Source organism: Cyprinus carpio, chromosome B3 (genome assembly GCF_018340385.1).
Source record: "Cyprinus carpio isolate SPL01 chromosome B3, ASM1834038v1, whole genome shotgun sequence".
Classification (NCBI taxonomy): Eukaryota; Metazoa; Chordata; class Actinopteri; order Cypriniformes; family Cyprinidae; genus Cyprinus; species Cyprinus carpio.
The window spans coordinates 38834037-38906125 of record NC_056599.1 but is presented as its reverse complement, the minus strand read 5'-3'; the positions used below and the strand labels follow the sequence as shown (position 1 = coordinate 38906125).

At 38.7% G+C, this 72089-nt stretch overlaps 1 protein-coding gene and 2 pseudogenes across 1 annotated transcript; all 3 read right to left on the bottom strand.

Annotated features, from left to right (window-relative positions):
- Nucleotides 1-5735: 5735 nt before the first annotated feature.
- Nucleotides 5736-13370, bottom strand: LOC109062399 (solute carrier family 35 member B1). The gene is given in 13 exon segments (XM_042720980.1): nt 5736-6535; nt 6581-6645; nt 7488-7641; nt 7732-7838; nt 9384-9510; nt 9598-9758; nt 10805-10835; nt 10915-10929; nt 10931-10954; nt 10956-11040; nt 11215-11322; nt 13247-13346; nt 13349-13370. Coding segments are annotated over 12 exon segments (987 nt in total). The 3' UTR covers nt 5736-6535; nt 6581-6592.
- Nucleotides 13371-46560: 33190 nt separating this feature from the next.
- Nucleotides 46561-54387, bottom strand: LOC122136613 (annotated as a pseudogene).
- Nucleotides 54388-62783: 8396 nt separating this feature from the next.
- Nucleotides 62784-71146, bottom strand: LOC122136838 (annotated as a pseudogene).
- Nucleotides 71147-72089: the final 943 nt, after the last annotated feature.

Sequence of the window (72089 nt, the reverse complement as noted above, 5' to 3'; positions counted from 1 at the left end):
CCGCTCCAGCACTGAGAGAAAAGGATTCAGTCCGCGGGGGGTTTATACAGTTTGCCTGTTTTCTTATTTTAATCTATTTGACATACTTGTCCTCTCATTTAAGTTAATAAATACTTATTACAATCCTAGTTCAAATGCTAATAAAATAACGACAATAAAAATGTATAATCAATAATGGCATAATTCTATACGGAGGGTATTTGTAAAGGCGGTGCTGTGGATACCCCTTGGAAAGCGCTGTGTTTGTTCTTATTGATCGCTGAGCTGATCTAGGGTCAGTTTTGCTGAGCGTTCGCACGGACCCCTCATGTTATATGGAGTGATTTCAGTAGTTTTAAGTAGTAAAAGTGAGAAACAAACAGAAAGGTCGTTCTAAGTCGAAATTGTGTTTTGCGTTGATAAGACATATGATTTAAATGTGCAGGACGTATATGGATACGTTTGACTCACGCACACATATTTCTATTTGCTGTATGATATTTCTGTTCCTTAAATGGTTTTAATTTGTTTGTCTGTGTAAAGGGTCTGTTTCACCTGAGCTGTTCATGGACGATAAACGAGTTGTGTTGTTGTAAATTCAGGCTAACAAAATCTGTCAAGAACGTGTCTGTTCTATTTTCCCCTCAAAAGCATTAAAGCTAATAATAATAAAAAAATAAGATACAATTGATAAAAAAGTCAGTTTAAGTCATTTCTCTTTGAAATTACAAGTTTCATTTAAATTCTACCTATTTTGCATTGGCCCATTATTTTCATACATTAAGGACAGTTGCACACGAATGTGACTAATATGCATCTCTAATGTATATTAGAGATATTTATATATAAATAATACACTTGACTAAACACAACAAATAAAACTGACTCATTTATACAAAATATTGATTTTTACAAAATTCTAAATTAATAAAGCTATATATTAATATATAAATGTATTCTAAAAACATATATTTTAAATAAATCCTTTCTATTAACAAATGGAACATAGACATGTAGTCATAAAAAAATGTTTTTTAAAACATGTCACCAAAAAAAGGTTTGTGTATTGTAATTTTGCACAATATAATAATCTTACAGTACTCTGAGTTATTTTAATTGTAATGCAATTAAACAGAACAATAGTTGTTTACCTCCGAAATGTTAGTTTACAAGGATATATGTTTATGAATTAATTTTAATAACTATCATCCTGCATTTGCTTCTTTATATTCATGGCATGTGTTAACAAAAGCACCTTAAAATTCAATTTACATAGCCTAAAAGTGCTAAGCTTTAAAATGAGCATGAGATTAAAATAACGGAGAGGCAGGGGGAAAAGGAGGAAAAGCTCTTCATCATCGTTTTAGCCAGGACAGCCTCAGGGCAGCTTGTTCAAACGGTGAGTGTTGGAAATGTAGTTTAGCTGCACTGCCAGTTCTCCTCTGCTGGCTCTTTTAATCAGATTGCCTTCCTGACATCCGGCCGTGTTTGTTTCCCTCCAATTTCATTTTCTGCTTTGAATTGCACATTAACCTTTCCTCAGAGTTCCTGTTAAGCAAACGACGACTGTTCTCTATTGCGATCACGATTATGAGAGGGTGGAGGGCTGACTCTCGTCAGGTAGCCCACGTTTCATCCAGTTTAACTGCGTTTTTGTGCGTCAGTCCATTCAAGTCAGTGCATGACAGGCCAATACTACTGGGCAGTTCCCTTCCTCGTTCCCTCGTTTAAGTAAAATCGTGCTGAATTCACGTATTAGTAGCCTTCAAATTTATTGAAATTTAGTGAACAAGTTGGTAAGTGTAAAGACGAATTCTTAATTTGTTGCCAAGATAACATTTTTGTCCGCATGGCTCCGCAGTTTTGCACCTATACTGCATCAAGTCTTTATAGGAATCATGGGAGAAACGCTTTTTGAAAAACTGATTCAACTGACCTATCGGTAAGCCCCGCACGAGTTGCTCATTGTCTTGTGAAAACCTTCCGAGGTGTTTCTGATAAATTTGGGACACAGATGGACCTTCAAGTGGGACTTAAATACAGGCACGTGCAGAGGGGGGTGCAGTGGGTGCTTGAGCGCCTGCCCCTTTTCCTCTTGATGCCCAAAGTGCCCTTTTGTCAAGGCAATTTATTATTATTGTCCTTTTTGTAATATTGGTCCTTTTACAACTTTCTTTCTGTTGTCATATTTCTTTTTGGTTTTACTCCGAACTAGATGTATTAGTAATATTTTTGTATTATTTTTTATTATTAATTTGATTTTTACATTTTATGTTGAGATCTCTGAATGAATAATAATTTAGTCATAATTAAAATTATCCACATGATGATGACCTTTTACCTGACGATCTCACTTAGAGGCTTTGCACCCCGTTCACTTCTGGGTGCTGATGGCAAATGTGTTTGTGATATATACTTTTGTGAGACCCGGGCCCATTCAATTAGCGCCCACACAACTTACCGCGGTTACAGCGAGAAAAATAAAAACACAAAACATTTTAAAAAAAGAGAGCAATCCCCGGGGTGTCAAGGTGGGTTCTGGGGATAATAGAATAAGGTTATTCACTGCAATTCGCTCGAAGACCCCCGCGATTCTGCGCCGTGGTCTCCACCTCAGTTCAGAGCGAGAATGCACACGTCCTACGTGCCAAGGTGATGAACTAGCCATAGAAATGGTTCCCCCAGCTCAGAGCAAGTGAGGCTTCTACAGCCGCTATTTCCTCCTCCCCAAAAAAGGATAGCAGCCCATCCTCGATCTCAGACACCTGAACTGCGCCCTCATGAGACAGCTATTCAGGATGATTAGCAGAGCCTCTCACAAATGTGCCCAGGGGACTGGTTCTTTTCGCTGGATCTGAAAGATGCCTACTTTCACATTCAGATAGCCCCCCACCACAGGCGATTCTTGAGATTCGCCATTGAGGAGGAAGTGACACGGTCCTTCCCTTTGGACTGTCCCTAGCTTCCCGCACTTTTACAAAGTTCGCGGCCTCATTCGAAATTGTAGCCCTTCGCCCCCTCAAGGCGTTTCAGAAGATGTTGGGCCTTATGGCTTCTGCGTCTCCAGTACTTCAGCTGGGCCTGCTTCGCATGCGACCCCTTCAGTGCTGGCTGAAACCATGAATTCCGTCCCACGCTTTTTCGCCATGGACACATGCGTATCAAGGTGAGTCGGGCCTGCGTGGCAGCCCTGGCCCCTTAGAGAGACTCTCTGTGGATGGATCGGGGCGTGCCCCTGGGTGTGGTCTACTGAAGGAAGGTAGTCTTGACAGACACCTCCAACACGGGCTGTACGATGGCAAACCAGCTTTCAGCCATTGGTCAATGGAGGAAAGTTGGCTTCACATCATCTGCCTGAAAATGTTGGCAGTATGTTTGGGCATTTGCTCCTTTCTGCCAGACCCGAGGGGACACTACATGCTAGTCCGCTCAGACAGCCATGACAATGGTGTCGTGTGTAAATCGCCAGGGCGGTCTCTCCTCGATGCGCCTCTTCTTTCTGGTAGGGCGCCTCTTGGAATGGGTTCATCTAAACTTGTGTTCGCTGAGACCAGCGCATGTACTGAGCAGGTTGAACCGGGGAGCGGACGTGCTATCAGGGAGCAAAGTCCCCTCAGAAGAGTGGATGCTCCACCCTCATATGGTTCAAAGAATCTGGGAACTCTTCGGCAAGGTAGAGGTCGACCTCTTCACCTCAGAAGGCAACTCTCACTGCCCAATTTACTTTTTGAAGGACAAGGATGTGTTGGCCCACGACTGCCCCAATCAAGGAGCGGAAACGCAAGGTTCTGGAGGACCCAGCACTGGGTCACAGAGCTGTCTCAGCTGCTTCTAGCAGCCCTGTAAAAGCCTTTAAACCTTATGATATGCTTATCATTGTTTTTCAGAATACCATAGAAACATGTAGAAAAATAATCTACAAATACTGAAGCAGCAAACTTTGTAAAACACAATTTATGTCACTGCCAAAACTTTTGGCCATGACTAGCGTGGTCTCACTAACTTTAATGCTAATGTTAGCTAGTTTTAGCCAGAGATATCTTGCTGAAGCACAAGATGACATTAACATTCTGCTTGAGCAGATGAAAAGTGTAACTTAATAAGAGTATGACAACCAGAAAATTAATGTTTTCATCTTCATTGTGATTGGGGTTGAATGCTTGGGGACATTTTGCTCTGTTTTGGTTGGATTTGGGAAATGGAATAAAATAAATTACATTGCCTATCCTCTCAGGAAAACTGGAATAGTGTTAGTACCCTAGGCACCATAGTTTTTCCATTTTTGTAGCATAAACACCATTAAACCGATGTGAGCTTCGAATCTTCCAATGTTTCGCTATGGTGCTGAAACCGAAACCTAAAGATGTCTTGAGTTCCGCTCCCTGTGCAACTGATACCAGGCTGCCATTGGCTCATCTGCGTTCAAGGGGAGGGGCTTACCAATAGGTCAGTTGCTTCGCAAAAATGATTACATTTTCTAAGCGTTCAAAACGCCACAGGTTGGTAACGCCTACTGGTCAGAAATGAAACAAAACTCAGCTCAAGCATGTATAAAAAACAATTGCGAATGTTTAATTGAAAGTTGAATTTATTAAAGGGTGAAAAATTTTGTCATTAATCACTTACCCCTATATAGTTCCAAACCCGTAAAAGCTTTGTTCGTCTTCGAAACACAATTTAAGATATTCTGGATGAAAACCCGGGAGGCTTGTGACTGTCCCATAGACTGCCAAGTAAATAACAGTGTCAAGGTCCAGGAAAGTATGAAAAGAATCGTCAGAATACTCCATCTGCCATCATTGATTCAACCGTAAAGTTATGAAGCGACGAGAATACTTTTTGTACACGAAGAAACCAAAAATAACAACTTTATTCAACAATTCCACTCCTCCGTGTCTCTCCAAATCAGTGTAGCGCCATTTTGCCAATTCTGAGCTGTACGCAGATGGCATACGCTCTTCTGTGTCAGCCGTGCTGCACTGATGTGCTGTTTGCTTTCGAACAAAATTTAAGATATTTTTGATGAACGTATGTTTGTTTGGGGTGCGTTTGGAATGTAAGAGCGTCATACACTTTCTTTTTTTTTTTAAAGAAATTGGTAATTTTATTTATTTGGCAGTCTATGCGACAGTCACAAGCTTCCCTGTTTTCATCCAAAATATCTTAAATTGTGTTCCAAAGACGAATGAAGCTTTTACGGATTTGGAACGACATGGGGGTAAGTGATTAATGACAAAATTTTCATTTTGGGATGGAGTATCCCTTTAAATTAAAGTTACCAAATCATATAATACTATTAAATATGAAGTGTCTGTATGTGTGTTGTTTAATTAATTTGTTGGACTTGTTTTGTTTGATGGAGAGCTTGTTAATTAGGCTAATAAGGCTGTGTTATTAAAACGAATTTATAAAACTAATCAGAAATCATTAAAACCACTGGTTCACGGGTTACGATGGCGCTGCTGAAATCACATGACTTTGATTAGCAAGGGTTTCGAAGCTTCACAAAGCAGTTTTTTGAAAGCGTCCACCACTTCTTTAAAAGGTGCTATTGCGAGCAGACAGACCACAAACCCATTCCTGTCTAGGGTCTGTGTTTAATGTCATTTTGGTTGTTTTTCTCTCCCTCCAAACAGAGAAACATGATGCTGGCAGACGTTCCCCGATGACAGCTGGTCAACGAAACATGATTGAGTATCCATTTTATTTAAACACCCATTAGGATTCTAAACAGATCGTTTCATAGAGATGCTGAGTAGAATTAATCTATAAAATTCCATTTTTATTCTGACATAAGGTTACAGTATAATGCAGAGGATATTTTTTGTAAAAAATAATGCCAACTTTCTTAATATTTGTTTTGCTGACTTCAAACTAGACACATGAATATAAATATGACATCTGGTATGAAAAAGCCATGTTTTGACAAATAATTAATCTATACATGTGTTTGTGCATTACATATGCAAAGTAAACACCACACACATACACTTATTGGGGAATGCAATGACAATCAGACGTTCAACAATTTACTTCCTAAATTATGACTACAATAAAGGCAGAACACACCTGTCTGACTTCTCAAATGTCTAGAAGGTGTATATATAGAAATGTGTAAAAAGTAGTTTAAAAATTCAATGGTTGGCTCGCTGGACGGAGTCTTCCAGGAAGTACAATCAGCTGTAGTGTGTCTACCTTTTATAGACTCCAATTTTAAATTGGATCTTTATCTTTATTCAAACTTTATCTTTTTGATTTCGCCTCATGAGCATGACAGATTATGATTAGGCACAGACACACATTTGCACTGTCCCTCTGTTACCATGGATACCATTTTGCAAGATGATGGTCAAATATATCCCATAATTAAATGTTCAGAACATCAGCATAATAACAATATTGTAAGTGCTAAAACATCATCTCTGAAGTACACCAATGATGGAGTTAGTGTGGTAGAGTTTAGAATAAATGTATATGTTTGTCTCGGGTTCAGACGCAGACATACATGTGCGCGCACACACAGACACACACACACACACACACACACACACACACACACACACACACACACACACACACACACACACACACACACACACACGGTTTCCAGTGTTCAGTGTGTCGTCTTCTTAGGAGACTTTCCAAATTTGGCATCCAGTCCAAGGCCTGAAAGACAGAGCACAGTCATGGTTGAGCTTATTATATATCTGTTCACTTTGGTCATACAGCTCTGGACTGATTATTAGTCATGCTCAATATAGAACTATTCAACTTTAACAAGCTCAGAAGTACACGACTAGTCAAAAATGTGGACATGCATGACTGAATGTGTATGTTTCTAATCAACATTTTTAATCCAAACCCTTATGCTCAAAAGCTGCAAATGAAGTTTGTAAACAAAAGTAAATTGTACCTATGTATAAATGTCTTTAACTGTATTTATTTAGTTAACTAAAACTATTTTATATTGTTAAATTATAATACCGTTCAAATGTTTGGTGTCACTAATATTTTTTTCCTTTTAGAAATTAATACTTTTATTTAGAATTTAAGATTTATAAAGTGATAGTAAAGACATTTGTAATCTTACAAAATGTACATTTTTGAAAACTTTTTTATTCATCAATGAATCCTGAAAAATGTATTACGTTTCCACAAAAATATTAAGCAGCACAGTTTTTTTCAACATTGATCAGAATAAGTGTTTCTTGAGCATCAAATCAGCATATTAGAATGATTTCTGAAGGATCATGTGACACTGAAGACTGGAGTAATGATGCTGAAAATTCAGCTTTGGCATCACAGGAATAAATTACATTTTAAAATATATTAAAATAGAAAGCAATATTTCTGAAACAGGCTTGTTGAGCATAAAAGACTTCATTTTGAATCATAGTGTTTGTGTGTGGGTGTGTATTACAATATATATATATATATATAATATATATATATATATATATATATATATATATATACACATAATATAGTTTTGACAAGGTATCACTCACCGAGAAAGACGAGGAAGGTACCAAACCACTGCATAGCACTGATGATGTTCCCAAACAGCAGCACAGACCCCAGGATGGTGAAGAACTTCCGTGTCGTTGTGATGATGGAACAGGTGAGCGGCCCAAAATACACCACAGTCATGAAGATGAAAGTCTAGGTGAATAAAACCCTGGATTATCACCTCGTTCTCACTGAGACGTTGGAGTCTACATGAAAGATATATTATACAAACAACAAACCCACCTGTCCAAGAGCACTGGTGATACCGAACAGGAGGATATTATAGATGATGCCGGGATAGCGGTCAGCAAATGACAAAAACCCCCACACCTCCCCTGACCAAAGCACAACTATGCAGAAAGAAAGAGCCAGAGATCATTTTCTTAGTAGACGGTTTGTATATTGTTAGATTTGAATTTCTCATGTTAGCTGCAGTGAGCACATTCTGCTTTTTTGAACCTCATTTAAAAGTGTTTATTATGCCATAACGAGGTTGGCAAGTAACTTTACTCACATTTGGGCTTGGCAAAGTGTTAATTCTGGACACTGTATTATTTTCGCATTTGCTGTAGTTGAAAGAGAAACTTTACAAAAACTATTCATTATTTCTGATGACTTCAGAGAGCACCACAGGACAGCTCTGGTTTCATAATGAGCGGTTTGGAAGGAAGGAAGTATGCTGCATGTGTGATGAGATTAAAGATTAAAAGTGAGGAACAGATGCCTTTCAGAGCTGAGGCAGACAGACTGAACAGCTGCTGGAGATCAGCAGGGTTGCTTCTGTCAGGCCTGAAATAATAACAACAGCAACACTAACCATAGAGCCAGAGCTCCCCCTGCTGGAGGAAAATACACTGATGGAAATACTATTTAAATTAATGCAGGGTATTCAAATGATATCTAAATAATGTATAGATTTACTCTGAAATGGCTTAAAATGATGAATAAGGCAACAGAATACACGACATGAGCACCAAAATGATATTTAAGCTTTCTCATTTTATGCACCAACATGATAAAATCGTAATAAACAGCGAAATACTTTTCAAACATCTGGTATTTAGTAAGATTTTTTTTTAAACAAGTCTTAGTCACCCCGGCTGATTTTTATATGATCATACAGTTAAATAAATCAGCAATATTGTGAAATATTATTACAATTTAAAATAACTTGTTTCTATTTTAATATGTAATGTATTCCTGTGATGCAAAGCTGAATTTTCAGCATCATTACTCCAGTCTTCAGCATCACACGATCCTCCATCCTAATATGCTAAATATTCTATGCTAATAATAAATCATCTAAATAATGCTTATTTGGTGCTACACAAAAATTTCTTCTTCTTATCATTATTAATGATAAGGAAATTCATGAAAACAGTTGTGCTGCTTAATATTTTTATGGAAACTATAATAAATGTTTTTATTTTTATTTTTTTTAGGATTAGTATTAATACAGAGTTCAAGAGAAAAGCATTTATTTGAAATATATCAACATTTTGTAACATCATAAATATATTTATTGTCAATTTTGATCAGTTTAATGTATTATTGCTAAATAAAACTATAAAAAAAAAAATTATCTTACTGCCCCAAAACTTTTAAACTGTAGTGTATTTATTATTATAACCGCCACGCAGGAAGTGATTCACAGAAATAAAATCAAGTTGTTTTTTAAATACTGAGTTTAAAATCAGACACACTGCAAAATATTTTAATCAAATATGCAGAAGTCATAAAAAAGCTTTGAATTTTCAAATATATCACCCAGATAGAAGAGTTAACAGATATTCAAGTGATAAACATTTATCCTTTTATCTTTAATAACCAGTACTTTCACAAAGAGAGTGCCAGTGTTGCTATAATTTAACAAGTCTTTCTTTTTAATAACTTACTTATTCCTAGGACCAGTGTGGACCACATGTTGATGTTCAGCATCATGTGATTGGCTCCCGTCTGGTACCGTGCCCTCATGTGGTCCTGAGCTACACCTGTCAGCCCATCCAGAGTCAGAGACAGCAGCTATCAAACACACATGCATCAGATCAGCTTTAACCAGAGAACAAGATATGGTATATAAGGGAAGGAATGGAATTAAGAGAGACCAACCAGTAGCATCTCTCCAATGCCAAATGTGTGTTCATCTGATGTGCTGGAGCCTTTGTTGGGTTTGTAGAGGAAGAGAGCGACCCCGGTGACGATTAGAAACACACACAGATACTTTGCCATGGGATATTTCTTCCTTAGGATTGTGACACCCAGAATCATCACTGTGGAGACAAGGGGACAAAAACACAATGAGAAGACGTGGTGAACACCATCAATCTGCAGGCGTTTCTGCTGGGTGTTAAAAAAAGATGTGCAAGAACAAAAGAGAAGAGTGTGCCATATGGCCAACAAACACAAAGTCAACAAGTCAAAAAATATGGCCATACGGGAATATATGCTCACAGCTAGTCATTGAACATATGAGGCAAGCATACATTTTGTAGTCTAAACAAAAATACATCCTGATGAGATATGAATAAAAACTACACTGACCAAAAAAGTATTTGGATACTTAATGGATACCATTTTTTGGAAATTCACTTTTCTTAAGATTATTTATAACGATTAGTAAAGAACACTGGAGTTAGTGTTTGTGCCAACTTTCTTTTCTTTTTTCTTTTTTTTTTTAAATAAAGGCCATCTAAATATTTTTTATTTATTGTAATAACTCTTTTATTATTTAGTGATACTTAGTGATACTTACCCACTGTGTAGTCTTTTGTACACTAACATTCAAGCATTTGGGGTTGGATTTGTTTGTTTATATATATATATATATATATATATATATATATATATATATTGGTCTCTAATAACTGTTTTTTATCTTAATGTATTTTAAAATGATGAAAAAAGTGATGGCAAAACTGAATTTATTTACTCCAGTCTTCAGGGTCACATGATCCTTCAAAAATCATTGTAATATTCTAATATGGATCTAAAAACTACTTATTTTTGTGAAAACTATGATGCAGCTTTTCTAGATTCTATGATAAAAAGAAAAGTTGAAAAGAACAGCATTTCATTAAAAAATATATTGTTTGCATGATTATATTTTTTTTTGTCACTAATTGAAATATTTAAAGTATTCATTTCATAAAAAAAAAGCTTGCTGACCTTAAACTTCTGAATGGTGGTGTATGTTCAAATGAAACTGTAAATCCTTAAAATCCCTTTTATTTTAATGTGAACTACAGTAAAAACAAGCCCAGCATGTTCCACATTCTTTCCCTGTGTTTGTGTGATAAAAACAGATCAAGATACTCACCTGGAATAGGTTTACAGGATTTTCCCAAAACCTAGAAAGAACAAAGACTCATGAGTGTGATGGTTGTGAGGAAGAGAATCAGATATTCTCGAGTAGAGATCTGTGCAGACCTGTGTGGGGTAGTTTGACCTACTGCAGGGCCGAGTTACTGGGACACCATGGCACCCAGGTAAGACAGAGAGCACATGCCATACAGCCAGCTTCTTGTGTGGTCCTGCTTTGAGCCCTCAAAAAAACTGAATTACTACATACACAAAACAGAGAGAGCATGCTAAACTTACTTGTAATTTAGATTTTAAACACCTGCTGCAGCAACATTTATGTGCCATAACATGATCGCCACCCATTCAATACAACAAACGCATGATCTCCACACATGCAATCACGCCACTCATGCGAATCTGTTTGACTCACAGAGTCTGGCGAAAGCAGCATTGATGATGCACTGGATGAAGACTAGTGTGGTGGCATAACGAAACTTCTCCTTCTTCCCCGCTTGACTGTAGTCTCCTCGCGTGCTGGATGAAACAGAAGACAGAGGCATTGAATTGTGGGATTGAAGGGAACAGCTGTGTGGAACAAGGAGACTTCATATGACTAACAGTAGCTGGGAAAGAAATTGTTGTTTAGAGCAGCGACTAATTTTAGCGCTTGATAAAAATATTCTTCAGGATGCTGCAAGGTCAACTCATCTGAGGGGGTTCAAAACAGTGTGTAGAGACGAAATGGTTAAAAACATGGCAATATGATCTGAAAAGAAAGACACTGCTTGTTCATCTGAAACAAATTATCACACCAGATTTCAAAAAGAAAAAGACATTGTGCTGGGTTGTGTTCCTCAGAGACACACAAAGAAAAACTTTCTTAGATTGCTGACATTGTCTTGGCTATAACATCTGTGGTTCAGACAACTATTCACTTCTAACTTACAAATACAGTATTGAATGTAGAATTTCATTAAAATTATGAATGTAGAATTTCATTAAATAAAGCCGGTTCTCTGATCAGCAGTAAATTCCATCAGGTGCGTGATTTCACATAGAGCAGCTGTTACTACACAGAGCCGTTGTTAACTGACAAGCTGCGCAAATCCACGCTTAATTATCAGCCGATATTTATCGTGCACCCCTAATATACAGTATATAAATGGGAATATATATTTGAATATATATTCCCATTTTGTTCCTGGTACACATTTCAGTTTAAAAAATCATTACTTATTCTGTAGTTTCCTCTTAGTTCTTCTAAGTATAACGAATTGACTCTAGTGCAGTTTTTTTTTGTACTAAGTGAATAGACACCGGTGCATATTTATTATATTTATACTGCGTCATTCTAGATCCTTGTAGTAATATTTTGAATAATCGTACTAGTAAGATTTTCATTTGAACAATAATGTAGCCATTTGTCACATATAAAAAAAAAAATAATAATAAAAACTTAACTAGTAAGATAACAAATGTTACTAGTAGCTAACAACGGGGGTCGACACGGCAGAGTCTAAATAGTAGTATGTTCCTAAATCTGGAACAAAATCTTGTATGAATACGCACTAGTAGCTAATGAATAATTACTAGTAAAATCAGTAAAGGTTCCAGCAACAACTGGAGAACACACTAGTTGAATTATTTGGGGAACTTCTGATTAGTATCTAATAAAGAGTTACTAACCAAACTGAAATACAGACTCCTAGGTAACCTACTAGTAATTACATTTATATTATATTACATTATGCTGGTAGATACTAGCTATTTTAAAGAAGGTGGTTCTTAATGAGGGGGCCAGTGGCATAAAACTACTTAGACTAGTCTTAAAAAAATTAGTCATCTAATTTTTTTTTACTTCAAAAACTGGTCATAACTTTCTAAATCCAGTTACAAAAAAAGGTAGATTGCCCCAATTTAAATAAAGAAAAGTAAGACTGACTACCCTCCTGACTTGTTTATGCAAACTGGCCCCAGGGGGCCCTAATGTCTTGATTTTTTTAAAAGTTGGTTAAAGTAAAGATGTAAAATTAAAACTGATAAATACATTTTTGAGTTTATTTATCTTTCATTACAATAGAAGCACCAAAGGTACATATCGGCTTAGATAGAAGGGGCTTATTTTGCAAATATTGTTTGTGGTACAAAGACCCCTCCTGGAGTCGAAAAGCAGGCGTATATGCTGGAGCTGTCAGGCTGCAGGTCTTCATTGTCAGCTCTCAAGGTGAAATAGCTGAAGAGTCGTTTCCACTCTCTCTAACGTTACTTACAATTGCAACCACATGTGCAGAGAGTAATTTAGTTACACAATAACAACTACGGAGTAATTAAAATGAATTAAAGGTTAACATGAGTAGACAAATTAATGGGGGGAAAAATACAGAAGTGCAATATCTCGTCAAATGAATCTAGGTCTAGTAGTCACGCTCAAATGCAGTGCTGTCTGGTAACTACTCACATTGTCTCCTGCAGTATCCCATAGTAGAAGTAACACACGAACACTCCGCAGAAGAAACACACGATGAACCGGAGCCGCTCGTTCTGCCAGAGAGACGGTTGCTCGCTGCCTTCCCGGCGGCCATGCTATCGTCCAGGCAGTCCCCTCGGTATGGACACGGACACCGCTCCGCTCCCCGCACCCGCGCTCGCCTGCGTCCCGATCCACTCTACCGGCGCTCGGGAGCCCGAAATGATGACGCGACTCTAGATTCCCCTCTTCTCTGCTCTGATGATGAGGCTCTTCCTTCCTCTGATATTACATCTAAACGTTATAGTATGAAAGCGACTTACAATCACAACGATGTTACACTTCCGTAACAATGTGTTTATTTGCTTTATGCAATTTACAGATCAGTAACGTTAACGTAAATGTTCCGAGCGCAAGCTTTGTCCAAATAGCCGCATCCTGAAACCGACGTGCGGGTGAATGCAGGTAAACACGCGCCGTTTGTTTTCCAGATGTTGCGAGGGAAGCCTAATTAACTAATTTTCTGCTCGAGATGCTGAGTTAACGGTCTGTTGTTGACATTAGTATTTCTGAGGCTGCCTCTAATAAATCTTTTCATTTTGACGCGTCAGATTACAACGAGAGGAGAAGGACCTACTCCAGGTACTCTGCTGATATGCCTGTTAACTTATCAGGATCGAAGAGAGGAATAAAATACAGAATGACTCCAGGAACAGGTCGTTATTTGCTGAATCGCGTTGACTTCCCTCCCAGCGCAGGTTTTGGGCTCAGTTTCTGTGCATTACTGACAGTACACGGCTTGAATTTTATGTGGGTAGTAGATTCAAGTCGCTGTAAACAAATCTGTGGGGCCTTTCTTGAAATAAGCAGTTAGGATTTTTACGTTGCGGTATGTGTATTACTTGGATTGGTCCAAATAAGCAAAAGCTGACGACATGCAGCCAATCACATGGCTGGGATCTTTTTAAGGAGGGCGGGGGCATATAGAGTTCCTCCGCATGCATCACGTGTACGTCTTTCTCATTCATGCAAATTTGAAATCAGAATTCCAATTCCAAGTTACATTTAAATGTACACAGTGTAATATTCATAGAAAGACAGACATACAGACAGACAGAGAGACAGACACTCGACAGAGAGAGACGCGAGAGAGAGAGAGAGAGATAGATAGATAGATAGATAGATAGATAGGATAGATACTATAGATAGATAGATAGATAATTGTGAGGACTTATGCGTCAAGAATGCATAATTATTAAGCGTGATATACAGAACAACAACCAACACTCTTATTTCTCTGCACTTCTCATTTATGTTCAGCCCAAAACTGAGTAACATAAATATACAATATAGAAGACAAAACAGGATTGGTGTAAACAATAACTGTACTCAAGACAATCAATCTGAGAACACATGATGTCAATAAAACAGCACCCTTACAGACCAACAAGGTAACGAGTCAGAACTTAAAAAAACTGCATGGATGATGCCAAGATTGAGACACAATCCATGCAAATATATGGGATAATAACAGTGCTTTAAATGACAGCAAACAATAATTGCTGGACGTGTCTCGTTCTTTTATGATATGCACATATTGTACCTGAATTGGCATGAATGGCAGCAAACTTGCTTGTGTTGTTTTTTATGTGAAGTGTTTGTAGAACCATCCTGTGCTCAAATGAACTGTGGGTAAGATTAGTAGTCAGTCTGAAGTGAAATTCAGTAAAAACATACAGCACACTTATCAAGTGTGTAGCAAAATAAACCCTTAATGGGGTCCCGTCGGTATTCTTATCTTACACCAATGTAAGCGTCAGCGGCCCACAATGCACGAACACCTCAGAATAACAAGTAATAACGGCCTCTGCCTTTCCCCTCATACATTTATAACTGAAACACAATTTCTCTGGATCAGTGAATCTCAACAGAATCTATTAAGAAAATATCCCATCATATTTTAAAATCCAAACGTCTATCTTGTACCTATTTATAATACATAAACATTTTATTTATTTTTTTAACTTTAATACAGTAAGAAAATATGAACCCTTACTTGTCCTACAATTATGACCACACACAAAAAATATATCTTTTGATTTGTGGTGACGGGACATTTTTGACAAGCTTGGTAAGATTATGGGATAATAGCACTTCACTGAACATTTGGAGGCATTCGTTAACAACTTCAGTTCAGAGCTGTACTTAATGTCTAAATGTATATATTGTTGACTACTAAACAGACAATTGCTGAGAGTACTATCGAAACAGTCCCCAGCCTTCAAAAACACTGGCTGATGAGGAGACTCTATGGTCTATTACTGCCCACTTTTTATGGTTGGGGTTTAAAACAAGTCCAGCATACAGTAAAGACCTGTGTCTGTAAATACTGGAATTAAGAACACACGACGGGGATTATGAACCACAACTCTGTAAAACTCATCTCAGAGTGGGTCAGGCTTATACAACACACGTCCTGATAGGACAAAATCTGTTCAGAATGACTACTATCTGACAGAGCTAAAAATATATTCATAACACAGCATGATATATAGGCATGTCAGTATTGTTTTATAGAAATCATAGGAAAAATATAGCAAATAGGTAAACTGCTTATAATGTGAAACGAACGATGAATTGATCCATACAGTGCACAAGTTTTAGAGTGTCCTGAGGATTGACAAAAGGTTGCCAACAAATCTACTCCACTGCGGCACGACAGAGTCACACGACGGAATCACCCACCTTTCCGACGCCTTCTTAGATCCGTAAGAAAAGTTCTCACATTGTTGTTCTTCCATCATGATTTTTCCCCTCTCTGTGCCGATCAAAACGATGCACCCCAGATACTGAAGTGGTGGCTCATGAGCAGTTTCTTCTCGCTGAGGACGCTTTGATTTCAAAATGTTACGTGATGAGATGGACAACCATACTTTAGTTTTTTCTTTTCTCGTCCTGAATGTCGATCCATTACCACCAAGAGAGGTGAGTCCGGCCTATGGGTCTCTGGGAGGTGTGCCGCTCACAATAAACCCCCCCACAGCATGTTCCCCGGTGTCTGGCAGGGGCCCGACACAGCACTCTGAGCCGAAACAGCCGTGCCGGGTGAAACAGGACAGGCCACGATAATAACCAGGTCCATAGAAGGCAGGAGGGGCTTGAGGACGGGGGTGGAGACTGACAGGACAGAAGGCGGAGCCACCGATTGAGGTGTGAAGTTCACCTTGTTAGGGAGTCAGGACAGGAAGGCTGAAGAAGAACGCATTTCCATTGGGACATGGCAAATGGCTGAAAAATAGGAGATTGATTGCATATTACTAGTATACATACATCATATAGTTGTAATCACAAGTCATAATAGTAAATCTTTTTTTTTTGCTTAAATAATGCCCATAGCATTAATACTGCTTATAAAACATGTATCTATTGGTACATTTTTTAAAATACAGAATTTAGACTTGTATAATTCTTAAATAAAAAAAAAAAAAAAAAAAAAAAAATTAATAACACCATTAATAACACTAATTAATGTTTAAATCCGGGATTCTCCAACCTGCTCATGGAGAGGCTACCGGTCCTGCAGACTTCAGTCCAACACAACCTGACTGTAAATTATCAAGTAGCCCTGAACACCTTGATTAGCTGCTTCAGGAGTGTTTGATTGGGGTTGGAGCTGAAATCTGCAGGACAGTAGCTCTCCAGGAGCAGAGTTGGAGACCACTGCTTTACACTTTAGTTTGGGGACAAATTCTCACTATTGACTATTAACTATTACTTTTGCTTTAATCAACTCCTTAATTTGCTGCTTATTAATAGTTAGAAGGTAGTTGTTTCCGTTTAGGTATTGGTTAGGATCAAGGGATTGTAAAATATGGTTATGCAGCCCATAAGGCATTAATATTGTGCTATTATAAGTACTCATAAATGGCCAATAAGCTAGTAATATGCATTCTAACAAGCAGTTAGTTAGTAGAGAGAATTGGTCTCTAAACTACAGAGTTACTGTTTTCTGTTTATTTCCTGTCTAACACATACAGTGGTTTGTGTTTGTGCTAAACTTACATGGCCTCCTCAGACACACGCACTCTCTCACAGCCCTCTGGAGGTTCTCTCTGTATGAAAAGCGTTACGTCTTGTTTGGGACGAGGAGAAGATGATGGTGGCTCAGAAATACATAGAGGAAGGGATGAGGACCAGGCGGACAGAGCGGCCCACCACACAACCATATCAGCTATACAACACAAACACCACACAGATAAAGACAGTCATCAGACACAATATATATTAAACAAGTAACAGATTTCACACACAGAAACTTCCTGTCATTGTGTGATAAAATATGAATGATCGTCCCTAAGAGCAAGTTCAGTTTGTGCTATTTTTTCAAATTGTTAGACCCTGAGCACATCCATCTTTGGCCGTCTTGTCTCAATTTGACATTGGAACAATGAAATATAAGACTTTTATAAAGTCTGTTTCTTATATACAATTTATATCATATACTGACCGGCGTCTGTGATGGTGCAGGGAGAGTGTGAGGGGGGGCAAGCTGGGCAGGAGAAGGGTCGCTCTGTGAAGCGCTGCTGTACCTCTGAGCTGGGACGGGGGCTCTGTGACCATCTGGCACCTCAAGAATCTAAACACACACAACAACAAAAAATTTAAAAAAAATCACACGGGTTTCAGATGGTTCTGAACCTAAAACAGTAGATCAGAAACACACATACAAACAAATACACACTGACTTTGTGCTGTTCTTTTGTTTGTTCAGATACAAAGACTTCCTCCAGCTCAGATTTAGTCCTTCAACACTGCGTCTCAGTATGGGGGCCAATCGTCGGCTCCAGTGGAATAAGCAGGCACATTGTCTGCACACACGCACACACACACACACACACACACACACACAAGACTATCAATGAATATATGATGAACTGACTTTACCGAAACCTAACCTTTGTATTGTCAACACACTGTTTCCTGTTTATTACTGTAAAGCTGCTTGGACACAATCTGTATTATAAAAAGCGCTATTATATAATAAAGGTGACTTTATTATAAGGGTGACATATAAACCAATATGTGTACAAGTACAAGCTGAAAGGGAAAAAAAAAAGTCCATGCTGTGTATGTAATGTAACCTGAACACGCAATACGATTGTCCTGCATGTGTGTAATATAATAAGCATGCATAGCATACAATGCACATAGATTTATGCATACTGTCACCTCTAAATATACTACTGTACAAAGAGAGCCACCTGCCACATAACCAGCTTTTATGAGTGCGTGTGGCTGTAGCTCACTGACACCATCTAAGTTAAAGCTGCTCTGGTTTTTAAATCTCTGTTGCTAGTGAGATGTGGGCCAATCTGAGAGGCTTATCTCATAATGGACTGATCATAAACAGAAGCACAGCCTTTCTAATGCCCCCCACCTATTCTGTTGATTGCTCCTGAGTGTCACTACTGTAAACTAACAAGCTGGTCATAAACTACACTGATACGTTGTTTAGAATTGTTGTTGGTGTATACATTTCGTGTTTACCGTTTGTACTTCCAGGCGTGCGTGTTTGGCTGTTGTTGAACGTGTTGGTTGTGATGTGGTCACAGTCCATGGCAGGAGTGTTCATGGCTGGAGCGTTTCCTTAAAGTTTCTGTCTGTTCTTCTTTTCGCCTTTTCTGTAAGGACTGGCGAAGCTTAGCAACCTGAAGGAGAGAAATATGAGAGTTATAGTATCAGATGTAAACTTATAAGGTGCAGAGAAGAGGTGAAACCAAACTGCAATGCCCTTTGTGCTGACCTACAATAAAGGTTATACTTTCTGTTCAAGAGTAGAGTATTCTCTGTGGATATGCTTATAAAAATCAGCTGAGATACCACAGAAGTAAAATGAGTATATAATAGAAAATCGTTACAGAATGGTTCCTGAAAATGGGTGGAACAGGGTGGCCCGGACTGATCTGAATAATGGGTCTAAATAATAATGGTTTATTAATTGATTGCTCTCAGGAAGTTTATATTATTTATGGCAGCAGTGGTGGGTGATATGACCAATATTTCTTAAGTAATTTACAATCAATTTTTTATCACATAATTGGTACACTTACTGTTCAAATGTTTGAGTTTTTCTGTAATTAAAAATGTCAACTTATTTTTTTTTTTTCCAGAAAAAAGACCACATTAAATGTAGGTAGGACAGATTTTGAAAAAAGCTCTAGCAAATAAGCACAGCTAGCTTTGGAAAGCATAAGATCCCACGCCTCACACTGCAAATCAACTCTCCAAAGCCAACGCCTCCTCCAAAACACCATGAACACCTCACAGGCAGTACCAGACGACTAACCACCAAATGAAACGCTGTTCCAGATCACACTCATGTCTCATTTCACTGGTTAGAAAACATGACCGTACAAGTGCGAGTGATAATAGTACAATAATAGTGCCTTCCATTCTTCTCGGTCTGTCTGCAATAGGCGTAATGAATTGCAACTGATGACGTGATTATGTCCTGTGCTACAGAGGTATGCAAATGTAATTGTTTGAACCGAAATAATCTAATTTGGTCCAAACAGTTTAGTTGTCCTACAACGCCTTCCACCAGAAGACATAAAAATATATAATTACACATTAAATACATTTAGGCGACATTATGTTAGTGATTGTTATTGAGCTGTTGAAGAGACTTTCATCCAGCCTAACAAAGACTGTCTATTTGAACCATTCACCACTACCCTGGCCTTTAAATTGATCAATAGTGTACAGTTAAAGACATTTCTAAAGTTACAAAAGATCTTCTTATTTCAAATAAATGCTGTTCTCTTCTGAATTATTGTTTTCATCAGATAATCCTGAAAATCATGGTTCCCCCCAGCACAAAAATATTAATATCTTTCGCACAGCCTGTTTTAACATTGATAAGAAATGTGTCTAGGTAGCAAACCAAAAAAAAAATCAAATAGACTGATTTCTGCAAGGATTCATTTGACGCCTGAAGACTGGAGTAATGATTGCTGAAAATTCAGCTTGTTCAATCAACAAGGAATAAATTACATTTCAAAATATATTACAATGCAAAACAGTTCCTTTTAAATATAAGAGCAAAATATGCAGCCTTGGTGAGCATAAGAGACTTCTTTCAAAAGGACATGAAAAAATCTTTCCAACCCCGGGTCCCCAAACTTTTCTGAAGGTAGTGTGTTTAATAAAGCAAACAAACATTTCCAGTTAACATCAATTACTTACCTCTCTCAGGTGTTCCAAGCGCTACCACCATGTATGCCGAGCGCCTATTATGACCACCACCCCCCGTCTCCGCCCGCCCCCCGTGTCTCCTCTATCCAGGACTGGAGTCTAAAGAGAAGAAAGAAAACAAGCTTACATTTGATGGCATTTTTAAAGTTACTAATTATACAAGGCGAAGAAAGCTCACACCCACAATGGTTTCTCAGCGAGACATCAAAGCATCATTTCATTCAGGATAATCAAAACTGAACCTCCCCTCACTGGAATACAAAAACTCTCTCAAACACCCTCAGACTTTACATAAACGTAATCCCAGCCCTTTCCACTGAACACAAGACGGCCAAAAACACACCCTCCTTAAATGCTGCTCTTTCATGCACCAATTTGAGATAAAGCATCCGTTCCCTGAGAGCGGTGTTGACATGTTTTTTCTGTATGTCACAAAATGGAACTGAAAGCTGCTTCCGCGCCTCACTAAACGTATTTGAATACGGGACAGACAAATGTGACACACCTGCAAACACACAGACACGCCCCAAACACACACAGCTGTGCATGGACAGTGCACGATAGAAACCACAGACTCCGCTGCACCACATTTTCACAAGATGTAGAGGGACAAAACACAACGTGTTTGTCCTTCATAGTGCACTCACACAGACGACACACCAGCCATACGCGTCCATGATACCCCCGTCCTACCGGTCCCAGGCCTTCTGAGAAGAAGGGGGAGCCCAGCTAGTGGCACACGATATAGCCGACACCAAAACGATTATTTTCCAAGTGACACCAATCACTGAGCTCCACAATCTCAGAGCTTATTCGTAACCCAAAAAGTGTCCTCGTCCCTGTGTCTCCGTCCCCTCTCTTCCTGGTCCCCTGTCCAGAGGTCACGAATCTTTTTATGCGGTTGGGATGCTAATGCAACCAAAATGCAGGTGAAGTGAGCCATATTAAACATGGTCATCACCCCCGGCCCCCCTCGAGATCAGGACTAACCGTGTCTGCTTAGTGGCTGGGGGTTTCACATGGGCCCAGTGGGGGCAGGGTTGCTGGTTGCTTGTAATATAAATTCGGCACCCTTATTCCTTTCTGCCTGGGACACCCGTCCTGCCCGCCCGCCCACATCATGCTGCCGTGGGATTAGGGCCTATAAACAGACATTGAGTTTGAGGGTCTGTATGCGCAGCACGCTAGATGCTGGCTAATGTTTCAGAAGTCCCCCTCTTGCACTCAATAGTAGGACCGGGTGACGGGCGGTCAGATGATGGGGGTTGGGCAGGCTGTTCTTGAGACTGTACAATTGTAACTGTTGAATGTCCACTAAAAAAGTGGGTTGCATTTGTCATCAGAAAGAACATGCATGCTGTAACGTGAATATATGAAAGCAGGGGTGTGAGTGGGGGTTTTTTGCCTTGTGCATTGTATGTATGTGTGTGTGGGGCAGGGGTTGAGGGGGGAAGGTCACTATGAAGGTCATGTTAAAACAAACCTTTTTTTGGCTGACCGGTTATCAGTGAAAGCATAGCAGATCACCTGCTGAGAGGAAACCGCCAAACTGGATGTAGCATCTATGAACAGACCCACAAACGCACTGCTCTCTCAAATCAGCATCATGTCCAGTCTAATAAATAAAACTACAACAATTTCAAGAAAATGAGAGTTGTAGGGCGGTTTCCCAGGGCATTGCCAAGCATATTCAAAAACAAACTTCTACATGAGTTTTCAATGGTGCAATTCACAGCACAACAAAGAGAGAATTTCTTTTCACATGTATCAAGTGTTCAAATGAAATAGTCTTTATTCTTCATATAGGCTGAATTTCCAGTGTTTTATTAAAAATACAATAAAACAGCAATATTTAAAATATTCTTACAATTTAAAAATATCTCTTTTTTCTATTTGAATATATAACATATTTTAAAAATTTTGCAGTTTTATTCCTGGATGGGCAAAGCTGAAGTTTCAGCATCATTACTCCAGTCTTCAGCATCACATTGATCATTCAGAAATCACTCTGTTGCAAGCAGTTGTGCTGCTTATATTTTGTTGAAACGGTGAAATAAAAAAAAATAAAAAATAAAAAAAAGATTTAATTGAAATCAAAATCTTTTGTAGCACTATCTTTCACTCTTGATCAATGTTAATGACACCAATGTTAAACAAAGGTTTTAATTTCTTGCAGAAAATCTTGCGACCCCCAAACCTTTGCACAGTACATCCAAATGAATCAGAATCAAACTGTAACCCAAGAAAAACAAAACGGAATCAAAAGCTTGTGAATCTGAATTAATTAAAATGGATGGCTAGGATTGGAATTGCTCAGATACCCTTTTCTAACAGTCTATGGAACTTTTGCCCCTTTTTAATAATCCGTACTCACTGAGATATCCTCATCCGCACTGATTGCTAAGAACGATAATAGCACACAAACACTCATCAAATAAGCAGCATTTGCACAAACAGTTAGATTAATGTTTCTTACTGAACAAATATTGTGTAACAGTGCAAAACCTTTACCAAAACAAGAGGCTGAATCAAAACAAAACAGCCCCAGCACGAGAGACTTTCACCCTTTGTGTTTGACTGAATACAGCAACCCCAGCAGGCATGTCGGAGCAGTGCTCCAGGAACCCATATGGAACCCATTTGGAAAAAAAACAACTATGGCTGCCCGCTCCAGGCTGAGTTTCCCTAAACATACACCCTTCCATTATACCAGCCAAACTCTTTCCTCTCCCCAAAGCCAAGAATCTTTCATTTCAAACCGCTTGACTTCAGCTTTCTAAAACAAACACTATGTCCCCTGGCCATTTAAGAAATATACTTTGCAAAACAACAAGTTGTTAAAAACAGCTGTGCATAATTCTATTAGTGTATCATATAAGGGCGAGTAAAAACCAATGGTTTGTTTTATTCCCCAAAGTCTCCACTCCACATGGCAGACAGGATCTCCTTTGTTTGCTATGAATATCACACGACTGTGTTAAAGGAAGTTGATCACCCCAAAAATGAAAATTTGAGTGGGAAGGATCACACCTGGGTTGGCCTTGTCAGTTGACACAGGTGAAACGGCTGACCACTCTGCTTCTCTAGGCCAGTTGCCCTGAAGTACGGTCCCCAGGGGGGGGGAGGAAGTTCCAGAGCAATGTTGCGTCGCAGGTGGGCTTCGCTGGCGGGCGCCCCTTCGACTTGTACTTATCGTCTATAAAGAGAGGGTAGGGAAAAACAGAGAGAGAGATGGACTGTGAGACGTTTTTAAATAATAAATGAAATTCAACAATAAAAGACACATAGCGTGGAAAACTACTATCCCGTTTAGAATGTATGCACTAAGCTAGAAGAAGTGAAAACTTCTCCTTTTTGATTAATTTGATTGCACTGACAAAAAGGTACAACATTTTATAAGGAACGGAATTACAAAAGGCAGTTTTTATTTCCTATATGAATACTGGAATGCCCCTCACATGCCTTAACATACTACGTGTCTGAAATGTATGCAGTAAAGCCGGATTTTCACTTACTATTTTTTTAGAGAAAACGAAAGCAGTGTATTTTGAATATAGCATAGTATTCAGCAAAGAATAAAGTAGTATTCCACTTTAATCCAACCACAGCCAACAACATTATTTTATAATTTTGATCTGTTTTTTAAATGCATATATACTTCTAATTTTAAATCCTTTTGTTGGCATTACATAATTTTTTTCTGTATTACAGTACTGAGCATCAGGTGGGAATGTGCTTAATTTGCATGAAAGTAACAGCTTTTAAAAACAGCCCGAAAACAGTGTGATGAATGAGATGGAGTAAACACCATAGACTTCTCATTGTTACTTCAGTTGATTAAAACTGAAAAAACAGATAAACTGAATTAACAAAGCCTAAATTACTGAAGTCAGCCATAAAGAAGAAGAACGAGACCGGCGTCCATGAAGCATATGCACTAATCACTGTGCCACAGCTCTGCCATTAAAATGTGTTTCTGATGATGTTTATAGTATAATAATCTTTTCAATTTATCCCGTGAGCTGGCACTTTCAGACACCTTGTAAATCACCCTGAAACACATTCCATACACGAAAGACCCGTTATAAATAGACGCTGTTGTCGTAACGGATGCTGAACATCCTGGTGCTTCATCAAAGGCACTGCAGACAAGCTAGTTATCTGGGCTCTTGCCCAAAATACTCCAGAGGATCATTTTCACACGTACACAAGATGGTTTTTTCTTTCTTCTGTGCACTGATCATATCATAGGAACTAATAATGGTACACCTGATCTCTGACCTTGTCAGGTGCTTCCTGGATCCACTCACCTCCTCCCAGCCCCTGGGGTCTTTTCTGTGACTTTGGGACACTTTTGATGGTGGAAGTTTACTGGTGGGCGTTAAACAAGGCACACTTGTGTAGTACGGAGACTATTTTGTCACTGAGTTTTGAGGGTGTGGTATAAAGCAGGTTGGGTGACTATGTGTTTGGAAGATTGTGACACTGGTAAGGGTTGACGGTGTATGTATGGTTTGTCTGATAAGGTGCAAGAATGTATGTGTAAAGGGAATCCCCACGAACAACAAATCCCGGTCAACATTTAATATACACTATATATATATTAGTGCTATCATTCACATCCAAAATAAAAGTTTTTGTTTCCATAATATGTGTGTGTGTGTACTGTGTATTTTATTATGTGTAAATACACACACAGACATACAGTATATATTTGGAAAATATTTACATGGATATATTTATATAATATAATTGATATTATATCTAAATATTTTAAATGTATAAACATAACATTTTTCTTAAATATATGCATGCATGGTTTGTGTTTTTTAATATATATACACATAACAATTGAGACCACACAGTACACACACATATTAGGTAAACAAAAACGTTTTATTTTGGATGAGATTAATTGCGATTAATCGTTTGACAGCACGATATATATATATATATATATATATATATTTTTGGTTTTAATTATTAATTAATTTCAAATCAACAAAGTAAACCGTACAAAAATACTATATGTAATGTACAAATACTTACATTTTTTGGCATTAAATTGCAATTTTTTGCATTATGGTAGAATGAGAAGGAGGTGAAACGTACTTCAAAAAAAAAAAAAGTCTAGATTTGCCCAAAAAACAAGTTTTGTTTTCTTTATGCAAAAGGAATTTGGGTTTAAACGTGACCTGGACATGTTCTTGACAGGTTTGATGAGATCATCTGTGTGTTTTTCTAAATTGCCATTCATCACAACACAGTTCATGAAATGAAAACTGCCAATGAGCTTGCATAGTTCAAAATCATATCCTCCTCTACATAGTGGTGGGCAGGATATAAAAAATACACAAACTGGCCATACGGACTAAAGTTACACACAGCCAAACATGTTACACACTATAACTAAACCTCTGCCACCGCTTGTGCTGCTCCTTCTGTTCCCACAGAATATAAACACGATGTCCATGACAGTGTGGCCAAATTCAATGATGGCCAAAGAGCCTACGCTCCATGTATTTTTTCTTTCAATAAACAGAGATTACTCATGATCAGACCAGGAAAAATAAAGCATGATAACTTTTTCAGCACTGATTTAAAGCTGAGCATATACTATACTCATATTGGTATGCTGAACATGCGAGATGTGAGGAGGGATGTGTAAAATGTCTTGAATGACTGGTGTTTCAGTTATGTGCAAATTTGTGGAGATTTCTGGGCTCGTTTTGTGTGGGTTTTGCACACTTGACTTACTTGAGCAAGAACACAAATGCTAAAGAGACCAGAGGGATTTGCTGTTTACTTGCCTTGGTAATTCACATTAAAAAAAAGTTATTTTAGTCATTCTATCTCTGTTTGTAGACTGCCTGGTGGAAGAGCTGCTCTCTCCAAAAGCAGCTCTGTGAAGATCTTGTTGCTCTCAAAGACCCTTTGTTGATCGCACATTGTCCTAAAACGAAAGACAGGACTTTTCAAAGTATTCTCACCTAGTTGAGGAAATCTGACAATATGCCTGATGTAAAATACCTGAGACAGCCTATGACACCTATGAAAAATGTTCTCACTCATGCGTACCAAAGTTTACTAAAACACAGACCTATTGTTCAATCTACACTAGAAAAAGGTTAATAGAGTGTTTGATAAAAGAAAATACAACTTCAGTTTTTTCTACTTCACGATTTCATGTTTATTCTGTGTGTTTACTTGCGTGTGTTCTCTGTAATTCTTTATTAAATTTATGAAAGTGAAAACTGTTTGTAAACCAATTTATTTTGTTTTTTAGTTTTAGTGTAAGCTTTCATGCCATTCATTATAAAACAAGAGTTTACAAGGTCCATTATCTAACTCCTGGTATCATATTAAAATTTATTAAATAATTCAAATAAGTACACAACTCTGTCAATCAATAACGATCAAACTAAAGGATCTGAAACATAACAATCATAAAGTATGCAACTGCACTAATATTTTACAATACACCTGCCTATTATCGACTAAGCTTTTCTCAATTTTACACCAAATTTACAGTGGATCCCTGCTTCGTTTCATCTACCCACCAAAGGGGCCTGAAAAATGTTGAAGCCCCCGACCATCGATACTAAACCTGGGGCAATTAAAATAGTTCGGTATAGTAAAATGCTCGAGCAACACAAAACAATGCAAGAACTGTTTCCAAAGTTGATCATCGTTGGTTGTATAACAGCAGGTTGTGATCTCCCATTTTTCCTGATGCTGCCTGTAGATATTTTATGATGAAGCACCCAACAGCACTGTACACACACTGTTATGTTGCTGTACATGCCAAAACAGTGATGAGAGTTGATAAAATACCGGCAGACAAACAGTAACATCTGAAAAAAAGTGACTTGATAGGACAGACCAGCTATGTTTATTTCAAAATCCCATGCCATGCCTTTGTAACCATTCATGGCCACAAAACATGTATGGAATAAGGTGGGGGTCGTTCGTGTGCCCTGAGAAAATCTCTGTTGCATCCGAAGCCATGAAAAGAGCAGACTGAACTAGAGGACTTCTGCAGGTTATCTATTCACAGTATTAATATTATCATCATGAGACGCATCAAAGGAGAGGGGTTAGAATTCTAAGCGGAGTTTAGAATGGATAGAGAGTTGGGCATATCAGTAAATGAAACCCGTGGCAGTGTAAAGGTGCTTTGGGCGTGTTTCTTGCGGGGTTTTACCTGCTTTGGCGTCTTTGCAGCGCGGCGCTGCTCGGTTCTGGAGCTGAAACGGGACCGTGGCTCGGACGGGCTGCAGTCCTTGATTAACCCACCCTGGGCCACCCCACTCCGACACGACCATTCCCACAGTCGCTTTGTTCTTTCAAACGTCTTTAAAAAGTCCACCAAGCTCGCAAAATTCCAGCGTTTACCTAGAGAGCTGAGACCCCTGCAAAGGTTTTTTCGTCCAACTCAGCCGGTCAAAAATAAAAAGTTTGTATGCAAAATATTTTGATTAGCACACTCGCTAGCTAGTCAGCTACTTTCTTTTGTGGATGACTTAGTTTAGTTTCCGTAAATTACGTTTTTTTTTCTGTGTGATAAAAAGCATATAAACTTTTATGCACGCGTCCTAAAACGGTTGGAAAAAAAAAAAATAAAAAAAAAAAAAAAAAAAAAAAAAAAAATTTATTCCACTTAGCCTAGTAAACTTGTAGTTGAGGAGCAGAACTACATTGTATGGGCTGCTGCCAATTCCTTCAAGTGCACAATCTGACAACAGACAACCTACACCACTTGTTTTCGCGATTCACCAGCAGCGATGCACAGAGTCTAAACACATGTATTACACTCGGATTGGGCTGCGAGTGGAATACCTACCTCACTAACACACCCTTGGTCGATGGCAGCAATCGATCTACTTAGGGGTGGGTCTCAAATCTGACTGTCCCCGTACCACTTTCACATTAAAAATGCAGAAACTTTCCCAGAGAGTTCTATCCACATCAGAAAGCGCAATGCGTGTCATAAGTTTCGCAGGTCCTACCTAACTGAAAAAGAACATGGGTTTGTTGAGCACCCCCACTGGATCGTACTATTATGCTACATACTTTAACTTAGGTTAGTTACTTTAAAAAGAAGAAAAGTGTTTTAACGAATATGCTTTTTGATGGGAATATTTTATGTGGACCAGCGTAGTTTAAAGTGAATGGTAAATATGATAGAAAATTTTAAGACGTATACCAATATAAGTTATTTTTTTTCCTCGCCCACCGTCCCGCGCCCATCGCTCTGGACAGATATGATTACCCATTACCCATACGCTAAAGATCCTCAAAAACACATGTGTTACACTTCCTACCCTTCAAATTCCCTCCCCTATCCAGTATGTTTTTTTAATAGCTGACCCTCCAGTTTCTATACGTCGTTCTTCCCTCTTATCTTGATCTTGCTTGAGCGAAACACTTTGTCGAAAATCATGGATCTGGCACTTATTTCATGTAATTCCAGGACAACAGGTGGACGGCTATTTCTGCCCCCGCCTAATGTTGTCTGGTTCCACCAAAATTACAAGATAAGCGTGTAAGGTGATACACCGTACTGTTAGTGCATGGTCCTTCAATGCATATATGTACCCATAGCAAGTATATACTTGATTATATATCACAAGAGTTCGGGGGGTTGACCCCAACAAAAGTGCCAGCATAACATGTGTCTCCTTTGAAGTCAATATGAGTTGGCTTTTTTTGCAACCTGTGTTATTTCCATAATATTCTGAGTGAAACGGATATTCAGTAAGAAAATGTAGTGCAGGGGTTAATTTTATCTCATCAGAAACTGATTGCTGATGTTTATTATGATTAAAACAGAAAATCTCTTACACTGCTTGTACTATCATATTTGTATTATCATATGCCTATGTTGCTTCATTTGTTACTTCACATCACATTTCTTCTTTCTGTAGAAAACATGGCTAAAACTCTGTATCTAGCATAAGCCAATTTCTAAGGTAGATTTTTCGTGTTTGATCATTTCCTGTTCTCTGCAAAGCAAAGCCATTACAGGCCAATATCCACTAGATGTCGAGTTGTCCCAGGAAGTGCTGCTATGTCCCAGTGACTGCTGTTTGCCCTGAAGCATCTGGGAAAAGAATGTGAGATTTATATGCTTTTGAAATATTCATACAAACAAGTCTGAGTTTGACATAACAAAATAATCATTTATTAACAATTCAAAACTGCAGAGCACTGCCAACCGCGTGCTAACAAAATATACAATTATGTAACTGAGCAAAACAAGAAATGAAGCAACACCAATAAGAGAAATATGACAAAAGATTTGAGTTTAGCTGACAACACTTGCAGTTACTTCCAGTCACATCATATAACTGTCAAAGGAGCAAGTACATCAAGTCAGCAGAGGCAAATACAGCCTGAATAGAGCGCATTTCACATGCAGACACAGGCAACAGCTTTTGTGCACTTCCGTCCCTGGTCTCTCACTTTCATTCCCTTGTATCTTTTGCTAATAAGCATATGAATAAGGTAATACATCTGAATCAGAGATTTGACTGTGGGTAACATGACCAGATGTGCTACTCTGTATGTTCATTTTAGATGAATAATGTATACTGAACAACCGCCAAGTCTTGAGTTTTGTGTATCACTTTGATCTGCTTGTGCCTTTGGTGCTGGGAATTCAAGGACTAATGGGTTCAGAGCTAACGGAGATAAGCTGCTGTGCCTTTGGGCTCTAATATCAGGCTCAGGGAATGAATCTCAAACATGCCGATGAAGACTGTACTGAAGAGTGGAAGACAAAGAGTGAATAACAAATTGGAAAGTAAAGATAGGAAAATAAGAGAGTGCAGGAGGGTTTTTCATTCATGGATTTCTAAGATCTCACACTTCATAAAAACCAAATTCAGATAAAACACCTTGTATATTGTTTCAGCTCATAATTTGGCGCCCCCTAGCTGGGGAGACAGTTGGCAGGACTTGGCTCTGTGCTGATGTTGACCAAATACTCACTGGACTTGAGAACTTGCCAGTGACCTAGCAGTTGGCCAGGTAGAGAAGCCAAAAGAACCACATAGACCGAGTATAGAGGGAGTGTTGTCTTTAGCTGAAGAGAGGAGGAGAGAGGAGGAGAGGAGAGGAAGAGAGGAGAGGAGGAGAGGAGAGGAGGAGAGAGGAGGAGAGGAGAGAGGAGGAGAGGAGAGAGGAAGAGAGGAGAGGAGAGGAGAGGAGAGGAGAGGAGGGAGGAGCACATTAGTGGTAATCGGTATTCAGACATGATTGTATTGTGTGTTAATCTTTGTGGTCTTTACCTGCTGACCACGCTGAGTCTCCATTCTGATTGCTGTCTTTCTCCTTCTGAGAGTCAGAGTTCAAACTCACATCAACTGAGAGAGGTCCAAACTGTAGAAAAACTTCTCTCCTAAACCCAAACACAAAATTTCATGACTGGATTGACTAGAGCTTTCCTGTGGTACTTCAAATTTAGAGTCATGCTTACCGACGGAACAGCTTTACATTTCCATTTTGGTTGTTGGCGGCTTGTGCAGTTGTCCATTGGTTAATGAGTGGAATAGACAGTCCTTGTACCAAATGAGAGGACTCACAAGGAATGATGCCAGTGCTGCACAACATACAAGAATAAAGCCATTAGAGACTTCCTTAGTAAAAAAAGTAAAACATTTAAAATACATTCATTTCATCCTAAGTATAGTTCAAATTTATTAACATATTAACTCACATATTGATGATCCCAGTGCATAAAAAATTATAAATACATTTTATTTGGAGTAATTACTTGTGCAAAAATGCAATACTTACATAATATTAAGCCTTAAATGTGTTTTAATGTCATCACTATTAATGAGGATTTGTAAGGGATCTTTTGAGTAATAGCGGTCTTTCAACGCATAAGATAAAAATTCTACCTGGAAGTATACTTGCAATAGCACTATTATCTTCTTTTAGCTGGACCTTCGCACTTTAAATACAAAATTATTTTGTTCCTAATTTAGTAGATGCTAAGTATACTGGTTCAGTATACCAAAAATAACAATTTCAGGGTATTTTTTTTATTAATCAGCATAAATATGTAAATGTATTAGTTAGTACACTTAGCATGCAATTAGTTGTTCCAACTAACAGATCAAAGTACATACTGGTCCAATACCAAAAATACAATTTCAGGGTATTCTTATTAATCACATAAATATGTAAATGTATTAGTATACTTAGCATGCAATAAATGGATTTCAAACAACACTTTTAGTATATTTATTTTTCACTAGGACTCTAGCTGCTGATACCAAAATGCAGAAGGTGTGATAGTGTGTGTGCATACAGTTGTGCTTTTGAAGCTCTAGCATAAATGGACTTCCAGTTCCTTCTCTTTCCTTCTGTTGACTCTGGACCCTGTAGTTCCTCTAGTTTAGCACTGCCGCTTTGTTCCTAGCTTTTTCTACATTTTTTCAGCTGGGATTCCCTGCTGATTCCTGCAACTCCTCTTAAATAACCCTAAAATCACCAGGTGACTTCTATGGATGAGTATTTGAATGCACTGCTTTTAAAGTCAGTCTGCAGTTTTGTTCAGTAGCTGGTTTCTTTTCTTGATCCAAATCTGGTCATTAGCTGCTAGAGAATTTTAAGAAAAGCTTCCTGCTACTCTTTTGGGCATGGGATGATTTTGAATCTTTGTCTACCTTCTCAAAGCCCATTGTTCCAGGTCTCTTCATACTCAGACTCAAAGGAATGTAAGGATGCTTGGCTACACTCTCATCACTTCTGCACTGTTGTCCACACTGGCGGCGGCCTTCTTCATCACTCAGGTAGTCAGTAGCTGCAGGGGCAGAAAGGATATTAATGGCTACTATAAGGTTTAGGATTTGTGTTTGGTCAGCAAATGAAACCTACCTCTGGGGTGAAACTTAGGTAAGGTGTGAAATAACTACTGCAGCCCTCCATCCAAAACTTCTCCTTTTAGATAGAAACTAATGGCAGCAAAAAAAGACAAACAGGTCAGCATCATATCTCACTATTCTGATTAGTGCCACTAGTGGCAAAGAAATGACACATTCCTGAAAAAACACATTCCACGCTTTTAAGTAAGTGTCATTTTAGAGCATGAATGCAGTGTTCTACCTGAAGTCAATGGTACTGAGTCCAATTAGCATCCCTGTCAGAACAGTAGCCTCCTCCCCTGAGCATTATGGCACCATCATCGCAAAATCTCCTGCAGTGCAAATATAGATTTACAAATCTATCACAAATTACTTGAAATGATAAAGACAGCTGTCAAACCCATTGAAAAAGTTAGCAGAGTAATAACCTGGTTGTCCGAGTGTCTCTCACGCAGTGGCTAAGCATTATTCAGACAAACGCTTTTTCCATCAAATGCTACACGAATCCAGGCTCGTCCCTGTAGGATAACGAGAGAGTAAACAGCTTGCAGATAAAGCTTTGCATAGTGAAGCAGGATGAAATAAATCAGCACACCAGCATCCAAAACAAAAACACATGCTATGCTAATCGCTCCCAGGAGTTTAGAGTGCTTGAAGATGAAAAAGTGTCTCGGCCTTTGTCATGGATGTGCTAATGTTCCCAATGCTCTAATGCTACTTGATGCAGTTGTTGTGGACTTCCATTGCAGGCCAGACGGATATAGTCCCAGAAACCCTTGGCCATCTGGAACTGAACCAACCACCTGGACCTGATAAAAATAAAATCCACAGCATATTATTAGCGAGTACCAAGACACATTGGGAGTTAACGCCTCGCTACACATCATGTTCTCACACAGTGAAAAATACATCACGGAGTGAGGAAACCGTTTCCAAAGAGGAAACTGACAACAAGCTGACAGACCAGACAGAGCAGGTTATTTCTGGTAGGGAAACAAATTTAGCTTTTTTTTTTAAGAAATTCAAACACATAAGTACTGTTTGTGGCTCTTTAATGTGTCGTGGACAGATTGCTGTAGTGCCTCAGTTCAAGCAACACACGGAACTGATCATCTTTTCATATTTACTAGTAAAAGCACACAATAAACATGAATGAACATCAGAAGGTATTTTATTCCAACCGCAGAAAGACGCTGAATACACCATTTTTCAAGTTTAAGTCCACTGAAGTTTATCTATACTCTCCTGTCTGGAAATGGTGGATTCTGCGTTATGATTAGTCAGATCGCCTGCCAATCAAGATCCCTGCTATGGGTCACCTGACAGGAAAGTTGTTTAAACATATACCTTTTGAAACGCATGACTGAGGATGTGCTCCAAAATTGCTGCAAAGTTGATGAACTCCTCCGATGAGTCATCGATAGGCTCTGCAGGTGTACTTTTCCAACAACGCCTTCACAGAGAACCTGAGAGAAAGAGAGAGTAAACGGAGAGGCAATATATAGTAAATTTAGTTATCTAGATATGCTACAACAAATTCTGATTTGGAAAGTCCAAATTCATCAGAAAAACACAACCACGCAGTGAAATTCCACACTCTCGCTAATCAACCGTATTATTTGCATCTTACAGACAGACGACAAATACGTAAGCGTCGGTGCAGGCCCTGCTCAACGCTGCCATTTTGGCTGATGTAAAGGCAGGCATTTTCAAGAGCGGTGCCACAGCGGAACTGCTGAGGGTCAATCCCAATTGTCTTGTGTGTTGAGACAATGCCCTTTTGATGCCATATTCACGTATACACACCTGCCATCACACAATGGAGTCCTTGTGCCCCTGCCAACAGCTCTATGCTACTTGTCGGCGGTGGAGACCTTTGTCCTCGCCTGAGTTCCATTCCATCCTCTGCGCCTGTGTTGTTTTTTTTTTTAAAGCAAACAGTATAGTGAGCGAATCTTCCCTATATCCTAACACACCCACGCCACTTTCTCCCCACCCACCCACTTGCTGAATTGGTGGTGTGATCTATTTAGGGCTGACCCGATACCGTGTACAGTTTGTTGCTTCCTAGACAGTCAAACCTCAAGGCGCTGGGTTCTAGGACATCGAGCCCACTCAAAGGGTAGAGAAAACCGAGCGAGGAACCTGAGAGTCTGAAGACCTGACGACCTACATGCCTTCCATGTGGAACACCAGTATTGCCGGAAGGGAAGACTGCCCTGTCCTGTGGGCGGCTCTTCAATAGCCAGGGGCAAGACTTCATCACCATGGGCAAGTCCTCAATCACCCGTGGGTCACCACTACCTCTATGGGGGACTCTACCATAACCAGAGGCAAGACCACCATCCCTGCTTTGTTTCTTTTTCGGCAGAGCCAGCTTCAGCCGAGGCAAAACTAAACCTCCATCCGCTAAGGCCCTCATGCCAAGCGACCGGACCAAGTAGATGGAAAGGGATCCATAAACGCTGAAACCAAGACCAAGACTTCAAAAAGCAAGAACGAAGAGCACTGAGAAGGACGAGACAACACCGATATACAGCAAGAGAGGACGAACCTCAAAAGCCAAGGCTTTTCTTTTAGCTGAGAAAGACCTGCTTTTACAAAAGGAAAAATAAACTCATGAAAAGCACAAGGAGGCCATCTCATGGGGGAAGACAGTTCTTTCGAGGAGCAAGACCAAACTGAGGAAGGGGAGAGACTGCGTTTGTGGTGGGTACAACTACAATCACTCATGGAGAGCTCCCCCTACTAGTTCTTGAGCAAGGCCACTTTAATGTCACGGGGGCGAAGCTCTGTCACTGTTGTTAAGACCTCCCTTTAAAAGAAGGCAAAGAGAAGCAATGGAATCTCTACTGGGATTTTCATCTGTGACCTTAAAGACACAAATGTAACTGCAAAAAGTATATGTAGACAGCATGTGTGTGTGTGGTCACAAAGATTAACTTTGTTAGCAGAGCGTTTAAGCAGGTTGGATGTCTTGTAAGATGCAAGTGTTTGCCAGCTTTGCTCTAGAATAGCACACACTGCATTCTAGATGCAAAATGAAGTTTAAGTGTATATCTAAAAATTGGCTTGGAACTGAGGCATGATTTGTTTGTCACTGAATTGAGATTACCGATGCTTTTATATTAAAGATTTTGTCTGAGAACATGTTCAGAGATCAGACACCAATATGGTTTTAATGAGATAAACATGCATGCATGTGTGAAGGGTGTGCACTGGCACAACCATAGAATGGCTGTTATTATTGTTCACAGCTGCAGAAGAGGGTGTAGTTTAATAATGATCCAGAATCCAGATCTGAGATTCTGTTTTGCAAGCTGGAATTGTGTATCATTTGAGTGGACTAACCAAGTCATAGTAAAAAGTTTTAACTTCAGCCATAGCCTTACAATTAAAATGTGCGTTGTTCATTCTTTGACTTCTTAATCTTACTAAATTGTAGCATAAATCAACCAGTATAACAATGAATTTAATCAGAATTGTTCAAAAAATAGACCTTTGAAAATGGTTAAAACATTGTTTAATTGTGGCCTATCTTAAAATATGTTCAGTGGGTTTGCTTCATATACCTTAAGCTGGGCACACACTATGCTTGTCCAAAATATACAACGTGACCCCACCCCCCCCCCCCCCGATCAGATCTCTGGGGTAAAAGCCACAGCGCACTATAATGTTTCTTTTATGTCAGACTGTGCAATCATAGCCACAGGACTTTTGGTCCCAGTTTTCTCATGGACAGCTAGTAGAAGTGGTCAGACTTTCGATCAGGTTTAGATTATTGACCAAGAAGCCAAAATCTTACAGTCGTGATACCTGACTTTACCTAGAAGCTGGCACAATAAGCAAGCATCTCAAGAACGTTGGCTATATAGGAAATGGTTTTCATTTTCACAGCTGGACAGAACAGAAACTGAACAAAATACTTTCAACAATAACTTATTTGACTATATATTTTGGGGATCTGACATAAACTCATGAAAGCAGACCACACCCTTGAGTCTCAACAATCTGTGTTGGGCAGTCAACACGACACCCTTCTCAGAAGCCATTTACAGTATAACATAGGGATAGCGGTTCTAGGGAGGCACAATGCCATGGAACTGAGTGATGTCCCCACCAATTGTGTTTGCTCAACAATGTGTTCTTCAGTGCCTTGCTATAGTGATGGGACAATGCAGTCTACTGTCCGGCTCTGCCCCCAGATAGAACTAAGGCCTCCTACGGCAGCCTCTGTCCATTCACGGCACACAGGGGAGGTATGTGGCCTTGCAGATCCCACGTTACACTTCTCAACAAGAGCTTTATGCTGCATGGGGGTTGCTCTCACCAAGCTTAGCATTCTGGTCCCATCCCGACACTAGCTGTTTGGACTGTCCACACCCAGCCAGACACTGTCTGTGTACGTTGGGATGCGTTGCTGCCAGGGCACGCGATGAGCCATCATCCCCCTCATCCTGTAGAATCAGGCGAGCAGAAGCTTCCCAAGGGAGAGTTGAGAAAAATTTAACTCTGAACGTGCTCCAGGTCAGGTCATCTAGGCTGGCTGCTGGAGGAGACCTCCTGGAGCTTCTCCACCACCACCTTCGGTTCCGCCATGGGTAACACCCAGTTTCACAGAGGGCAAGACGGCCCTCAACCTGGGGAGCACATCGATCAAGAGAGACAAGACCAAGCTCATGATGGGAAACTCTTCGATCTCCCGTGGGAAGAGCACAACATCCCTGGGCTCTTCCACCATCACCAGTGGCAAGACGAAGATCTCCATGGGTGGTGCCTCTTTCAGCCGAGGCACCAAGACTACATCCTTCCGAAAGGCTTTATGCCCAAGAGGAAGACTCTTTAACGGGCAGTTAGGGCCAAGTCTTTGGGGAGGGTGTGTAGAGTGCTGGGAGTGGGATGGGGGGGACAGATTCACCAAGCTGGGAACAAATAAAAACATAGGCATATATCACCAACAGCTGAGGATACATCATCATCATCATCAGAGCGAACCTTCGGTGGAGATAAGTTATTGCATCTTGAAAAAATTTTTGCCATTCAAACAAAAACTTTACCATTTTGGACCAAGTCACTTTTGGTTTACCCTAAGATTTCTCTGGAATACATCCTGGATACAGGGTTAGTAAATTAATAAATCCAACTCCAAAGGATGATGGTTATACCATGGACTTTTATCTGTAGCAATAATAAAATTACTTATGTATACAACATCATTAAACTGTGCTAATTAACATAGGGTTTCATTATGTTACATCAATATTCCAAGGTTTCGACAATGATCACTGAGTCTTCTTACCCCCCAGCTTGGATTTCAGTTTAGTCACCTGTAGTTGTTTAATTGTGGCTGTTTCACTTGCTTCGTCATTGACCAGGGCAAAATTTGTGGCAACTGTAATGACAAACCAGTTAGATTTGCATACTTTAAACAACAAAGATTTTTGAGTTTTGATTTTTCTTTGGCTCTATGAATAAACCAAGAGGTGTCTTCCACAAGGGTAGGGCAATCCCATGCCCCCGAGAACAATGCTAATCATTGCAGGATGGATAACTCCAACACCAGCCAACCAAATACCTTGATTGGACACAATGCCCTGGTCACAAGGGCAGTGAAAAACACAAGTATATGACATTGGTTTGACAACTGTACAATGTGTAAATGTAAAATATTAAGACGTGCATGTCCCTCAGGGTCAGCATGGTGGTGGGTGATATGATGCTAATATAGGAATGTGGCAGAGAGTGTGTTTTTGTGATTTTTGACTGTGAAAAAAAAGTGTGGAGACTTTTAAAATGTGTTTTGTGTCCTTGGTCACGCCCACTCGGTAACAGGCCAAAAAGCCAGACCCTTTCTATGAAATATAACTTCATAGCACTTGTTCTTAAGATTTTGTTGTAAGTTTTTTTCAAGGCACTTTTGACTAGACACTATGAATAACCTCCCAGTTCTGGATTGTTCTCAGCTTTTAATGCCTACAGATAACTCCAGATTGTTTTTGTACCTCTCTCCTATTACCCTTTCCATCAATCATCCCTATTTCCAGTTCTGCCCCTCCTCTCCCAAGCCTGACCAATGATCCTTTCACTACATCTCCCTCACCACTCTCTGTTTTGAACTTTTTAATTAACTTCTTTCACACCCCCCTTCCATCACCCATCTTGTAGGCAGTACCAGCATTGTCTGCTAATTCTGGATAAGCTTTTACCACCCTTTCCATCCAATAATTGCTCAGTAAAGTCCCCCCAGAGAGACTGCAGATTGAAAATACTTTTAAAAAGTTCATATGAATTCAAATGACTGTGACACATATTAAAGAAAACAGTATAATTTTTTTTACTATACTGGAGGATAGTTCGGTGGTTAGGTATGTGCTGGGAAGTGAAGTAAGTGAAAATGATTGTTTGTGTATTTGTGCATTCAGCCTCATTGTTCTGAGTTAGAAGTTAAAGTTGATCATGGAAGAACCAGTCAGAGGACGCTGAGCTGGTGCCAAGGACATTGTTTGGTAAAAATAACTATGATTTTGACATGGTTCCTAGGAAATCAGATGGCAGAGAACTAGATCTTAAGGATGGAGATGAAAATATTGCAATTGATACCCAATTCCAAACCCTTTAAAAATGTTTGAATAACACTGATCCCCAGCACCTTTAAGAGAAACAGAGAAAAGCTCATTTAAGATAGAACACATTATCAAGACAACTATATCCTTTAGAAAAAGTAATTTTGAATTAGCATAAGACATCATCTACAGTGACTTTCTGTATATCATTTCAGATTGAAAAGTCATACACAAAACTAAAGCTGTTGATTGTACTGTACAAAGACTGACACTGAATTCAAATGCTCATCCTTGCAGAGTTCTTGAATCATCGAAGTCCACACCTTTACATTACTAGCGTCAGCTGTCTGGACAAACTTTTTCTCAAGGAGATGAGCAAAACTGGCCTTTCCATTATATTGGAAAGTCAAGACATGGGGACATCAACAAGAGCCTTTCTTTTACCCGCTGGAACTCTTACCTCTCGACTTTGACCTGGGAGGCAGTCATCATGCCCTGTTTTACACTGCATCATGTCTTGTAAACTTGCCCTTTATCACTGATGAGGATGTGACCTGCCATTCACTGTTACAGATCTCATGGTTCAAAGTACTGAGCTCTTGCCTTGTTACATGGAAACAATGTTTGGAATACTCTTTTCTCCAAACAACTTACAGTTGCATTCGAGGTATCCCATTGGTAAAAAAACAACCGAACAAACATGTAAACGTATTTTGAGTGCCCTTACATTGAAACCTTTATTATTATCCTCTGAACCTGACATTTGTTTGTTTTGTAGAGTGTAAAAACTGAAAACTGTGTAAAACTGTTTTACTGTCTAGTATGTTATAGCATGTCAGAGATCCAGACGAGTGTGTGTGAAACCATTGAAAAAAAGCAGCAGAAATGCAAACATCACTAATGTTTCGATCTTAGCGCAGAACAAACTCAGCTTTGAGATAAGTGGGTAGGTTATGGGGAGTGAAAATAACCATGTTTCTGTTGGTCAGAACCCTTCTCCACAATGTCAACAGCTCTCAGTGTTAACAAAGATGCTTTATAGAACTATATTGGTTAGATTTGCTCCTGATTTCCAGTTTAGATAATCTAACATGAAGACTACACTGCCCAATGTGATTTAGGGGCCAAATTCAAACATGTCCCTGACTATTATTTCACCTGGTTATAAAAGTCGCTGAAGACTAAAAAACAACTTTCATTAATGGGCATCTAATGAGGACTGAGATACATGACAATGGGAGTGAGGGTTTGATGATTGAGAGTGAAGGAAATAAACATAATGGTCTCCTGATCTCAATGTACCAGAGAAAAAGGACACATGAGAGAAGCACAGGAGGTTTTAGCTATGTTTCTCTCAGAGCACTGAGTAATCTGAGCTAATCACGATCCAATTAAGCAGTGTTCAAGATTTCTTTGCTAGCAGCCATTAATTAAGATTCAAAAATCTTTTTTTTTTTCTTCGTCAAGTTGTTCGTCCTGTGTAACTTGTCATTTAAATGTTTCAAACAGATCTGGCATGGCCATACTAGAGATGTGGGAAGGAGAGAAAGGGCCTCTGCCCTTTTCAACAAAAGCGTCTTTGTGTTTTATAATAATCTGTGAGGTCTGAAGTCCATTTTTGTAATTCTTTCTTGTTCATTTTTCCCAAACAGCATTAGCATAGCATGCGTTTCATGTGTTTAACAATTCCTACATTATGCCATCCAGATGGTAGAACTTGGAAAGTTTGGTTCTAACCACGGTGCTGTTATACTTATAAATATGTGCTGACATTAATGAAGATCTATTTTCATGTTGTTCTCCATATATAATCCCAAAATACATTTTTTTGGGGAGAATTAATATAACCCTTATAGAACCCATATTCTTATATACTACAGGCAAAAAGACTGGGGATGATGATGTCACAACAGCTCGCCACATCACAATCATCTCTTTGACTGCATTTTCCATTATGACACACACAATGGTGCTGCTGTCCCAACAGGAGTGACAGTGTTCTATGTGTCCATTAGCAACTGTACATGTCTATGCCTGGGGCGCCCCCCAAACATGAATTATTCAGCAACCCACGTAATGTGCTGTACCAACTGACCGGTAAAAGTGACAGCTCCGGTGCAGTCCCACACAGCCCTGCAGAACTGAAATGCAGTGATGGAATCAGTGTGTGCCTCATACGCTTCAGCCATGACTCACCAACGCACATCACACAGTGTGCTGGGACAAAGTGTCAACGTAGCATTGCAGCGTACAATAAGTGGCATTTGACGTCAAGATCCCTTATGATGTGGATCTCCTGATAATGGCTAGAAAACATACACCCTTAAAAATAAAGGCTCCGAAAGTGTGTTTTTTACAGTGATGCCATAGAAGAAAACCATGGTTCACCAAAAAACATTTCTGTGAACAGTTCTTAAAATTAACTATTTTGAAGAACAACCACAAAACCAGTCATAAGGGTTTGACTTAGAAAGAGATTAATTCAATCTGAAACTGAAAAATGAGCTATCCATTGATGTATGGGTTGTTTAGGATAGGACAATATTTGGCCGAGATAGAAACTATTTGAAAATCTGGACTCTGAGGGTTGCAAAAAAAATATGTTTTGATTAATACCTATTGATTGAGAAAGAGTTGTCCAAATGAAGTCCTTAGCAATGCATATTACTAATCAAAAATTAAGTATTATATATTTCCAGTAGGAAATATACAAAAACATTTTAATGGAACATGATCTTTACTTAATATCCTAATGATTTCTGGCATAAAAGAAAAATCAATAATTGTGCCCATAAAATGCATGTTGGCTATTGCTACAAATATCCCAGTGCGACTTCAGACTGGTTTCGTGGTCCAGGGTCACATTTTTAAAAATATAAAGAACCTTTTCTGTATTTGAAAGGTTCTATGGACATTAAAGGTTCTTCATGGAACCACTGATGCCAATAAAAAACCTTACTTTTTAAGCCGTGTAACGGCTTTCAATTTCTGAATTGATGAAGCATCGGTAAACTACTAAGACTGTAAGTTTACTAATTACTGAGGTTTCAGATGAGATTTATTTAGTAAAACTGACTTATCCACTAGCACACTGAATGAATGATGCAAATGAAACCAAGCTGACAATAAATTCATTCTAGTGTGATTTGCTGATCAATAAAATAACACAGAAGAAAATTGATGCATACACAGTTTGTTTAAAACACAATCCGGCTTGCATTTGAGCATTTTAATTATTATTTACAGTAAATGCAAGGGAAATCAACATGATATCTCTTTGTTTATTGGTTAACATCCAATAGCATGTATGGACTAAATGACATCAAGAAAAAAAAAGTTATTTAAGATAAAGAGATTACATTCCATGCAATGATGATGAATCATGCGCAAAAGAACAGGAACGTGCATTAAGAAAGTAAATAGGGTCAAATTTAGATTTTTATATTGACTTTAACACATACAAATTAGTGCTAATGCATGATTCTGTTTATTAGTGTTTTCTTTATTTGAGAAAAAAATATTTTCCCCAAACCCATATTTATAAAAAAAAAAAACAATCAATCAATCACATTCCTGTGAAAGGCTCTGTGAGGGAGAAGGTCATATTGCGGGTTTGGCCTGATTATCAAGTGCACAGCATGAAAATGGTCGGATGGATATAATGACGTCATTGATGCTGGTATGAAATAAGGGACCGACGTCCTTAAAGGGTCTCATCTTTAATGCTTAAAAAAAAAAGTAAATAAAAAAGGTGCTATATCCTATGGCCTATATTCTAATTAATAAAATATATAATAAAAATACAATTAGAAATACACCTCAAGACAGTTTTAATTACCTAGGCATTGGTATATTGGCACGCTTCGTGTCGTGGACAGTGGTTCGCTGTGTGTCATGCAATAAAACTACCTGCAGACGGTGATGAGATTCTTGCGTTCCACGCCGATGTTTCTAGAAGAGGATTTTTTCGAGGTAAGACCCATAGCCATTGCGGTCTGGAAACAGCCTGACTTCACTCGGCGGAGGCTGCAACCGAGCCTCTAGTTTCCCGGAGCGGCTCAGACCCCTCCCTCCTTCCGCCGCCGCCCGTGTGTCCGGTCCGGCTGAGGAGAGACGGGGCTGATGGCCACTGGGGCACTAAAAGACATCCTCTGAAAGCTCTCTCAGACATCTGAAGTGTAATATAATCAGCAAGCATTCAGAGGAGATCGGATCGCGCGCACACATGCGTATGATTTCAAATAGCTGATGATAATAATAATAACATGCCCAACTGTCATGAATATGTGGATGTGGAGAACTTCCTAGTGGTTATTTTAATGATTTAAAGAGAAACAAACTATTAGAAAACGCTGTGCAATGGATAAAATTAATTATAAATAAATCACGTCAGTACCAAATTAAGTATAAGGTAAATGCGTATCAGGTAAACCTTATTTCTTTACTCCGTTTTTCAAAACTAAAGCCTGTAACTAAACACTGTACCAACCAGTTCGCCATATTAAACACAACATAACTGCAGTCACACTTACCAGAAACCGTACGAAGCATATGGCAAGACAGAATGTGTTATTTATTCTCTATGGTGTTTATTTGCAAGTAACGTTAGGTGGGTTATCTTAGAATGAAAACTGTGGCCACCAAGCTAGGTCTCCTCTAAAATTTCAAGGGAAAAAACACCTGAAATATCAACGTAAGCAAATAACCACGTAATAATAATTTCTTAAGTCAGCAGTTTTGTGTAAAATAATGCGCCGTGGGCGTTAGAGATGATTCAACTTCCAAGATATGAACGAGCTGATCTCGATTTTGCTGTTTTATTAAATTATAAACCAAGTGCACAGATGGACCACCAGGGGGCGTCGTTTGCTTTCAGATCTTCACGGGTCCAACAGAAGACGCTCCTTCACGATCTCAGAAAACAGATTCAACCTGCTAAACCGCAGCGTGTTTGTAAATTACCCATAAATTTACATCTAGTTTTTATCAGTCGAATAAAGGAAGTGCACGACAGTGTAAAAGCATCTTGGTGTTTCACTTACCGGAAACTCGTGGGCTGATGTATGAACACAGCATTTAGGGTTTTTTATATGGTTAATTTAAATAATTAGCTTAAATATTGTTTTTTATAACTACAGATCATAAGACAGCAAAAAATTAAATAAATCAATAATAATAAATAGCTAAAACCTTTTAATTTCAGAACACGTGACGACATGACCATTCAGGTTTCTGATTTGACTTCTCCTTTTAAGATGCTACTAACAACACTCTAAAAGTAAAGTAAATGTAGCGTGACCATTTAGAGCTGTGAACGCCGTTTCACCTTTTATTTCGACGTTGCACGCACTCCCTTATCTCCGTTGATCTGCTGTTTTATTTACAGAGCCTCTGTACGTTGCATAAGTCAAGACACCGATTTAGTCAATGCCCCAAACTAAGGGCCATCATTACTTCCCATTTAACATAACTAAGATAAAGAGAGTTTGGGAATAAGGAAAACCAGGAGCCACTGGCATGGTGCTCCAATACTAAAGAAAACACATTCAGGCAAATTTCATTAACTGAGGCATGCAATTATCTTTTTTCTCTCTCACACACAATCCACACACAGTAAGCAGGTGACACAGAGGCTTTGTTTCAGGACAAAAGGAGGTCACACACAGCATCAGAACACAGCAGGAGATAGAGAGAGTATATTTTCAGCCGATTGAGAACCAGAATCACAGAACAGCTCTTCAGGCAGCTAGATCAACAGAAGCCTACAATAGAAGAACATTTAGATGTGAAGTCGTATGTACATTCGGACTTGGCTAAATAAATACATAAATTAAAAGAATAAATTAACAATAAGAATAATTACATGTAAAGAAGATACAATCGTTCCTAGTTCAAAATATGATTTTTAACCAGTTCCCAAACCAGTACACTTTGCTATAGTTGAAAACACTGGCCTCTAATTCAAGTCCAGCACTGGGCAGTCCCTTCGAGCAAATGTTTGTGAAGGCCCCAGTGTAGTGCTTTGTGTAAAGAGCATGTGGAAAGCATTGCTTCTAAGGCTACACTGATGCCTTTGGGCATACGAGCTAACTGTAAAACAGCAAAACAAAAACGTCCTGGTGCCTAACAGAAACATGACTAATCTAGAAGACCTCCAAATTATAGTGGTCCAGAAAAACTATATCCAGGACGTCGATCTAAAAAGATCTATACAGATGCTTTTAAAATTATTACAGTATCTCACAGACTTGGATGTTTGTTTAGCACCCCTCCGTGGGATAATTCAGTGCAAGATTCACGTCTAGAATCCACTTTGTGTGCCATCCTCTCACTTCCACCTCTAATAATACTGTTTAACGTCAAACTGGCAGAGCCCTGTTTGGGAGCATAGCACAACAATCAGGCCTGAGGGAGGCATGAGAAAACATTGTTACGCCAATGACACTTTTTTACCATAAAAGCGAGGACTAATTGGGTGACAAAACACATAATCAGTGGACCTCCTATATATCCGGACAGAAAGGAAGGCCGACTGCCTGTTAAGAAACATCTCATCAGTGTGGAGAAAAAAACAGCAGTATTTGTTATCCATTCAGTGAGCGGATTACAATCAGTGGTAGCATAGAATCCATCGTGTGGTGTGGATCTATCAGAGGTTAGCGAGGGCCTTTATGCTGGCAGCCTCCTCACATAAAACTGTACGCAGAGTACAAATCTACTGGCTCAGGTTCGTCCGAATGCCTTGCCAACTTCAGTCTGGTTTTCAAATGCAGTATTTGACTGGGCAGCTCGGTCTCTTCCCCCTCCGTCTGACGTCTGGATCTTAAAAGGATTGGAGCACTGCAGCAAAGATATGCTAATGCATTACCTCAGCCTCATCCAAATCCTTTCAGTGACCCCCCTTCTACTTTATAACTGCTGATTCACTAACTAACTGGATGCAGCTGTTGCTATCTTGTTTTTTAGCTGCGATGAGAAACAGCTGGAAGGAGGGCCATGCACCCACAGTGAGGGTCCGAAGGATTGTTTTGAACCAAACAACTTTGTGAACGGTTTTGTTTTAAACTAATCCACCCGTACTTAGGAACAGAACTGAATATATATAATAAACAAACAGGTTCTACAAAAAATCTAAAATAAATTAAAATCTATTTGGAGTCCAACGCAAGTATATTAATAAAACCTTATGTACAGATCGACGGAGAACTTTCTGTTCCCTTTTTCATATCCTCTCTGCAGCTGTAGCAAACAAAGAGAGACATGAGGGATGTATCAATCCTTCCATCCATCGATCGGTTTAAATACTGTTCCCGTTGCATCCACATCAGTCCCTTTTTCTGAAGCTTATGACGAACCATGGTAATCTACAAATGACGCACTAACCCTGCAAAAGCAGCAGATGAGACTTCCCCGACCTACTGCTCCCAACATAGAGAATGTGCATGTTAGGGAGAAAACAATCTGTTTGGTTTGGTCTGCAGTCTTATTTTTGTTCTCAATGAGAGGATGACGGATGGTGAATAGCGAGGGTACAGACCTTCAGTTTCTTTGTTTGCTATCCCCCGCCACTGGGTCTAAGGTAGAGCCACACATTGTACATAAGTCAGTCTGCCTTCGGTTTTCCTGTTTGGTCTAAACCCAGCTACCCTGTACCTACATCTCTATCTCTACTCCTCTCTCAGTGCGAGTCAGTCTCTCTGGGGCTGTATCCGTTGGCAGGGGGCCGGAGTGAGGTTTTCGGTTCAGAGTCTGTGCTGCTAGGGGTCGCTTTGTGCCGTGAGGCTCCAGTGAAGAGACGGAAGGCACCCCTGCAGATGAGGGAAAACCAGTAGACCTGCGGGGCCATGAGCAAAGCTGCACCTGCGTTACACTGCCAGGGCACAGACAGCGGCACCATGTAGAAGGGGATGGAGGCGTACCTGTGATATGAGCACAAACAATATTTGCATATAGTCAGCATATAGAGAATAAGTAATTATCGGTATATTTTTTATAATCAAGTCCATTTTCAAGAAAAAGTTAGATCATCTCAGGGCCATATTTGCAATGCCTATCTACTTTAATGGGGAAATGCAGAAAAAAAAAAACAATAAAACCAATGCATGTTTCAGGTTGGTCCACCCAATGCACATGTAGAGTCCCAAGTGTGTGTCTCTCAGGAAAATGTTTTTATGGAAACCACAGTATCAACCAATGGCTGCAGTAATGCAAGTCTTTACCGATTGGCACATGACTCTTTTATTTAGGATGCGGGACTCCTTTCACACCAAGGATGATCATTATAATGATAACCATTACTATAAATTAGGAATGCACAATATTGAATTTTTACCGATATCTGATATTTTTGGCCGATAGTGGATGCATATACCAATATATTTCCTTTTTTTGGAAACAAGTCTCTCCTGTGCAAAGATTATAAACAAATTATTTTTATGTTGCCTCTTTATTTGTATGTAGATGGTCTAAAGCAAAAGAGTACCTTGTATTTAAGTTTTCATAATTCATTTAAAAATATATTTTACACATTAATGAACAATCTGTATATAAAATTATTTACATGCCATGTTTGTGATTTTTATTCATGTAAGCTATAGCTTTCTGACTTTTTAAAAACAAAACAGACTTGTGATTTTATGTCTTTATTTATTCAGAAATAACTATCCTAATGTTTTTTTTTGTGTGTGTGTGTATTTTACTTTTATTTTATTACAAGTAGGCCTACAGCACCCACTAAATAAAAGAAAAAGCCTTACTGGATGGTGTTGCTGCTGCATGCACCAGTGACTGTTGACTCTATCGCACACCGGACGCTTTGTTCTGTACGTGCATTCTCAAATTAAATGGGTGATCCAAAACAATTTAATCCCCATTCAGGGCAAGATTTTGCTTCAAGAATGACCCCACTACTGACATGAGCATATCGTTAGCAGCACACCCTGAGCACAAGTGAGTTTTTTCATCTAATTGGCAAAGCATATCAGCTCATTTTTTCTTCTTGGGCCGATGCCGATTTTTCGGCCTTTATCAGCTGATTCCGATAACGTTCCGATATTATCGTCCATCCCTAATATATTAGTTTGCCAGTAAAGATCACAATCAGAAAATGTAACTAGGAGCACAAGTGTTAAGTCTAAGGATGCTCAAATTCCCAATCTTATGAATAAGACATCAGGCCTGCAATTTTAAAATTAGAACATGCCATCCAGACTGATGAGGGGTGTCCTGGTGTTACGATCGATACAAAACAACACCGCTCCTGATCCTTGGTGGTTATTACAATCATTTTAGGAGGAATGTATAAATGTCTCATGTTCAAATCAAATCCTGGGTTGAGACCGAGTGAGAAATATATGCGTCTGAAAATCTCAAGATTTTAAATATCCATGTTAATATCAGAGGCGTGTGACTCAGGAGAGAAAGAGAAGATAAAAGAAAGAAGGAATAGATGAGCAATAGAAATATAAGTGAGTGAAAGACTGAATGAGTGAGAGTGTTAAACAGTGATCTTTACCTGCCGTAGGCGTAGTAGAGGTAGGGGAAGAGAAGAACTCTGCAGATGAAGAAAAGTGACCAGCATAAGAGCTCCATTGACTTTATGTAGGAGAGTGTGCTGTTGCTTGTACTGAGGCAAAAAAAAACAAAAAACAAAGGAGAGAGCAAGAAGAAGAGAAAGAGAGAGCGTTTAACAGATAGAAAAATATTAATAGGTAGAGCAATGAACCCTGAAAAAACCATGATTCATATTCCCAACTACACACTGAACACAGAAGGAGATGTGTTCGAGAGAGTTGTTACAGTAAAAAAAGTCTGTGAAAGATTGCCAATCCAATAGATGTTTTAAGATTAGTAAATCTAGTAGAAATTACCCATACATTTCCAAGAAAAGAGAGAGTAGTGCAAAAATCTGTTTACCTAGGTTGTTAAAGAGGGATAGTCACTAAACCAAAAGAAAGATAGAGGGATACAGAAAGAATGGTGTTTTTGTGTGTTAGTACCTGGATGAGTATTCTTCCAAGACAGACAGATGGGGTGCTGAGTTCTGCCAGGAACATCACAACCCTGGAAATAATCCCCTTTTCCCTGTCTCCAGAACTAAGAAAAAGAGAGGGGGGGGGAAACGGAAAACAGGGAAGGAAAAGGAAAGAGATGGATGGGAAAGGGGAATTGAAAATAAATTAATGAAAAAGGGGAAAAAGAAAGCAAGAGAAGAGAATGGAAATTGAACATAAAGGGAAATAAAAGGGAAGGAAGAGAAAAAGAAAGTAAGAAAGGAAAGGAGAATATGGAATAAAGAAGAAGGAAAGGAAGAGGAAAGGGAAGAAAAAAGAAGAAAAAAAATGTAAATACAGGAATTAATAAGTAAAGGGGAAGGGGAAGAGGAAATTGAAAAGAAGGGAATGAAAAGAAGGAAGGAAAGATGTAAGTGGAACAGAAAAAGGAAAAGGAAGGTCAAAATGAAAGAATTACAAAGGGAATGGAAGGGAGAGGAAAAGGAAAAGGGGAAGAGGAAAGGGAAGGAAATTGAAAGAGAACGAAGAGAAGAAGGGTGTATGGGAAAAAAGAAAAGAAAAGAAAAAATTTATACTTGTGTGTTGTGTCAGATGTAGGAAAGCTTAGTGTGGTTTTTATCAGAGGAAATCGCTGGTAGAGGTTCTCTCTGTCTTATCAGGACAGAACACTCATTGCCATTTAAGTGCAGCTAATGCCAGGTGCTGGCTGCTGCACTGCTGCCGACAGCAACAGTCTCCATGGATACTGATGGAGAGTGATGGACGGAGCATGATTACAGGGTGAAAGTACACAGGACCCATTCATTACAAGTTTTTTGACTCCAGCCACACTTCAAGCCACCCACAGACCATGATCCCATCAAATCACTCTTAAACAGTCATCAAGCCACAGCTATGTTACTACACTCCAAACACATGGTCCAGACTGGCTCTGATGGGCCTCCGGGAATCGTATTTCTAAAAAGATGCACTTCATATGTGTGTGTTTATGAGAAAACGTTAAAGTCACTCAACCCTCATTCCACTCACCACAGAGACAGGGAAACAGACAGTGACCATGACGACATGGTGCAGGACCATAAGGATCTCTCGGCGCAGATAGCCCGCTGATGGCTGACCTCATCGGTTTGGGCTTCGCTCTCCTCCTCATGATCTTTGACCTGAAGTTTGTACCAGTGGCACAAGGAACATGGCATAGATGTCATAGACGAAGTAGGGGACAGCAAAGAGGATATAGCTGCTGGTAAGCCAGTGCCTGGAGGAAAAAAGAGAAGAAAGAGATGAGGAACGAAAAAGAACAAGGGTGAGAACACCCCGAGATGAGATTTAGGGTTACTTCTGCAAAAACAGGTTACCCCTGTTTTATATACATAATTACATTCCCATGATTTTGTTTTCATCATTACTCAATATTTCTATATATTGAATATTTATAGATATAATGCCTCAGAAAGGCACCTTACGTTTTAAATGTTGCAGATTTATTTCACATTTAACTCCTTTTCCTAAATCACTTTTAAAATCCTTTGAGAACCACAAGTCCAAGCCAAGGTGGGAATTACAGAAGAGATCAACTTCTCCTTTTGTGAGACAAGCATTAATATAGGTTAGAAAACATGAGAGGAAACTAAAATGTTGACACTTTCATTTTTTGGGGGATGTGTTGTCCTTATAATTTGACTAGCAATCAAGTAGAGTCAGACTGCAGAGGCAGTAAAACTACTCTCTACACTTCCTGAGACAAATGTGATTTGGTGAGGTTAAATGTGTCCTATTTCTGAAATTAAACATACACCCTACCCTTCAAGGTTTGGGGTCAGTAACAAGATATTAATACTTATGTTCATCAAAGATGGATTACATTGATCAGTGGACAGTATTCATTTTACTATGGTATAAAAATTCTATTATAAATAAAATGCATTCTTTTGAACTTTCTATTCATTAAAAACCTAATACAGTTTCTACAAAAATAAGCAGATCAACTGTTTTCTACGATGTAAATGTAGCACTGGAAAGACTGCAGTAATGACTACTGAAAAAACTCAGCTTGCGTTACAGGAATAAGCTACATTTTAAAATACATTCAAACAGAAAAATGGTCATTTTGTTTACTGTGTTTTAGATCAAATAAATGCAGCCTTGGTGAGAATTAGAGACTTCTTTCAAAAGCAAATTTTGAAACGTCATAAATGAATAGCAAATTTCTATTATAGAGGCATTTTCTAGCATCAAAAAAAAGTGAGTGGCAAGCTCCCCGCTCTCTTTCGTGAAGCCAACTAAAGAAGTGACTAAAACTGCACGCTCTCTTTCGTGAAGCCAGCCTGGCTCAAAAAGGGGAAGTCAGTGCCCATAGACTCCCCATTGTTTAAAATGCCCAACTTTACAGAGAGAAAAAAAACATGTTTACAGCCTGATTCAAAAAAAGATTTTGGTCTATATAGCTAATTTTGTCCTTCGTGACAACTGTGACGGAGGTGAATTTTTTTTTATAACTCATATGTTTAAAATACATTAAGCCTTAAAGTTTTCTGCATAAATTAAGGGCGTGTGCCACTTGAGTGACAAGGTGGATTGACGCGGCTGACACTGCCGTCAAGCTAGGTGGGCATGGCTTCAGCAACCAGCTCCCGCCTTTTTGCCCATTTTTGATTATCAGGGAGTGACATGCAGGTGATGCACTGCCAGATGGCGACGACCACCTACTCCGCCCACTTTTGTGCTTCAAAAACGCTCCTTCCCGTCGGGGCATGGAATCGGATACGGGTGACATCCCGGACACAACGTCCAAGTTTTTATACAGTCTATGATCAAAAAAGCAATCTTCTCTTGAAGAAGATGAAAAAAAAAAATCCCAATGATTTCCCCCAACTGGATAGTTCACCAAAAAAAGTACTCACACCTCATGTCGTTCCAAAACCCATGAGATCTTCATTAATCTTCAGAACACAAATTAAGATAGTTTTTGATGAAATCTGAGAGCATTCTGAGCCTGCATATGCAGGAATGCAACTACTACAGTCAAGGCCCAGAAAGGTAGTAAGGACATTGTTAAAATAGTCCAAGTGACATCAGTGCTTCAACTTTAATGTTATGAAGCTACAGAGAATACTTTTTTGTGCACCAAAAAAAACAAAAATGATGACTGTTATTATTCAATGATTCTTCTTCTCCAAATTACGTATTCCACCATGATTGGGCATGTTTTGGCTTGTTGATGTAATGTTAATTATAAGAGTCCCTTTGGACTATAGTCGCAAACACGTTTCAGATGAAAAAAAAATGCGACTTTGTGTTATAGAAATACCTATTTGCTTAATGAACTAAGCCAACTTAACATATACATATTCTTTTGGTTTTTGTACCCAGTATTTATAAAAAAAAATAAAAAAAAATATTCACAAATGCAATGAAAATACAGGTATTGGTACTCGTTATTGGCAAGGTACCAAAAATAAAAGTATCAGTATCGGCCTGTTCAGGGAAAAGTGGAATCTGTGCATCCCTACTGTTTTCAGTAACTTACTGTTTAAGATATTACATAGGAATTATTACACTTTTAAATTCCTTTATTCAAATCCATTATTACAGTCATGAATAATCAAAAACATTTACTGAAGCAATCATAATACTGATGGACTTTTTTATTAATATAATACTTCCAAAACCTAAATAAGCGTATAAATTCAAAATCTGACAATAAAAACTTTAAAACAGGCCTAGCATGATACTTGGCCTGTGTCTAATTCCCAGCCCTCCCCCCTTTCCCCCCTGTATCCTGACTGATGCATTAATAAAACACGAGTATACAAGTAATTGAATTTTACCTGGCTTAAATCATTTATAAACATGATTGCTCTGACCTATTTGAACTGTCGTTCTTAATTTAGTTTGTGTGTCTTTGGTTAAGGAAAAATTAAACAAGATAAACAGCTCAAAACAAGATTTTGCAATTCGATTAGGTGAGGCAATATCAAATTAGAGCCAACCGTTTTCCCCACAAACCTCCTTAATGGGTTTCACAGAGTGTAAAGACGCGGCTTTCAAGTATTAACTACAATCGCTGACTAAACGCTGTCCCTTAAAAAGTCTGACACCGTCAAGTTTTTCCAAAGTAGTTTTGCCAGTCTACTCTCTCTCGTCTCGCTCCCTTTCCCCCCGCTTGGTGCGCCACAGTGGATTTACAGATAGGCTCGCAACCTAATTAGTTTCTAATTAGATTACAGGTGCACATTGAGGAATAGCACATTCTTAGGAACACTCAGAGTCAAGGGAATACTTTCACACTCCTACACATCTGGGAACAATTCCATAGAACATGAGAGCAATTCTCAGCTGTATATGCAAACGCAACACAAGTGAAAAGAGGCGAGGGGACCACATGCACATGGGAAAACAAACAAACACCAAAGTAAAACAGTGCTGAGCATAGTAAAACACAGAGCCCTGCATATACACTCAATCGTAACTGTCAAAAAAAATTAATAAATAAAAGGTATGTTCACTGTTATATCTTGTTACAAATGTTCATCTGATACTCACTGGTCCTCAATGATGTCTTCACATGAACAGGCGATGATGTACCCGGCAGAGGATGCCATAATGGCCTGAACGGAGGACACCAGTCTGAGAAAGGGTGAGAGAAAATAAAACATGGAAGACAGCAAGGAGACCAAAACAGACTGCCAACACCCTTGGATAGGTGATATTCGAAAAACCATTAATAGCAGATTTTGATGACACAAGTTGAAGAAAGAGCCATTTAAAAGCAGGATATTACTCCGTAACTCTCCTAGCTAAGCAGAAAAAACACAAATGAGTGCATCAGACATGCACTGCAATCAAATGTAACCTTACATGCAACATCTTTACTCAGCAGATTTTAATCAGACACATTTCACATAAACTTACCAGAAACACATTTAGTAACAGACCGATGAATCAGGGGGGGGCAGATATTTGATCATTATGGGATCATCATCCCCATTCATTTCAGGCAACCAGCTTCAAATATTTTAGTAACCATTTTAACAATTTATTTTTAAAATCTAAGCTAGAGCCAGTTTTTATTGATGCATATTTTATGCATATTACATATACAACATATAAGAGTCCACATTGACTGATATAGTTAAACAACTAAAAACAACTGGTTTGTCATATTATCCTTTTAACTGAACCTTAATAATCACACAAAAATACAATGATGGACTTGTAACTTTTATAAACAAAAAACAAAAAATAGCACAGATACACAAGTAAATGAAAGCAGGTAGCTTGAGCCTGACAGCACCTTTCAACACATCTCACTCTCTCTTCCCTTTATTTACCTGGACGAGACGATGACAGCATCCTTCTCGCTCCATTTGAGCCCAGGAGCATGTTTCAGGAATCGCTTGGACAGCATAGGAAGAGGCCTGGGAAGAATAAGGAGCCAGCTGCCAGGATGCCTCAGCATAATCTCGGGCAAAGTTGCTCAACGTCACTGTGTGTCTAAAGAGGATAAATATAACACATTTAAACATGCATTTTTAAAAAGTCCATACATTTTTCATAATAGGATCCCATTCATGAAAACCAATCTTAAAAAAAAAAAAAAAAAAAAAAAGATTTAAATAGACAAGTAATAAAAGTATTTTAATTTGTAATAACATTGTTGCTTGATCATAAGCATTACGTTCATACCTTGATTCTCACCAAAATCTGTTCACTGAAAAAAGAAGAGAGAAGGGCGAGGCCAAGACAGAAGGATGAAACAAACGGGGAGAGTAAAGAAGGAAAATTAGACCACATAATCCACATTAAAACTCGACAAACAAGACTTAAATCAATGTGCATACATCAACTTAAAATACCACTCATCTCTCAAGCCTAGTTTAAATGACAGACTACAAGGTATGCATTGTGACAGCATGGCATAGATCGCACACATATCTTCAGGAAGACTGCATCCATTCACTGATCTCATTATTGCTTTGTAAGGAGTTCTTAAGTTATTCCGGACAACTGCCATGTTTATATTGAAGCAGAAGAAGCTGGGATGTTTAGGGGGAGGGGGGTCCGTACGAAAATAGGCACGGAAAGGATTAGCAAGCAAGAGATTTAGAAAGACTTTACTGCAGGGAAAGGGAGGGGAGTGAGACGAGGGGACACCGAGAAGAAAGAAAGGGGGTGTGTGGGAGGGTGAGGCCATCATCCCGTGGTACAGTGAGGGTAACCTTGTGGTAGGAGGTGAAAGGGAGTGTATTATTCCTTTTATATTGCTACAGTGGGACAGTGAGTGCGTGTCTGCAGCAAGCCAATCACAAAAGCAGCGTAAAAAGACGTCCATCCGAACCTGCAACAGACATCAAAGCTAAACTAAGGAGTGCATTACACACATGACAGTCAGTTATTCATTATTCTGCAGCCTGCACGAACAAATCTGTTAATGCAGCACGCAAATAATGCAAGAGATCGAGCAGCGACAAATTCTGTTACGAAAACAAATCACAGACGAGACACGTGACGCTCTCTCGGATTCTAACTAACTCTAATCTCGCGCAAACGATATTATAAAACCCTCCGCCGGTCCTCACGTCATCTCGGTCACGCTCGGATTTTTCCAAATCCGTTCGTGTAAACAGCAAGCATCGGCGAAGGGCTCGCGCATTTCACAACGCTACCTTTAGAGCTAGCAGGCTAGCGGCATCCATCCTATTGTGGTCCTCCTCGCCAGTGAGTGCAGCAGCAGCAGCGGCACGAGGCGCTACAGGCCTGCGGCTGTCGGTGTGTACCGTTGTGTGTGTGGTCTGTGTGTGTGTGTGTGTGTGTGTGTTGACGGCAGCCAGTAATGAATCGCTTTCCTCCCCACATGGTTGATGGAGAAGAGAAAAAAAAAAAAAAAAAACAACCGATTGCAAAAACGGGGATGCGCCCCCTGAGCCCCCAAACACAATATGATTATTGTACGCCAGTGTTCAATCCGTGACATGTGCAACCTCGTTCAGACCCAGAGATAACAAAAATACGATAAAATTGATCTATTAGTTATAATAAATTGCAAAAATTGTTTTTTTTTTGGTTCTTTTTTTTTATTATGTCTGATATCCATTACGATGGAAAGCCAAAACATCCAGAATATTATACATATGAATTTACTGTTAGAAAAAAAAAATCATAAATTTTATTAATTAACGATTATTTAATATGCTATTGTTATATACATACATATGGAACCCTGGACCACAAAACTAGTCATAAGGGTCAATTTTTTTTTATTAAAATGTATACATAATCTGAAAGCTGAATAAAAGCTTTCCATTGATGCATGGTTAAGGATAGGACAATATTTGGTAACTATAAAACTATTTGAAAATCTGGAATCTGAGGGTGCAAAAAATTTTAAATAAATCTAAATTATTGTGAAAATCACTTTGATGATTGTCCCAAATGAAGAACTTGGCATGCATATTACTAATCAAAAAAATAAGTTTTCGATATATTTAGGTATGAAATTTGCTAAATAATATCTTCATGGAAAATGAGCTCTTTACTTAATATCCTAATGAATTTTTGACAAAAGAAAAATCACTGATTTTGACCCATACAATGTATTTTTTTGGCTATTGCTACAAATAGACCTTTGCTACTTATTGACTTGTTTTGTGCTCCAGGGTCACAAATGTATTATAGTACAACACTAAATTATGCCATAATTACATGCAACGAACCTTAAACGAACCCTCATCCTTTAGTACGTTGCATATTGTTGATAAAAGAAGTGCTTCATTGTATAATTACACAATGCTAGACTTTAAATTAAGCGTAACCTAAAATCAACAAATTTAATTTGTACAGATTTTGAATTTCATTGTGGGATGAACATTAATTTAAAACATAACTGTTGATGCATATGGCATCTTAAGCAAAGAAAACAGATTATAGGCGCATACTTGGTTCCAATAACAAGGGTTGGCATCCGTCCTCGGGGTTCAAACCTGAAACCTTACAATGACCTGCTCATGGATTTTCATGTACTACTATACCACACACCACCTACAATGTTACATCACCAAACATAACACAAAGTTGAATGTCACTACATGATCACTGGTCAGACGTCGGTTGCTCTTACAGGCCTTTCATTAATTCCACAACTTTGGTCAGGCATGGTCTAAAGAAATCATTTTGGTGAAGATAGCACAAATTCTGTACGATGCATTCCTGAAACCATATTAATCAGTTTTGCAGCACTACCCTAAACACACCAGAGAAAGGTGATGCAAGTTAGAACATATAATAGGGTCTGAATGGGTTAAAGGCGAATCCTAAGATGCTAGAGAAAAGCAGCGGGTGGGTCAGGGTCAGATTGGACCAAAAGCAAAGGAGCAAAAAAAAGGCAGAAGATTACATTTAAGGTTGAGCAGCGTAGGTTCGGGGAAGGACAATCCTGTCACAGTCTTCCAGAAATCGGATCACAGGGTCCAGGAGGCTCTGTGAGACGGTCCACATGATGATGTTGAATTTATCCCAAGCGCTTGATCCCACAAAGCTGCACAGGTTTTGGATTGCCAAGCACCTGCCGGAAAATACAATAGTTATATATCTGTATATATATATATATATATATATATATCATATATATATAATAGATTATATATATACGATCTTAATATATATATAGATATATAATATAATAGATATATATATATATATATATCTATATATCGATATATATTGATATAATATATCTATATCTATATATATAGATATTATTTATATATATATTAATATATATCTACTATTATATATATCTCTATATATATATAGGATATCATATATATAGATATATATATATATATATATATCTCATATATATATATATAGAGATATATATAACAATGATAACGATCAATCGTATTGCAGTAATTCGCGTTCGTCTGTCCACATCCAGCTGTCCAGGAAGCGCATGCATCCCTAACTTACTATAAAAGACCCATCCGCGTCCATCTGGTCTTCACAAAGAGCTTTACTCGAGCTGAGGAGTCAGCAGATCAAAAGCTGCAGTAGGTCAGATACTGGCCACACTCAAACATTAGCCTTGCAAATGACTTATTTAAATGAAAGTGCAGGCTTAGCCCGCGGCGGAGAGCGGATCCCTGCACCAGCTGGAGGAGGAGAGAGGCAGGTATCCAGACAACCACTTTGGTCCCCGGCTCTGTCTCTCTACCCGCCTCGCTAGGATTAGACCAAACAAGTGGGGACCGGGGAAGGCAGGGGGAGGGGTGGATGGCTCACATTTGACTACAAAACCTGTGCAATCCTAAACCAAATGCCGAGAGCGACCTAATAATGGCGTTATTTGTATTTCGCCTGTATGCAAAGTAGAGACAGAGAGTCACGCTAGGTCTCGCGCTAGCGCTGTGTGCTACAACAAAGCAGAGAGCTCTCTGTGAGGGTGTGAGCGGAGGTGTTCTCTGTTTTGTTTTTTTATATAATTTAAATTCACCGGAGAATTAGTGCATAATATCACGGAAACGGGAAATGCCGGTTTATACTTACTGTTCATTGTCATCGCTCTCGGTTCAGAAATCGCGTCTGCTCGACAGGGCCCCCCGTCCTAAATGCGTTGAACAAGAGGTTAATTTTACTTTTAAATCTGCCACCGCGAGTCTTAGTAACTAACTGCTGATGGGCCAAACGAGAAGGACGCGACAGATTATTGCCCTTCAGTGATTGGCTTAAGCTTTGCTTGACAGTAACATTTGACACAATGGCGAGTAAAACAAAGTGACCTGATCGCGCGAGACCGCATTAACTATTTATGGCCCGACGTCCTTTTTGTTTATCTTTTATTGTTTCAGTAGTCCGTACTAAACAGAATTATGAATGTTCTGCTCAAATAATACGTATTGTTTGTCTAATACACGCAGGCAAGAGAGTAAGTTTAGTCTATGAGTTTAAAGTCACCATTAATTGAAACTCGACTGTTTCTTGTTTTTTTTATGGGATGTTGCAGTGTTTTTTACATTCATATGCTCTTCGTTATCTTTAATTACTTTTTTTTTAAAAAATAACTTAAGCAAATCCATCAAACATACTTTTGCTAAACGCTTTAGTCCCTGACTTGACAGAATGTGTTGTGCAACAAAAATCATGTGTCAGTGCATGTTTTACATAATAGCAGTTTAGTAGATTGTGGTTTTTTTTTAATATGCAATTTTCTATTGTCAGGCATGACGGGGAAAGGTGGTTAATACTACGCTCTCACCAGCTAAGTGTGCATGTGCCAAGTTTATTATTTTTTTTATTTAAAATACCAGTGTGGTATATGGTAAATTTCACTTTATACATCGGAGCCCATGGAGCCTAAAAATAAACTTGCCATATATTTATATATTTAATAATATATATATATATAATATATATATATATTATTATATATATTATAGTATAATATATATCTATTTAATTTATATTTAGGGATGGTGCTGGCTTTTTAAAACTGTCTCTATGGCATGCTTACGGAGATAGCATGTTTTTTATGTCCGTGATGATTTCTTGGTTCAGTGCTTGTACTATACAAGATTGCACAAAGAAATGGGTCCACTATGGATTCCCAACGTTAACATTCAACAGTGATAACTCTGTCTTTGCAACCATATGGGGACCATAGTGTTCAGCTTTTCACTGTATGTTCCCTTGTGTTCATCTTACTTCTGCTGTCTCGATAATCTGTATCATACAAATATACAGCTGCAGCTGTGATTAGATGTTGTTTACAGTGAAGACTGTCCTACCAAAATAAATCCTAGAGCAGCATCTTGGGTTTCCCAAATTGCATGTGGGGTGAGAATATATTTAGTGCGTGTTCAAAATACATTATCTGAAAACTATCCTGGTCTCGCTCACGGAATTTTAGATAAAATATTTTATTTTATTGCAATCTGTATAACCACTATTTTGGTGTCTGCAACGGCAATATGCATATGGAAATTTTTTATGCAAAATGCAGTTATAAAAAAGGTATCCTAGGATCCATTTGGGTTACTTTGGGGACTTTGGGAACATGAAAAAGCTGTGAGAATGTACTTAAACTCACAATGAACCTTGTGCAGATTTCTGATGTACATGTGGTTTTACAAATTTGAATGATACACACAAGCATTTGATTCATGAGGCCCTCGGTGTATATGTAACTACTTATATTTATAGTCATTAATAGATATTGTAAATACTAAACCTTAGTTATGTAACCTTTTAAATTACATAACTTTAAAGTCACGATGAAACGGAAGTAGCGACATTTCGGCAAAGTTTGTTTTCACCGGCAGGTCCAGATATGACATTTTGATTAAACATTACGAAACATGACAAAAAAAAAAAAATAATAATCATAATAATAAAAACCCACACAATAAAAATAACACCACGCGAAGATTTTAGAATTTTCATTTCATGCTGATTTTAAACACCCCTGGTTTCTCTAAAACTTATAAAGCAACCTCTTCAAATCTTTAGTAATTGAAATGCCATTGTTCTGTTCCCATACCTTCCAATGCAATTTTTATGATGACAGACCAATAAGAATGCAGAGGCAAGGTGTTCCAGGTGTCCTGTCTCTGTTAATGGTCTATTTAGCCACAATATCCATGTTCTCTCTTTTTCTTTCTTTTTTTTCTCTTAAAAACTTAAGTATTCTGGTTGGTGAACAGCAAAAAGTCCAAAAACATTTTTTATCATTTGAGTTCTAAAATTGCATATGTGAGACCAAATTCTAAAAGAAGAAGAAACAAAAAAGAGGAACTAACAAAAAACAGATAACAGAAAGTAATAAACCATATTAAAACACACTGTTCAATCATTTTATCAAAGGGCCATCCTAGATCCATTAACACGAATATTCAAGTTTTGAATTTCTTAAAAATTTCTAACATCTATCTTACGACTAAAAGAAATTCACCATTCACTTAAAATGTTGACTTTCTGCCTTGGCACGTCCGCTAAGACGGTAACAAACTCACTTCATTCTTCACTCCGCGTCACTATTTCTTGCTAGTTTTTTCTACCAACACAATAGCACAACTGGTCATATAAACACATCAACTTAAGAACACAAAATTTAAACCAAAAGCAAAAAAAAAGGGTCACAAAACATGGGCCTTTTTTTTTTGGGGTGGGCGAGGGGGAAATGAGAGGAAAAAAACGTTTCTATAATAAAATTAAATAGCAACAGCACATTTAAAAAACGTTTCTGAAATAAAACCTCTAATGCACTGCAATTGCAAATCCAAGGTGAAGGTCCATACATACACACAATGCATGAGAGAGGACATGTACTGATGAGCACTAACTGCCTTTGATACAAACCAATCGTGCCACTGCGCTCGTGTTGCCACCTGGTGGTAGGGAGGCAAAACGCGTACAGTACTGGGCATTTTTGAAGTAATTCAGCGTTCTTTTGTCAATAAACTCCCTAGAGTAGCACCACTCGCGAGCTTGCTCTCTGACACAAGTCCTACAGTGTCTACAGTCTAGTCCATATTGTAAATAGGGAACATCCGTGAGCTCTAGCAACACGTGTTGTGATACTTTATACAAAATGGAGGTCGGGGAGGTTTTTGGTGAGGTAATATTAGCTTCATACACAAACAGCAGCATTTTCCCAACAACTATCTAATATTTAACCATAAGCCACTGGGTAATACAATCCCGCATCTGAAGGAAAAAGAAAAAAGCAGATGGATTCAGCAGAGAGGAGCTGTCGGGCCCAGTGGAACGGAGGCTCACACACACACACACACACTTGACGTCATTCGACTGCGCCATTTACAGTTACACATTTTTGATAAATGATTGGGTTCAGTCCCTTATCAAACCAGCCCAGTGAAAATGAGGGCCGGTTGAGGTAATGAAAATCATATATATGAAAAAAAAAAAAAAACCACATTTTTTTTTTACAACACTGCCACATTCCCTAAACTCTCTGAAAACTCGCAGTTTTTCGAAAACACTCATGGACCAGATGGCTCGCTCATGGGCGCCATGAAACCCACGCACCTGGTCCGCCAAACACAAACACCGAACAAGATGGACAACGACGACAATAAATTAAAAAGAGAAAATAATACATATGTCCAATCTTTCTTCTTGCTACAGAGCCTCGCCCAATCAGGAGAGCCGGGATGCTGATAGCGCTCTTGTTTGTCCTCAGGGAGGGGGCGGGACCTTTGGGAAGATGCTTCAAGGTGGGACCGGCACAGTACCTGTCATCACGAGATGCCACCATCTCGCAAATCTCGAATGCATTTGCTCAGGGATCATTTGACAGGGTGCTTCATAAGAAAATGTTGAGAGGTTCCCCCCCACAAAGAGCAAAGAGCAAAGAAAAAAAACAATGAGAAAATTGAGTGATTTCGGACAGAAAGCATCTCAGGCTGAATGAGGAAGCAGTAACAACGTAAGAAGACTTAAGAAACTTTGGTTACCAGAAATTCTTTTCAGAATAGGAAAACCTACAGAACCCCAGACAGAAAAAGGGAAACACAGTGATTAAAAAAGTCTATAGGACAGAGTTTGGAGATACAGCGGCAGATTGAAGATTGGCCGCTTGGGGGCGAGGCGAGCTATGGACATCTCATTCTGTTAGTGAAACTCATGGTCAGGCGCCAGTCTCGTCATTTGCAATTAATCCAGATATACGTATTGCACAACATTGACGTTGGGCTCAATTACTCTATTCAACAAATCCATTTTCTTTTTACTTGTTGAAAATTCTATTTCCCAAAACCTCAAGCACACAAGTCAGTATAGAAAGTGTTTCTCAGCAGCATCAAAAGCATTATTCATCAGTGTCGTGTAAGTGGAATTCTTGGAAAAAAAAAAAAAGGTTTTTCTTAAACTTCCATGTCGAATTGGGCAATGAGTGCTGAGAGTTCATTTCAAAAGCATGTGATCTCATCTTCATCTCCAAAAGCATGCTTGCTCCTATGATCCACATCTTCCCAGAATCCACCTCATCCCTCATTCTCTCTTCTTTCCTTGATAACCTTTTTTTTTTTGTGAGGAATGCCAGGCTGTGGATCTGATCATAAAGTAAATAAAAACCAGAAAATAAATGGTTTTAACAAGATTTGTTTTTATGCCAACAGGATGTTGAATAAAGTCTGTATATTTTTTGTTTTTTTTTGCCACAAAAAAGTATTCTCGTAGCCTCAAAAAATTTAAGCTGAAGCATGATGTCCACATGGGACTATTTTAATGATGTCCTTTACTACCTTTCTGGCCTGACCGTAGTAGTTGCGCTTGCTGTCTATTGCAGGGTCAGGAAAGCTCTCGGATTTCCTCAAAAATATCTTTACTTTGTGTTCTGAAGATTTATTAAGGTCGTATGGTGTTTGGCGGGACATGAGGGTAATTAATAACAGAATTTTTTTTTTTTTTTTCATTTTTGGGTAAATCATCTCTTTAATAAACTATACCAAAAATTTTTTAAAAAAGTTTTAATAGAGACCAAACTGTCAAACATCACAACCATAAAATAAATATAATATATATTCATTCTTATTATTATATAAATACTATGTAACTGTATATTATGGCTATTGTCCATTGCGTGGTACAGTCTCAGGCTCGGTCTAGCTTGCTTTCCACTTTTTTTGCAGTTAGTATCGCTTCAAAAATGGGTGGATTTATATAAGTTGCCACCACCTCTACTGCTGTGGACAGTGTAACTGTGATAACCATGCGCAAAAAAAAAAAAAAAAAAAAACCAAGACAAAAGGAGGCCAGACTTTTAAAAAAAAGAATATTTTAAAGAAAGTTGTTTAAAGTGTGCGACCGATACGCGGTGGCTGTTGCTGACAAAGTTAAACTAGCGGGTTGTTAGGTGGCTTTTGGCGCAAATCCAACGATGCTAATAGAAAGAAAAAACGGTTATTCTTCTGACCAATTCAGCGATCTGCAAGTGCTAAGACCCTGCGGCAACCTCCCGCTCTCTCGTGACGCCAACAAGGAAGTGACTAAAAACTGCAGAAAACGCTACAGCCTGGCTCCAAAAGGGAAGTCAGTCCATAGACCACATGTTAAAATGCCCCAGTTTACCGCAGGAAAAAAAAAAAACGTTGACAGCCGGGTGCAAAAAATTATTTTGGTCTATATAGCTAATTTTGCCCTTCATGACAACTGTAATGACGGAGGTGATTTTTTTTATAACTCATTCATTTAAATTTTATTAAGCCTTAAAGTTCTGAATAATTAATGGGGCGTGGCCACGTGAGTGACAGGTGGATTGCTGCTGCAACACCACTGCCATCGAGCTAGGTGGGCGTGGCTTCAGCAACCACCTCCCGTCTTTTTGTCCATTGTCTATTATCTGGGAGTGATGCGCTGCCAAGATGGCGACGACCTGCTCCGCCCACTTTAAGCTTCAAAAACACTCTTCAGAAAACTACGGGTGACGTCACGGGCATAACGTCCATGTTTTTATACAGTCTATGGTTAAGACGTCACATTTTAGTATCGGTTTTGCAGCTCGCTTGGAAACTCAACCGAGGGTGGTACCGCGATTTAAGTGTGCCGTAACGCACTGTACACCATGCAGAAAAGTGTCAAAAGTGAACATACAAAGCCTGCACCATGGAGTGGGAAAAGTGCCATTATATGCAGTACATAAATTAGAGTAAATGAAATGCTACATACAAATAAACACAACAACTTCTATTTTATCCATTTCACATTTGTTAACAAATATGAAAAGAGACAATGGCTTATGTGGTTTTCATTTATGAATAAGACTGGGAAATTATCGCTCCACTTCACATTGTCACATGAAACTTCAGCTTTGTTTGAGATGCATGCAACATCGTCTCAGACTGACAGATAAAATAAATGGGGAATTTTCTGAATTTTGAGCAATTTGTTTACTGCTTTGTTACACAGTTGTTAATATTAATTATAATTCAAATGGCATTTTTTTTTTTTTTTTTATTTTTGACCAAAATTGTATTGTTGATCATTGTTGAGAGGGGCCCCTTTTGATTCATTTTAAAAAAAGGGCAGGGGCGACAGCCCTGTGTCATTTTTAATTTTGAGTGCATATACTGAAAAAAAGAGACGAGTTGTGAAAAAAAACACTTGTTCTTATACTCACCTGATGAAGGTTTTGAGCTAAAAGGCTGCACTCTGGGGATTGATGCACAAAGGCACCTCGTTTGCCTTTGCTGGTGCTCTGTATAAAACGATGGATGAGCTCTGAGACGAAGAGAGAAAAAAGGTCATCAAAATAGGTCATTCATGTCAAAAGATGATGGAGATTTACCTCGTAACAAAAGCGCCAGAGTGAGTCACCTTTGCCCTGCCAGACGGAGCGTCCAGTGCCTGCTCTGCTCATAGTTGTGGCTGAAAGGTCGATCCTTGAAGCGGCTCAAAGTCTCGGGTGCTACACCCTTCCGGCTCGGCACAGAGTAACAGCACTTCCACATGCAGGTTGTGGTACCGCAGACGACCACTCATCCAAATTACGGGGATGAGACAGAGAAGCGTCACTGCTGCGACCAATGCGCTAGCCTATTGATGGAGACAACACACACAAACCATTACCTGAAGAAGAAGAAACTGAAGTCATTTTCACCTCAAAATAATACCAAAAAAATAAGAAAACGTGCAATACTTCATGAACAAAGACACATTAAATTGACCAAAAGTGACAGTTAAGCCACTTGAATGGTTTACAAACTTATATTTCTTTTTTCACATGAATGTTGTTCTTTTGAACGAGATTTACAAAGGAAATATCTACGCACTGAAAATGAATCACAGTTTCACAAAACACAAGGAATGATTTAGCACAAGTGCAACTCATTTTTCAACAGTGATCAAGTACCAATAATTGTCGTTCAACAGCAAAATCATCATATTAGAATGGATTGCCTACTATCAATCCTAAATTTTTATGTGATAATCCACCGTAATTTTTCAATACTATTTAGGGCACGATATGGGAGTGGATTACAACTATATTGACAAGAAAGGAGGAAAACTGAGGGGTGCAAAAAACAAAAATCTACATATTGTGAAAATCGCACCTTTAAATTTGTCCAAATTAAGTTCTTAGCATGCATATTACTAATCAAAAATTAAGTTTTAATATATTACCATAGGTAATACAAAATATCTTCATGGAACATGATCTTTACCTAATATCCAAAATAATTTTTTGCATTAAATAAAAATCTGTAATTTAGACCCATACAATTTTGTATTTTTGCTATTGCTACAAATATACCCCATCGACTTAAGACTGGTTTTGTGCTCCAGGGTCACATATTTACTTTAACAACGTGCTTTATATGTAAATGTTATGAATTACAAATACAAATACAGTGTGTATACAGCCTCAAAATAACTATTATTTTAAGTATAGGCCATAAATAAATCACACAAAAACGTAAGCCAAAATGCAGGCAGTTATTGTGATCTAGAAACTTCACACTCACTGGATCAAAAACTAGCATGCGGCACAAAAGATGAACAGCTTCATGTGTTGCTCCATCTGAGAGCATGTACAGAACAGACAGTGAGGGCTAAGAGAGAGAAAGCACAAATAAAAGTTAGGATATTGTATTTGATTTGAGGACGGATTTGTGCATTACATCTTTATGGATTAATAAATCATTGTAAAGGAGGGTACTGAACTGGTTTGTGGGGTCCTCTAAGAATGTGCGCTCGTGCTCCTTCACACGCGGATGCCATGGCAGAAAGAGGAGGAGTCCCGAGGAGATCAGTGATCAGATCCAACTGAGAGAAAGAAAGAGGAGAAACACTTTACTACACTATTTCTTAAAATCAAATTAATTAAAAAGCCTTCATTTTCAGCAAGATTAGAGTTTATATTAAAAAAAATTAATCCTTTAATATATAGTAGCAGTACATAAACTTTTGAGGTCGGTATGACTTTCTTAATGTTTTTTGAAAGAAGGCTCTTATGTTCACCAAAGCTGTATTTATTTGATCTAAAAACCAAAAACATATTTTGAAATATGTTTACAATTTGAAATAACTATTTTTAAATGTTATTTATTCCCGTGATGGTAAAGCTTAATTTTCATTATTTCATTACTAATTTTCATTATCTCATTATTTAATTACTCCAGTCTTCAGTGTCACATGATCCTTCAGAAATCATCCTAATATGCTGATTTGGTGTTCAAGAAACATTTTTTAATCAATGTTGAAAACAGCGGTGCTGCTTTTGTTTCTGTAAATGGGATCCCCCCCCAGATTTCTTTAATAAACAGCCCCCTTTTTAAACTTTTGAACGGTAGTGTACATTATTACCTGTTGTATGGGGCTCTGAGCCTGGAAGAGAATACGTCTGCCCAGCAACTCTGCGAAGATGCAGCCTACAGACCATACGTCTATAGATGAAGTGTAATGCTGGCATCCCATCAGAACCTCTGGAGCACGGTAATACTGCGTCACCACCTCCTGGGTCATGTGACGAGAAGGATCCGGCTCCTCCACCCGCGCCAGGCCAAAGTCACAAATCTAAACGAGAAGGAAAAGTGACATCTCGCTCTGCCATTATTATTTGACTGAGCACATTTGATGTGCACATTACCTTCAGCAGACAGTTGCTGTTGACCAGCAGGTTCCCTGGTTTGATGTCTCTGTGCAGAATGCCTGCAGAGTGCAGGTACTTCAGGCCTGCGAGAAACAGAAAGAGGACATCTCATAAAGGACACTGACATAAAGGAAGAACATATCACACAACAAAACACCAACAGTGCTAATTAGGAAATTAATACTTCCTGTGCTTGCTAAAACCAACACCTGTGTGATACTTTGCCTCCACTAGTTCATGTCATAAGATGAAGCTGAAAGGCAGGCACACAAAACAAAATAAAAGGAAATATCTAAAGGATCACCAGGGCTTTTTTAGTAAGAATAAACATAGTATTTTTAATCAATAGATTAGATATATTATTTAATATAGGCGCCATATATTAATATATTTACATAACTATAATATTAATATATATACACCACACTGCACGCTGAAGCCGCGTGTGGTACGGTGGATGGCTTTTAATAGCGTGGACAAGCACCAATGAATCAATCTCATCTACGGGTACAATTACTCTTGCTCTCCACTAAGAGTGTGGCAACATTAGCACAGCATTTTATGTACATTCATTGCATGATATCAGATTTTGGTATTCAAAACATTTCATAAGTATGACTCCATTAATATTATCATCCCTACTCCAGATTCATTATAAACACAGCCTCAGCTAAAAGCTTCACCGGACTCGCCCAGCAACAAGAGGAAAAATTGCCCCAAACAAGATTAACAGTTCACTGGGATTTTGCTAACAAATTTTATTTTCAGAACATAAGATTAAAGCTTCTCGGGATGATTACAAGGTCAAAGATAATCCCATTCTGCAATACAGGCACATAACACTCAAACTTTCATCTGTCCTGATTAAATACTCCAGATTCCCAAAATTAAAAAAAGAAAAGAAAAATGTAATCCAAAAGTGACATATGCCCATGTGAACTCACCCCTGAGTATCTGGTAGAGGAACACCTTGATGTGATCGGTGGTGAGAGGCTGAGGGGAAACGATGACTTTATGTAGGTCACTCTGCATGAGCTCGGTGATCACGTATCTACAGACCCAGTTAAGACAACAACTGACCTGCAGAACACCTACAGCCACAATAACAACTTCTACTAGATGCTAGTGGGCTGCAAAATGATTAATCGCATTCAAAATAAGAGTTTATGTTTACATACTATATGTGTTTGTACTGTGTATATTTATTGTTTATTTGTATTTAAAATAAAAGTTGATGTTATTTTTAAAATATTTGTATGTATATTTATCCAACCACGCCCCCTGGATCTTGTGTTCTGCAGCGAGGACCAAAGCAGCGGCGAGTCGTGCTCCTTCACACCGGAGTTCACGGTACATCAAATACAGGTGCGCTGCGCATCCACTGAGATGAACTGACATATCACAGATCGCTTGATGGCGAGTGAAACTTAAGTGCTCAGTCAGAGTGTTCGGTGAATGAAAATATATCTCTGCTAAACTTATACTAGCCTCCGTGTAAAATCTGAGAATTTATTTATTATTATATGTAGAGGGATGCATATAGTATGTAAACTAGTGCTGTCAAATGATTAATCACATTCAAAATAAAAGTTTTTATTTATGTAATATGTGTGTGTGTGCTGTGTATATTTATTATGTAAATATAAACATACAGTGTACATTTTGAAAATATTTACATGTATATATTTATATTATATATAAATATTTTATAAATAAATGGGCCGTTATACATGTATGTGTGTATTTACATGTACGTAAATACACAATAATATACATAATAAATATACATAAATACTTTTCTTGCATTATGCACTTCCTAACACAGCTACTTGCCTAGCTAATTTACTCGCCAAAGCTAATTTTCAATTGTATTTGACGCTTGGCAGGGTGTTACTTTTGAACGTTGGATGCAAACCAGGACATTCATATTTACTCAAATACTAGCCTGTGCTGTGTAAAATTAATATTATAAAGACGAAGTTCTAAATTTGAGTCCCTGCAGAACAGCAAATCCACATATATGCAAGTTACATCTAATATACACCAATTTGCTAAACCATCTGCCACATGATATATACCGCCAAACACCCACGGAAACAAATCAACCATCTAAAGGGACAGTTCAGCTAAAAAATAAAAATTCTGTCATCATTTACTTCACCTTTCAAGCTGTTTCAAACTCTGTATGAGTGTTTTTCTTTCTTGCTGAACACAAAAGATGATATTATTTTGAAAAATGTGGGTAACCTAACAGTTGCCGGAAACCATTGACTTCCATTATACTTTTTTCCCATAATATGGAAGTCAAAGGCTGTCAGCAGCTGTTTGTTTCCCAACGTTCTCCAAAATATCTTCTTTTGTGTTCAGCAGAAAAAAAAGAAGCTCACACAGGTTTAGGAACAACTTCTCTTTCAGATCAACACAGAAGAAGACAATCCACTGAAGACATACTGATGCATCATCAGGGGTCATATGGGTTACCATTGTGCTTCTTTCTGTGGTTTTTTTAACATCAGCTTTGGGGGGTCCTGTACACTTGCATTATATGGACTAAAAAAAAAGATTTTTTTTTTTTTTAAATCTTTGCTTTCAACTGAAAAGTCATTAATCTGGGATGGCATGAGTACAAATAAATAATGAGAGAATTTTCATTTTTGAGTGGACCATCCCTTTGAATCCCTTTAGTACTGAGGCATGAAGAGAATAAAAAGGTGAAGCATGAGTCTGAAGGATACATCTCCTCAAAGCAGTCGATTTGTGGAGGTTGGAGAATGTCCAGGGCTGACAGCACCTACCAAAGCAAATTCCCATCATTTACAAAAAAAAACATGCAATCAAGTTCCAAAACTGAAAACACACACAATGTCTTCTTTCACAATAATCCCATTTCTCTTTTTTATGGCTACCCACGCAGTTGCAGCTTCCCTTCCCCACCCGCAAAACTTACATTGTCATGTTTAAAGAAACACAGCATCCGGGAGTTCCCTTGAACACATCGCTTGCAGGAGACCAGGTTCTGGAAGACATTCGCATTTTCTCTTCAGAGCCACCTTTACTGCCATCCCGAGGGTCCCACACAGACCTAATCAATGCAAAAAAGGATAGCCAGAGTATGTAATATAACACCACTGCCAAAACTTTGGGGGTTTCATCAAAATTGTAATGAAACTTTTTTAAATACACTGAAAAAAAGAATTTTTAAATTGTAAACATATTTTACATCATAAATCAGTGTGCCAAAGATGACAGCGGGACTTACCAGACCACCCCAAATGCACCATAACCGATGGGCCGATCAGGCTCCATTTTCTTGTGCATGGGACTTTGGTACCTCACTTGCTGGGTTACTGTGAGGTTGCGGGATGGCTGCCCCTCCGCCTGCGCGCTGCCCCCGAGAGACGCCGGGTGTGCTGGGGAGTCCCAGCGGGTGCGTTGGGTCCGGTCGGATTTGGTGTTGCGCTGAGACCCGTTGAGTAGTGTGCCGGTCGTGGTGTTGACACAAAAAATACTTGTGGCCTAACTCTGATCCAGGGAACAAGTTACCACCACACTGTTGGCCGAGAGGATCCATGGAAAGCCATCTTGCATGATAAACACAGGTGAGGAATTATCATTAAAGCGACTGTCCACCAATTCTCTGTCAGCATCTGAAGAATGCTTATAACCAGACAGCTTCAGTTCTCATTGATCTCATGGTATTTTTGGTCCACACAATGGACGTCAATGGGAACTGAAACGGTTTAGTTACCAGCACACAGTAACATATACATTAAATTGTTTTCCACAGAAAAAAAAAGAAAGCCATACAGATCTGGAGTGACATGAGGGCGAGTAAAGTATGACAGATTTTTCCCTTTAAGAGAACTATCCCTTTAAATTGATTACCTGTAGTCCAAAAGTATCTATAAACACAAATTTCTAAATTATGAGACCAAACTATGTACCTAACTGACAGAAAAATCCCTGGCAAAGGTACTAGCCAAAGCTAATTTTCACTCTAGGTATATGGCGCTTGGCAAGGTTTTAATTCTGGACCCTGGATGCAAACCAGGACATTAAAGAATAAATTGATAAGCTGCAAAACAGTTTCATAACATGCTAAACTTGAGGATGTACTTCAGAGTACAGAAAATTCCCACTAAATTGTAACAATGGAACACAAAAAGAGATAAAACAGGCATCATCCATTGAAAATCTTTTCACATTCTGTTGAAAACCCATGAATTTCAATTAAATGCCATTCATCACTTTGTAACATCAGTTCTCATGTGTGTGTGTGTATTGGCAACCTAACCCAAGTCTGAATATGCAGAAGTGAAATGATAATCAAAATCTGCATTGCAGCTCTTGTATGAAATATGTCTTTATTTTGCTTGCTCTCATACAGTTATCACATGACTTCAGAATGTTGGGGAGAAATATCTTTTGACATTTTTGGGGGTTTAAAAATTGTGGTCACATTAAAGCTTTACATAACACGTTATATATTATATGTTATTATATATTATATGTTTAAATGCATGT